Source organism: Scyliorhinus torazame, chromosome 23 (genome assembly GCF_047496885.1).
Source record: "Scyliorhinus torazame isolate Kashiwa2021f chromosome 23, sScyTor2.1, whole genome shotgun sequence".
Classification (NCBI taxonomy): Eukaryota; Metazoa; Chordata; class Chondrichthyes; order Carcharhiniformes; family Scyliorhinidae; genus Scyliorhinus; species Scyliorhinus torazame.
Window position 1 is genome coordinate 77,220,061 of NC_092729.1, and position 72,089 is coordinate 77,292,149.

Genomic DNA, 72,089 nt, shown 5'->3' on the forward strand with positions numbered 1-72,089 from the left:
TAAATGTTGTAACACAGGTGCCCAATGTGATTAAGAGTAGATATGACATGCTTTACTTCATCAGCTAGCGCATTGAGTACAGGAGTTGAGAAATCATGTTGCAGCTATATAAAACCTTGGTTAGGCCGCATTTTGAGTGGAGTGTGCAATTCTGATCGCCACACTACCAGAAGGACGTGGAGGCTTTAGAGAGGGGGAAGAAGATACTTACGGGGATGTTGCCAGATATGGAGGACATTAGCTATGAGGAGAGGTTAAATAAACTCGTTTTATTCTCACTAGGACCTCGGAGGTTGAGCGGCGACCTGATAGAGGTCTACGCAATTATGAGGGGCATCTACAGAGTGGATAGTCAGAGGTTTTTTCCTTGGGTAGAGGGGACAATTACTGGGGGAGCATAGGTTTAAGGTTCGAGGGGCAACGTTTAGAGGAGATGTACGAGGCAAGTGTTTTACACAGAGGGTAATCGGTGCCTGGAACTCGCTGCCAGAGGAGGTGGAGGAAGCAGGGACGATAGTGACGTTTAAGGGACATTTTGACAAACACGTGAATACGACGTGAATAGAGGGAGACGGACCCCGAAAATGCAGAAGGTTTTAGTTTAGCCGGGCACCATGGTCGGCACAGACTTGGAGTGCCGAAGGGCCTGTTCCTGTGCTGTAAATTTCTTTCTTCTTTGTTCTAAATCCTATGATGAGCGAACGCTATTAATGTTAGAACCTGTATAGAACCTTAGTTAGGCCACACTTGGAGTATAGTGTTCAATTCTGGTCGCCACACTACCAGAAGAATGTGGAGGCTTTAGAGAGGGTGCAGAAGAGATTTACCAGAATGTTACCTGGTATGGAGGGCATTAGCTATGGGGAGCGGTTGAATAAACTCGGCTTATTCTCACTGGAACGAAGGAGGTTGAGGGGGACCTGATAGAGGTATACAAAATTATGAGGGGCATCGACAGAGTGGATAGTCAGAGGCTTTTCCCCAGGGTAGAGGGGTCAATAACTAGGGGGCATAGGTTTAAGGTGAGAGGGGCAAGGTTTAGAGTAGATGTACGAGGCAAGTTTTTTACGAAGAGGGTAGTGGGTGCCTGGAACTCGCTACCGGAGGAGGTGGTGGAATCAGGGACGATAGTGACATTTAAGGAGCATCTTCACAAATACATGAATAGGATGGGAATAGAAGGATACGGACCCAGGAAGTGTAGAAGATTGTAGTTTAGTAGGGCAGCGTGGTCGGCACGGGCTTGGAGGGCCGAAGGGCCTGTTCCTGTGCTGTACATTTATTTGTTCTTTGTTCTTTGTTAGCTCAACTCACCGTCCTGCTCTCACATCCACATGTCCGTGATGGGCCTGCCGCAATGTTCCAGTGAACCCCAGCGCAACTGGAGGAACAGCACCTCACCTTCCAATTAGGTAATTTACAGCCTTCCGGAATTAATAATCAATTCAAGAACATTAGACTGTGAACTCTCTCCTCCACCGTCACCCATTTTTATTTCAACCAATTTATTTTCATTTGTTCCATTGATCTGTTCCCCACCCCCGACCCCACTTGAGCGATTTGTTCCTCGTTGCCCTCAACACAGTGCTGACCTTTGTTCCTCCATTCACACATTCTAATCTCTTTTTGTTCCACTATCAGCATCCTTGTTTGCCATAATCACCACATTAATATTCATTTCGTCTTTCTGTGCAAGACATCTTAGACAATCTCCCCCTACTCCTGGCCCTCCCTCCAGCTCCACCGCTTCACGCCCCCCCCCCCCCCCCCCCCCCCCACACACACACACACACATACACGCGCAGAACAGTATAAATCTGACCTATTTCCATTTCCCTCCAGCTTTGTAAAGGCGTCATGCAGACGGGAACATTTAACTTCATTCGCTCTCCACAGATGCAATCAGAGATTCTGAGTTTGCCCAGTATTTTATGTCTTTGTGCCTTTAAAACATTTTTCGTCACAGGAATTCCCCAAAAACGTCTAAAATAAATTCTTGATCATGAAAACTAGCGACTAGCATCGATTCTGCACTCACACGTGCCATCATCTTCTTGATACCTTCGAGTTCCATCTCCTTTGGCTGGAGCACTATAAAATATGGAAAACGGCAATATGTTATTTTGAATGAAGGCCAAATTAAATTTACTTTTTAAAATTCATCAAGTTTCGGAACGATTCATCTGGATAACGCAGGTAATTATTGTGCAACTCGATACATTGAATAAATGTGCCATTATCAACATTCAATGCAGCAGATTATAGTCTCACCTCTCATTGAGTTGACTTTCTGTTCGCCCTGTTGTGAAAACAGATAGTGAAACATGTCAAAAAGGTCGTCGGTTTTCCTCGAAATTGTCCTCCCCATGCCTGAAGACGCAAGCTTCATACTGGACATATGTTGTGTGTGAAACTCAGCCTAGCAAGCTAAGTAACAGTGAAACTGCACATGTTTAAGTGAAGGAAGGACCTGCTGAGTCTAGTTGGGATTCAATTTGGCCCAATATCATGTGGCGGCCTCCTTTGAATTTTGGGCAGCCATTTGACAGCTCGCAGAGCTTTGTTTTCCTATGTTTGAAACGGAAAAGAACTTGGCCTGTTTAATAAAAGGTGGCAAATTCGACAATACAAACTTAGAAAAAATAAAATACCTCTCGATCGTTTCAATTTGTATGTATAAATCAATGGACCCGGTTGGATTCTGACCTTGGGTTCCTGTCTTTCTGGAGTTTGCACTTTTTCTCTGCTCCGCCGCGAGCTCCGAATACCACACACAGTCTCGGTGTATTGGCATTGCTGAATACAGTTAGTGTCAAAACATGTGGAAAGGCCCTGACAATATTGACCATTAACATCCTAAGAAGTACCGATGAGGTTGATTGACCATGTTAACTTGTCCCTTAGTACCCGAGCATGTGCAGGTGCGGTGTATTGGTCATGATAAATTCTCCTTAGTGTCCAAATGTGTGCAGGTTAGGTGCATTGGCCATGCAAATCTACCGCATAGTGTTCAAATGTTAGATTGGTCTACGGGGATGGGGAGGGTAGTGGGATTGGGCGGCATGCTAATTTCGATGGGACGAAAGGCCTCCTTCAACAATGTATGCACTATAAGGATCTCAGGAATTCTCCCATTTTATAAATACGTTTATCTCAAGGCTGATGGACATATCTATATTGTTTGCTTAGCTCGTATTTTGACTTTCCTTCAGAACGAACAGTTACTTTTGCGTGCCTCCTCACATATTGAACTATTTTGTCAATCGAAATTAACCTTCAGAAATTTTGCCACTGGGAAATACAACACTGAATTTCTGCGAAGGATGACCATAGGCACATGGAACAGGGATGCGCGTGCAGAACATTTAAGGAATCCGCCTCCATTGGCATCTATCAGGTTAGATGATGTGACCATGCAAAAATTGCCCCCTGGTATCCAGTGATATGGTTAGATGGATTTGCAAAGCTATATTGTCCCTTTGTATCCAAAGCTATGCAGGTTAGGTGGATTCTCCACAATAAAAAAAAATGTCCTTTAGTGTCGAAAGATGTGCCGGTTAGGTGGGTTATATTTTTTTAAATGTTGCTCATTGTCCAAAGATGTGCTGATTAGGTGGATTGATCATGCTAGTTTTCCTCTTGCTGTTCAACGATGTGCAGGTTAAATGTGTCCCCTTAGTTTCCAAAGGTCTGTTGGTGAGGTTGCTTGACCATGCTAAATTCGCGCTTTAGTGTCCAGAGCTATCCTGACTATAGCGATTCTATGGTTCAATATATAGAACTGTTTTGCAAATGTACTCACGACGCTTGATGATGACGCCAGCAATGAGCGCCGCAATCAGCAAAACGATGATGAAGGCAGCACACACTGGGCCAATGGCCAACGACATGTTCTTCTGTTCAACTAATAAGTGATAAAATGGGAAATCAGTGTAAGAATTTTTCGGGGGCAGGGGGAGGGAATGTCAACACTTCTGGCAGAGACCATTATGATAATGCATGCATCTTTCGATACCTCCGCCACGATAGAGTTTTTCGGTTCATGTATCATTATGTAAAAAGCGATTGCAAGATGTCACCCTTGATAGGCAATTTGTTCTCCTGATTTCAATGGCAGCCGTTAACTGCTGTGCCCTCTGAAGGTGGCCAAATGTATTTCCAATAAAAGCCTTCCCAGAGCTACAAATATCACTACTCACCATTCCCTGCCAATTACATAAACTCGTTTCTCAGTCAATTTTTGCAGTGTTATTAGCAAATGTTTATCCTTCGCCATCAACTGATGAATTTTATTTCTAATTCAGTTCAATCAAATAATGGCAGGTTGATACAGATGCCTGAGGCATCTTCCCACCAAACATACCTTCGCATGGTTTGGCTGCCTAACCTTAAATCCAATGGCTTGTGATAAACAAACATACACCACAGACTGATGTTCGATACAACTGTTTACAGCACATTTGTTGAAAAACCATACGAACTATTGGTACATCATGCAAAATATCAACCAGAAACTCATTACCTACTTATAAACGTAGAAATGGTATGCGGCCATATATATATTGTCTCAATTGAACGGATTCGGAACACTGTGTGTGAAGGACGATCGCTGTAAGCACGTCCTAGCTCAGTTCTGTTGTGGTCAGCGATAAAAAAAAACAAGGGGCCAATCTAATACCAACTCAAGCCGCCCCCCCCCCCCACCCCCACATACACACAAACATTTCTGCCAACTACATAGCCGCATTTCTAATCCATCATACTTGATATCCTTTGCAACGGGCTTGTTCATTTTGCAAACAGGGCTTTGCATTGGCCGCATATGGAGTCCCAGTTCAGGATTCTCTTAAATTTAACAAAGAACAAGAATAAAGAACAAGGAAAATAACAGCACACGAACAGGCCCTTTGGCCCTTCGACCATGCTGCCCGTCTGAACTAAATGTCCCTCCCGTTCCGGGGACTATATCCCTCTATTCCCATCCTATACTTGTATTTGTCGAGATGGCCTTTACTGTCACTATCGTTCCTGCTTCGACTACGTCCTCGGGCAGCGGGTTCTTGGCTTCCACCACTCTCAATGTAAAAAGTTTCCCTCGCACATCTCCTTAAACGTTGCCCCTCACACCTAATCCTATGCACCCTAGTAATTGACTCTTCCACCCTGGGAAGAAAATCTTCCGACTAATCACTCTGCCCATGCCCCTCAAAGTCTTGTCGACTTCTATCAGATCGCCCCTCAACCTCCGTCATTCCAGTGAGAACGAAACAGATGTTTCCAACCTCTCCTCATACCTAATGCACGACATAACATGGATTTATATCGCAGTTAGGATGGCAAATATAATGCCAACATTCATGTAGAGAGGGCTGGAATACAACAGCAGAAATGTACGGCTGAAGCTCTGTCCGGGTGTGCCCATACCCTATTTGGAATATTATGAGCAGTTATGGGCTCGGAACCTGAAGAAGGATGTGTTGTCCTTGGTAAAGGTACAGAGGAGCTTCACAAGAAGGCGGAATGAAGGTTTTGTCATACGAAGAACGGCTGAGGATTTTGAGGCTTTACTCCACTGAATTTGGAAGGTTGTGGGGGTATCTCATTGAGGCTTACAGCTTACTGAGAGGCCTGGATAGAGTGGACGTGTAGAGGATGTTTCCACTATTCGGAGCGACTAGAACCCGAGGGCAAGCATCAGAATGAAGGAACTATCCGTTAAACCATAAATGTGGAGGATCTACCAGTTTAATTTGGATAAATGTGAAGTTATTCACTTTGGTCGGAAAACAAAAAGGCAGATTACGACCTGAACGGTTGTTAGATTGGTCTACGGGGATGGAGGAGGGGATTATGCTGCGGGAATTGGGTGTCCTTGTGCACCAGTCGCTGAAAAGCATGCTGGTGCAGCAGACGTCAAATAATCCAAATTGCATGTTGGCTTGAAATGACAGGTTTCGAGCAAGGGAACAGGGATGTGTTGCTGCAATTATACAGGGCCTTGGTGACGTCACAACTAGAATATTTTGTGCATTTTTGTTCCCCTGCTCTGCAGAAGGATGTTCTTGCTCTCGAGGGAGTGCAGCGAAGCTTTGCCAGACTGATTCCTAGGTTGGCGGGACTAATGTTTGAGGAGAGAATGACCAGGTTGGAATTGTTCTCGCTGGAGTTCAGAAGAATGAGGGGTGATCTTACAGAGACTTATAAAATTCAAACAGGACTAGATAGGGTAGATGCTGATGGAAGTTGCCCATGTTGGGTGTTTCCAGAACCAGGGTCACAGTCTTAGGATTGAGAGAAGATCATTTAGGACAGAATTGAGGAGACATTGCTAAACACAAACAGCAGTGAGCCTGTGGAATTCATTACTACAGGGAGTAGTTGAGGATAATACATTTAAAATATTCCATACGCGGCAAGATATGGCACTTGAGGCGAATGGCATCAAAGGCTCTGGGGAGAAAGCAGGATCAGACTATTGAGTTTGATGATCAGCATGATCGTGACGAATGGCGGAGCAGGCTCGAACGCCGAATGGCTTCCTCCTGCTCATATCGTTCATGTCTCTGTGAATTTATTCAGCTAGCGCGTGGTAAAACTTTACAACTCATTGTCACAGAACGCTGTGGAGGTCAACTCACCGAGTGGCTTTGAGACAGCGATAGCTAGGTTACTTGATTATTAAGATGTGGAGATGCCGGCGTTGGACTGGGGTGAGCACAGTACGAAGTCTTACAACACCAGGTTAAAGTCCAACAGGTTTGTTTCAAACACTGGCTTTCAGAGCGCAGCTTCTTCACCAGGTGAATGAAGTGGTGACTTCCACGGACTCATATATAGACAAAGTCAATGGTGCAAGATGCTATATTGAATGCGAGTTTTGGCAGGTAATTATGTCTTTACAGGTTCAGACGTTGCGAGAGGGATAATCACAGCTTAAAGAGTTGTGAATTGTCTCAAGCCAGGACTGTTGGTAGGATTTCGCAAGCCCAGCCCAGATGGTGGGGTGTGAATGTAATGCGACATGAATCCAAGGCCCCGGTTGAGGCCGCACTCATGTGTGCGGAACTTGGCTATAAGTTTCTGCTCGGCGATTCTGCGTTGTCGCGCGTCCTGAAGAACACTTTCCCGAAGATCAGTGGCTTTCAAAGTATCGTCTTGCATCTTTGACTTTGTCTATATATATGTTTCTACAATCAGCCTCTTCATACAATAAGTATCTCATATATGTCCAAATTAATGGGAACATTCTGTTAACTTCTATTATCTTCTGTTAACAGAATGCCGACAACGAATAAAGTATTGAGATACAAAAAGATACCGCTTGGTTGTTGATCCTTACCTTTCTCGGTAACCTCCACAGATTTGCTGAACAGGGACAGCTTCCAATGTCCCAAAACAAATGTTTGGTAACGGCAACTATAATTTCCTAAAGAATCCAGATCCGTGACATTTATAGCAAATGTCAGCTTTTTCTGACCATCGCTCACTTCGAGAGTTTGTACATGTTGTTCGCTGGGAATTCTGTGCAAGTAAAATATTCCGCCGGCAAACCGAATGTCACCTTCGCAGGAAATAAGGACAGTGTCACTGTTTGATCGGCGTTTGCTGATGGTTGGCGGCGAAACTTTGTCTGTAACAAAGCAGAGACAAGATGTTCAGATGCACAACAAATAGCGTTTGATTTTAGTCAAAACGATGATGCGCTGAATTTCGGAACATCAAATCAAAATGTGATTAAGAGGGTCTATAAAGCAATCCAGGCTATGCAGCTCCCACCGGATCCGGTATGTTTACAGTGTTTGTTCCCAAGAATCACACGTCAATGCAATGCGAGGGTTAAGAACGGGCATATCACGTATGAACAGAGAGCGTATTTACATTTCACACCCAGAAATCCCAAGTTAATTAAGTTGTTTTACGTGGCAATTAGCGACACTGCTTAAGACTGATGAAAGCGTTACTATCTCCCATACGGCAATAAGGTCACTAAGACCCGAAAGAAGCGAGAAACACATTTTAGAGTTAAATAGAAGTTACACTTAAATAAAAGAACGGATTCTCTTCACAAGGAGCAGCAGGAAGAAACACCAGCCCTGCAGTGACACTCCCTAAAACCGTTCCTGGACAATGTTTGAGGCTTGTTGAACTCGCTCCCGCCTACCAGACGCACACTGTAGTCCCATTCTTAATGCCCCGGATGTTATCTCATTCTTTGTTCGTGCCGACCGCGCACGCGAAAATTTGGCAGACACCCCAAGATTAGTGTTTTCACTGAAAGAATCGAATGGAGAGATGAATCAAACAAAATAATTTCATGCCCAACCTTCCCCTTTGGTGGAAAACTGGCCGAAGAGTCCATTAATATCTCATGATAGACGAGAACGCAGGCTGGAGAAGATTTCCAACTCAACATTAGAACATAGAACATATAACATAGAGCACACAGTGCAGAAGGAGGCCATTCGGCGCATCGAGTCTGCATCGACCCATTTAAGCCCTCTTCCGCCCTATCCCTGCAACCCAATAACCCCTCCTAACCTTTATGATCATTAAGGGCAATCTATCATTGCCAATCCACTTAACCTGCACATCTTTGGACTGTGGTAGGAAACCAGAGCACCCGGAGGAAACCCACGCAGACATGGGAAGAGCGTGCAGATTCAGCGCAGACAGTGAGCCAGAGGGGAATCGAACCTGGGGCCCTGGCGCTGTGAAGCCACAGTGCTATCCACTTGTGCTACCGTGCATCCATTAGTAAGTTTTATGGACAGTTGATGAGATTCGTATCCTCCTGCATCAAATCTTCGCCGCGGACCTGACAATAAACTAGACTGCCATGAACCACGTTTTTACTTTTCCTTATGTCAATCCTAAAATACATTTTTACGGTTCATTTTTATATCGTAGTCTTGTTGTCTATAGGTCGCCGTTTTCGCCCCTGTATCTGATCGGTCCAGTAAATATTTGCTGTTCCCCAAATTGGTCCCAGGTTCTAACGTGCCCCAAATGGGCAGGCACCTGGTAGATGAAACTCAATGCAGTGAAATGTGAGGTCATGCATTTTGATAGAAGAAACTTGGGGAGGCAATCTCGGTTCAATGGCTGAGCATTGAGGAGACTCCAGGAGCACGTGGACCATGGGGGTCACGTGCATAATTCTCTGAAGGTGGCCAGGCAAGTTGAAACAGTTGTTAAGAAGAGGATCCCTAGTATACAAAGCGAGTCATTGAGATACACGCCAGGAGGTGCGACACCCCTACAAATCTTTGGTCAGACCACATTTGGGACTCTGTTTAGGGCACCTTATTTCAGGAAGGATGTTAAAGCCCTGGAGAGAGTTCAGATGAGGGTTCCTAGAATGATAGCAGGAATGTGGAATTTTAGATACAAGGAAAGAGTAGAGAAATCGGAATTGTTCTCCTTGGATCCGAGTTGATTAAGAGGTGACCTAACTGATGTGTTCAATATTCTGAACATTTTGTCAGAGTGAAGAGGGATATTCTGTTTCCAGTAGATGGTATGTCAGCGACGAGGGGATCACAATTTCAAGATGGTCATCAAGAGGGCTCGGAGTGAAATGAGCAGAAATGTTTTTACTCAGGGAATTGTTGGGTTTGGAATGCGCTGCCTGGAAGAGTGGTGGATGTGGATTCCATCGGAGGTATCAAAAGAGAGCTGGATACATATTGAAAAGGATTAATTCAGAGTGCCGCAGAAATAGGGATGGAGAATGGGACAAGTTGGGTAGTTCCATCGGGAGCCGGGGCAGACACGATGCGGCCAATGGCCGCCTTCTGTGCAGCAAACAACAAAACACACGAATTGATGATGAATTCTACAGTCTATATTTCATTTTGATGTTCACCTTTGCTTCCTTAGTTAACCACGGAGGATGCACACTTTGCGAATCGTCATTGCTCATTGGGATACATCTGACGGAAAGTTAATAAGTTCCCTGTAAACGTCAGACACAACACCTGTATTCTCCTAACTTTTGTGATCGACATGTTGTCAAATAATAAAAACAATGGAATGGAACGTGCCTGCTGGTAAGCACCCTATTGCGTACCACTGGAGTTCAGAAACAATAAGGCAAAGAAGGTGGCCACGTCGCCACAGTCCCGATGACCATCGGCTGTTACCTCTTTGAATGTGAGTGTTGAATGGTGGTGATTTCACCTGAGGATGATCACAGCTCAGGCAATTTTGAGAAGCCAAGGCCTTCATAGATAACCTATTGGAAATCTTTTGGAAACCTTTGGACCTTCACAAATAACCGTTTTGAAATCTCTTGGAAAGAATATGGTCGATGGAAAAATGTGTGTACTGGTGGAGGTAGTTGGAACACGATTTTGCCATTGTGACAAATCCATGTGCCCAATATAATATTTGTCGTCGAATCAATGACGGTATTTATTGAAGGAATCCCTTCAACATCCCACTCTACTTCATGCAAATATACTGAGGCAGAATTAGCGGCAGCGCTGGTAACAAGTAAATCAATCATAATGATATTGATAACTGTACATTTTAGAATTTACGAAAGTAGCATTTGGGTTTGCTGGAATCATGGACCCCAAGTTGTGCCATGTCTTTGATAAGGTGTGGCCGAGACAAATATATTTGGGTTGACGTTGTAATCTGCTGTGCTGCAACAGTTGCATTATTTTGGATCACCGACCACTGAACTATCCTATTCCCTCATCTCGTTCGCCTTTGAACTGACTCAGAACGGTAAAACAGGACAAGGCTTTCGGAAGAGGTATGATATGATATAATGATAAAGAACTGTTAGACAATTGGGGTCGCCATGGCGGCACACTAGTTGGCACAGTGGGTCAGCGCTGCCTCTTAGCTCATGGGATCCGTGTTCAATTACAGACTTTGGGTCACTGACTGTGTGGTGTTTGCACTTTCTCCCGTGTCTGCGTAGGTTTCATTCGGATGCTCCGAACTCCTCCCCTCAACTACCCGAACAGTCAACTAGAAAATCAGATAGGAACCGGAGAACATTGGGCTGTATTCCCCACCGGCAAGATGCTTCGTTTTGCCTGCAGCACCGGGGTTTCCCCGACGGCGTGGGCTTGCCCTTCAATGGGAAACCCTATTGACCAACCGGCGTAACGGATTACCCGACGCAGAGTGACCTCTCCCATCCGCTGCCAATCGCTTGTCAGTCGATTTTGAGATCACCCTTTTTGTATCCACTCCAGCAATTTTAAAGTTCGTTTTGTTTTCAACCGTGCCTCTAATTCACCACAACATAGTTTAAGTTAAAATTTTCAGACAGGGAAATGTGGAAAACCTTTCCAGCAGAGGTATAACTGGTGTAAACTTATACATTTGGCAACGATCTAAAAACGTGTTGTCAAGGTTTTTATGGTTTCAGAGAATCGTAGATTTTACAGTGCTGAAGGACGCCATTCGATCCAGAGAGTCTGCACCGCCCCTTGTAAAGAGCACACTACCTAACCTCACAACTCCGCCTTGTCCACTGAACCCAGGAACCCCACCTAACCTTTGTGGACACTAAGGGCAATTTAGCATGGCCAATGCACCTAACCTGCACATCTTTGGACTGTGGGAGGAAACCGGAGCACCCGGAGGAAACCCATTCTTCAATTTAATCCGTAGGAGCCGATTCTGCGTTCAACGGGACACATTACTTCAAACACTCCGCTGCGAATTTCATTGCCAGCAGGAGGTGCGCACCTTAGCAGTTAGCCGAGAGTGCTGAACGGGACAGATCCTGGCAATCTGCTGACACTGCTTCTCGCTGCTTGTAATGCAATGCAGAACAATTAGGCAGATGGAGTATTGTTCCCCCGAGAAATAATACTGATTATTCAATTTTAAAAACGAGCATTTGATGAGGAATGTGAACGTTTACTTCCTTGTTGGCCGACAAGAGACCGACATTAGCCTGGAAAAATATAACAAAAGTATTTGAAGTGGCTAGCTTGGCAGACCAATGTCCAAAGGCCAAAGTGAATCCCATTGATATTCGCTTTGGGGGAAACCGATCTGATACTTTCAGAGCAATCGGCAGTTGATGTAATGACACAGGCGGACTCAGGTTTGGTATCATACCTCCAATGTGTATCTGAACGGGATCGCTCTCATCTGAATGTATCCATCCGTTCTTCTCCCAAGTCTGACATCGGCAAATATACTTTCCTGCCCTGCCTACAGAGAAGGAATGATCTAAATATGTCTTGCATTGCATTTTCTTAAAGTCCTTATGATCAACATCTTGCCCATTGTGAAAATATTCGATCCGTGTGGCAGGACAGTCGCACCGGCAACTCAAAGTTATTTTCTCTCCGGTAATAAACTTCCGAAAAGCTGGATCCACAGTCACGACTGGTTTCCGTAAACGATCTGGAATAAAAACAAAACGCATTTAAAACAATGTATGTGCAGAAACTAATGTCTGCAGATCGCATTAACCGACTTCCACAATCACAGTAGCGAGATGCGATTCCTCAATGAAATAACATAGAAGTCGATATTTAGCAGGTTCGCTGTTTAATGTTCCAATAAATCTAGTGCGCCGGAATAAACGTGCATTTTAAAATCAATTGTACCCACATGCGGAATGGTTCTTTGAAGATTCAGAGAACAGAGTGTGCCAGTGTAACTGCTGTAATGTTAAACCTCACAGCCCCCACACGGTGACTGGTGGGAATTGTGCCGAATACAATTGACAAACTTTTGAGAAGCCGTGATTGTCATTCCAAAAATTAAAGGTGATTGGTTGGGAGAAGTAGAAACATAAGAGAACAAAGGTGCAGAGTAAAGTCCGCATCAGACATTCTGTGTAAACCAGATCCACAAGATTGAAAATCAATTCCTTTTATGCTCGTGTTACTCACCTGCTTCGACATCCCCGACCAGCTCACCGACTTCAACTGTAAAAAGCAGAGTTACACAATTACGGGAAAAATAATGAAATTGAATAAAACGTTCCTGAACATATTCCAATTCGAACAAGTCTCTGATACCGGAGAATAAAATATACAGTTATCAACAGATAGGCAACATGGGTGTGATGAATGGATATATAATACAGAGTTATGGATAGAGAGACAATATAGAATGCGGAATACAGGGTTAACGGTAGGGTTCTTGGGAATGTGGAGGCGCAGAGAGGTCTTGGGATCTATGTTCATAGATCTTTGAAAGTTTCCACTCAAGTAGATAGAGCTGTGAAGAAGGCCTATGGTGGGCTGGCGTTCATTGGCAGAGTGATTGAATTTAAGAGCCGCGAGGTGATGATGCAGCTGTACAAATCCTTGGTAAGGCCACATTTGGAGTACTGTGTGCAGTTCTGTTCGCCTCATTTTAGAAAGGATGTGGAATCTTTGGAAACGGTGTAAATGAGATTTGCCATGATGTTGCCTGGAATGGAGAGTAGGTCTTACGAGAAAAGGTTGAGGGTGCTCGGCCTTTTCTCATTAGAACGGAAGAGGATGAGGGGCGACTTGATAGAAGTTTATGAACTGATCAGGGGAATAGATAGAGTAGACTGTCAGAGACTTTTCCCCCGGGTAGAACAAACCATTACAAGGGACATAAATTTAAGGTGAATGGTGGAAGATAGAGGGGGGATGTCAGAGGCAGGTTCTTTACCCAGAGAGTAGTGGCGGCATGGAATGCACTGCCTGTGGAAGTAGTTGAGTCGGAAACATTAGGGACCTTCAAGCGGCTATTGGGTAGGTACATGGATTACGGTAGAGTGATGGGGTGTAGATTAATTTGTTCTTAATCTAGGACAAAAGTTCGGCGCAACATAGTCGGCATAAGGGCCTGTTCTGTACTGTATTTTTCTATGTTCTATGTTCTATGTTCTGCAGAGTTATGGATAGAGAAACAATATAATGTTATGGATAGTGAGACAATGTAAAGTAATGGATAGAGAGATAATATGAAGTTATGAATAGAGAGACAATACAAAGTTCTCGACGGAGAGACAATATGAAGGTATGGATAGAGAAACAATATAAAGTTATGGATAGAGATACACAATTTAATGTTATGGATAGAGAGACAATATAGAGTCATGGATAGAGAAACAATATAAAGTTATGGATAGAGAGACAATATAAAGTTATGGATAGAGAGACAATATGAAGTGAAGGATAGAGAGACAATATAATGTTCTGGACAGAGAGACAATATGAAGTTATGGATAGAGAGGCAATATAAAGTTATGGATAGAGAGACACAATATAATGCTATGGATAGAGAGACAATATAGAGTTATGGATAGAGAGACAATATGAAGTTATGGATAGCGAGACAGTATAAAGTTATGGATCGAGAGACAATATACATTTATGGATAGAGAGACAATATAGAATGCTGGCTAGGGAGGTGCGGTGAGGGAGGGCAGAGGTTATTGGAGTGAGGCGTCCTGTGGGGGAGGTCCAGGGTACTGGAATCAGGTGTGGTGTGGGGAGAGGCAAAGGGTGCTGTAGTGAGGGATATGTGTCGGAGGCGGGGTCTTGGATTGAGGTGGGGAGGCGTGACGGGGAAGCAGAACGTGTATGGGTGAGGTGGGGGAGTCACAGCGAATTGCAATGAGCTCGGGTGTGATGGTGAAGCGGAGGGTAAATGGGTGACGCGGGGTGAGTTGGACGGCAAAGGGTGTTGGAGTAAGGTGGGGTGCGAAAGAGAGCGTTGGAGTAAGGTAGGGTGAGAAAGAGTGCGTTGGAGTATGGTGGATGTGCTGAGGGGAGGCAGAGGGTATTGGAGGCAGGTAGTGTGAGAAAGAGGGCTTTGAGTAAGGTGGGTGTGCTGAGGGGAGACAGAGGGTGTTGGAATGAGTTGAAGTATGGGGAGGCAGAGGGTGTAGAGAGGAAGCAGAGTGTAGTGTGCGAAGGCACGGTGTGTGGTGAAGTGAGTGATGGAGGCAGGGGGTGTTGGGGTGAGGCGGGGTGGAACGGAGAGGGACATGGCATTCTGGCAAGGGCGATGCCATTCAGGAATAACGTTTTAAAAGTAAAATTTCTGTCTGGAGAACGGGTGGCATAATGGTTTGAAAGTTGTGCACCTCGTGATCCACAGATTTTCAAGTTGAGCAGGAAAAGGTGGATGAGACATAACGCGAGTGAAACAGGTTGCGAGGATAGATAGGGCCCGGTGGCAACTGTGTTGCTATTCTCTCTCCTTGCCTCACAACAGGGTGGGTCAGGGTCCATTGAAAGAAGTGTGTGGAGGTACTAACTGAGAGAAACGGAGAAAGTCCACAATGACCCCCAATCCACCTCCCTCCCCTCTCTCATGCTTTGGAACGTGTTACTGCAACATGTGGCAAGCCTTGGCTGACCGAATATACTTCATCCAATCATCGTTCATATCGACGGAGCCTCTGGTGAGGTCCCCAAGATAATGCATTCTCCTTATTTTCCTTTATCTATTGTCGACAGTAGCATAGCACTCAGTATTGAGGGATTACTCTGTTGAACAGTTCATTGACCACTTGAATTCGCCACAGACGCGTAGATGTTCGGAGTGGTCGTCAGGTAAAACACAAGGAAACACGACTAATCGAACACCAATTTGGTGCATGAACATATTGTACAGCAAGCTTCTGGGTGGGTGTATCTGACACTCCCTTCAAATGTTTCTCTGAATAATATTTACTCGTCCCATCCCTGATGAGATCTGCCTCTAAAGGGCTGTTTAGCACAGGTCTAAATCAATGGCTTCGAAAGCAGACCAAGGTATGCCAGCAGCACGGTTCAATTCCCGTACCAGCCTCCCCGAACAGGAGCCGGTATGTGGCGACTCGGTCTTTTCACAGGAACTTCATTTGAAGCCTACTTGTGACAATAAGTCATTTTAATTTCATTTCAATTAGCGCTCATTGTACCATGGGACAGATATTCTTCCGTTTGCTACTTGCTCATGAACGAGCAACAGCTCCGTATATGATTACGAGCGAAATAAGACGATTTCGGATTGTAACACGTTTAGATAACACATCCCGCACAGTGCTGCGTACTCAGGTTCCATTCCAAACATGGACTGTTTGGGTCAAGTTTGCACGGTCTCCCCGTGTCTGCGTGGGTTTTATTCTGATCCTCCGGGTTCCACCCACTTCCAAAGATGTGGGGCGTAGGTTGATTGGCCAATGCGGATGGCAAAAAGATCTGCACGGTTGCTGGACTGGCCATGTTAAATTTGTCGCTCAGTGTCCATAGATTTGCATGTTAAGTGAGTTGGTCGTGATAACTTCTTCTTTCATGTCTAAAGATGTGGCGATTAGGTGGATTGGCCATGCTAAATTACACCTTGGTGTTCAAAATGTTATGTGGTGTTACGGATAAATGGTGTGGTCCTCGGGAGGATGCTATGTCGGAGGGTCGTGCAGACATGATGAGCCAATCATTCTGGTGCACTTCCTTCTGCACTGTAGGAACTCTGTGATTTCTATAATATTCCCAGCCAGTTCAGTATTTCGGAATTGAAACTAGAATTGAAAATTCACTCAGCAGTGGAAGCCAATTCTGTCGGTCGACGAATAGTCCTAATTATTTCAGCCAATTGCTTCATCCATAAATGGAACGCACGAGAGGAAGGCTGAGATCAATAACGCTTTGATCTCACCCTCTCTTTTTTCCGAAAAACAGACAATCTCAGAACCCATTTCTGTCCTGTTTCTCATCCCTGGAGTTGCCTTGACCCTAGTCCAACAGATTAATTTGCCAGACAGAACATGTTGTTTTCTCATATATGTTCCTGATGCCCCGGAACAGTGCATTTGATCCTCCAATGCTGCGCCGATCACGATGCCTATCTAAACTAAAACCTGCTGCAATTCAGAGGTACCTTGCCATCTAGCCCCATCCTTTTTGTTTATTTTTCAAGATGCCTATTAAACGTTCACCACCTCCTCGGGCACCGCGTTCCAGGCACTCACCACACTCTGAAAAAAACCTTGATCACACATCTACTCTAAACTTTCCTATTCACACCTTAAACGTCTGCTGCCTCGTTCTTGACTTTTCCACCCAAAGAAAAAGTGCATGACTATCCACTCTGTCCATGCCACTTGCAATTTTGTAGATTTCTATCAGGTTGCCCCTCAACCTCTGTCGTTCCAGTGAAAACAATCCGAGTTGACCCTACCTCTCCTCACAGCTGACACGCTCCAGACCATGCAACATCCTGGTACATCTCCTCTGTATCCTCTCCTGCTGATAAGCATAGGAAGGGGTGTTGGATACCAACCATTCCTCAAGAAGAGCCATGGAACAGCAGGAAGGATTAGGATTGATAGCTACATCCCTGATATTGGATATCAAAAAATTCAAGATGCTCTGAGTGCCTTTGTTGTGATTTTATTGCTTAATTAAGCATGCATCTTATCTGTTAATTGTGCTCATATAATGTGCATGATGTACCCTTAATCGATAGTCACGATTGGACATAGATAACCAGTAAGGAATTACTTGTGTGTGCTAATTTCTTGTCATGGAATATGAAAGCGGTTCAGAGGCTGGTGTGGAAGAAATGGATTTGAATTCATGGGACATTGGCAGCAGTACTGGAGATGAGAGGACCTGTTCTGTTGGGACGGTCTTCATCTGAATCATGCTGGGACCAGAGTCCTGGCGAACCGTATAACTAGGGCTGTAGATAGGGTTTAAACTTAATAGTGGGGGAAGGGGGGTTCAATTTCATGGAGAATTGGAAAAGCAAAGTTATATGAGGGGGTAGAAGGGCAGGTTAATTATGCGGACTTTCAACTAGTTAAATGAACCGAGGCTCAGGAGAGTTTAGTTAAGTTTCCCGAACACGTAATAGACCAGACATTATAGAAAGTGGCAGAAAGTTAACCTCAGGAAGAGCAAAAAAGGTGACAACTGTGAGAAGGGAGGTGGTCAATGCAGGATTGAGGGCGTTGTGCGTAAATGCGTGCAGCATACGGAACAAGGAAAATGAGCTTGTCACGCGCATTGACATTGGCCGGTACGATGCTGTGGGCATCACAGAGACGGGGTTGCAAGGGGATCAAGGCTGGGATCTAAAGGATATGGATCCTATCGAAAGGACAGGTGGATGGGCAAATGGTTGAATTGTTCGTAAGGAATGAAGATAAATCGACAGCAAGAAGCGATGTAGGATAAGAATGCATAGAAACTCTGCGGGATTGAGGAATTACAAAGGTAAAAAGGTCCTGGTGGGAGTTATGTACAGTTCCCCTAGCAGTGATCAGAATGTGGGACAGAAAGTAAATCAGGAGATCGAAAAGGCAATATGATATGAATCACGGGGTACTTCAATATGCGAGTGTATTTTGAAAATCATGTCGGTAATGGGTCCCAAGAAAAGGAATTTGTGGGATGTCGAGAACATGCTTTTTTGGAGCAACTTGTGACAGAGCCAATTCTGGATTTGGTGATGTGTAATGAGGCAGACTTGATTAGGGAAGTTAAGGCGAAGGTACCCTGAGGGAGAAGTGACCACATATGAAATAAATTTCCCTGGAGTTTGAGAGGGAGAAGCTGCAATCAGATGGAACGATTTCCCAATCAAATAAGGGTAACGACAAAGACATGAGGGAGGAATTGGCCAGAGTTGAGGGTCTACAGAAATTCATTCCAAGGAGAAGTAAACCTGCTCAGGGGAGGGCGAGGCACCCGTGGCAGACGAGGCATTCAGGGACATAATAAAAGCGAAAGAAAAAGCACAGAAAGTGGCGAGGATTAGTGAGAAGCCAGAGGATTGTCAGCCTTTAAAAGCTAGCAGAGGACAACTAAAAAAGCAAAAGGTGAGAGAAGATGAAATATATGTGCAAGCTAGCTACTGATATAAACACGATAGCTAGGATTGTTTTTCAATATAGAACATAGAACTGTACAGCCCAGTACAGGGTTTTCGGCCCACGATGTTGTGCCGAACTAGTCTGAAACTAAGGTCAAATCAACCTACTCCCAATCATTCTAGTGCACTCCAAAGGTCTATCCAATAACCGCTTGAAAGCTCCTGAAGTGTCCGACTCCACTACCATATCTGGGAATGCGTTCCAAGCCCCAGCCACACTCTGAGTAAAGAAGATACCTCTGAAATCCCTCCTATATCTTCCACCATGAACCTGAAAGTTATGCCCCCTTGTAACAGCTATAATCCACCGAGGACAAAGTCGCAGAACGTCCACTCTATGTATCCCTCTCATCGCCTCATACATCTCAATTAAGTCACCTCTCATCCTCCTTCTCTCCCATGAGAAAAACCCTCGCACCTTCAACCTTTCCTCATAAGACCTACCCTCCAATCCCGGCAGCATCCTGGTAAATCTCCTTTGCACCCTTTCCACTGCTTCCACATCCTTCCTATAATGATGTGACCAGAATTGCACACAATACTCCAAATGTGGTCTAACCAACGTCTTGCACAGTTGCAGGATAACCTCGCTGCTGTAAAACTCAATCCCCCCGTTAATAAATGCTAACACACTATAGGCTTTCTTCACGGGTCTATCCACTTGGGTGGCAACTTTCAGAGATCTATGGACATGAATTGCGAGATCTCTCTGCTCCTCTACATTCTACAGAAACCTGTGTGAACCCTGTAATCCACATTCAAATTTATCCTACCAAAATAAATCATCTCATATTTATCAGGGTTAAACTCGATCTGCCGCTTTTCAGCACATCTCTGCATCCGAGCAATGTCTCTTTGCAGCCTACAACAGCCCTCGACATTATCCACTACTCCACTAATCTTGGTGTCATCAGCAAATTTACTAACCCAACCTTCAACTCCATCATCCAATTCATTGATAAAAATCATAAATCGCAGAATACCCAGCACTGATCCCTGTGGTACACAGCTGGTGACTGGGCTCCAGGATGAAAATGTACCGTCTACTACCACCCTCTGTCTTCTATGTGATAGCCAGTTACTGATCCAATCGGCCAAATTTCCCTCTATGCCATGCCTCCTTACTTTCTGCATGAGCCGACCATGGGGCACCTTATCAAACGCCTTACAAAAATCCAAGCATCGACGTCAACTGCTCTACCTTCATCTATGTACGCAGTTTCCTTCTCAAAGAATACAATCAAACTTGTGAGGCAAGACGTACCCCTCACAAATCCATGCTGACTATCCTGGATTACGCTGTATCTTTCCAAATGATCTTGAACGCTATCTCTCAGAACCCTTTCCAATAATTTACCTATGCCCGATGTGAGACTAACCGGCCTATAATTCCCAGGGTTATACCTATTCCCTTTCTTGAACGAGGAGACAGCAGTCGCCTCTCTCCAGTCTCATGGCACTATTCCTGTAGTGAGGAATTCACTATTCCTGACAGTGAGGACATAACGATCAAAGCCAAAGGCTCTGCAATCTCATCCCTCGCCTTCCAAAGAATCCAAGGGTATATCCCATCAGGCCCAGGGTCTTATCTATCCTCAGGCTTCTCAACATTTCTGACACATCTTCCTTCCGAATACCTACGTCCTCCAGCCTGGCTGCCTGTATCGCAATATCCTCCTCAACAGCATGGCCCCTCTCCTTTGTGAACACTGAAGAAAAGTATTCATTTAGGGCCTCTCCTGTATCTTCAGACTCCATGCACACGTTCCCACTTTTGTCCGTGACCGGCCCTAACATCACATTGGTCCTGCGACAAGTACTTCTCATGCCCCCTCCTAGCTCCCGTAAGCCCTTTCTTGAGCTCCTTCCTAGCTATCTTGTATCCCTCGAGTGAACTAACTGAACCTCATCCTTACGTCCTTCTTCCTCTTGACAAGACATTCAACCTCTTTTGTAAACCATGGATCCCTCACTCGACCATTTCCTCCCTGCCTGACAGGGACATACACATCAAGGACACGCATTATTTGCTCCTGACAGGTGGGATATGACATGAATAAGTGTGCAAGTATGCAGTTGGGTAGGAAATGAACAGAAAGGCAGAGCAAGTGCCAGGCAACATCCATTTCCTTCAAATAAGGACCTAACACCTGCCCCCAGTGACTGTACCGGTTCACGAACAGCATCACCTTCTGAAGGGCAACGGGGCATTGGTGGGTGCAGTCCGCTTTTGGCAACGAAAATGCCATTGTGCCCTTTAATTTACGAGGATTTGAGGACAGGAATGAAGATGCCTTGCTGCAATGCGATACAGACGTGTTGAGTCTGCATCGGGAGTATTGTGCACAGTGTTTGTCTCCGTTCCTAAGGAACTTCAGATGTGCCTTAAAGCATACGCCAAGTTAATTCCAGGGATGGCGGAACTCGCCAGTGAGGAGCGATTGAGGTAACTGAGCCTGTTACCTCTACTATTTCGAAGCAAAGATGTAATTGGGACTTACAAAACTATTACAGGGCAGGACAGATTTTATAATCCCTTCCCCACACGCCCCACATCCTGCCATGGCTGTTGAATCTACAATCAAGAATCACAGACTCAGAATAAGGAGCAGTCTGAAATTATCATAGATTATCATAGAATTTACAATGCAGAAGGAGGCCATTTGCCCATCGAATCTGCACCGGCTCTTGCAAATTGTGATGAGGTATGTTGGGGGACTTAAGATTAGAGCTTCCTAATCATGCCCCCAACAGTAAAGACAAAATTGCTAAATGAACAGCAAACAGCAGTAGCCCCGCGTACGTGCCAAATGGAACTCTCGCGGAAACCATTGCCCATTCACACACATAAAATCATCTAACCAATACCTTTGTTTCCTGATCGAATGGCTCAAAGACCTATTTTTCCATATCCTCTGTCTCCCTGTATAACGATTTGGGTAAAAAGTCAGCTTGTGACTTTTATTGCCCTTTGACCTCCTCAGATGCAGAGCGAACAACTTCCCCAGAGAACAATAATTGGATGGATCCAATATTTTGGACAGCAAGTTGCTCGGTAACGACGGGAAACAAAATAGAGAAGTAGGTGATGCAGAGACACTTTGCAGTTCAGGAAGCATCTGTAGACAGACTACAAAATTACTGTATTTCTCGCTGAATTCAATCATATCCGGAGAATGGAAGATATAAACAACTCCTAATATAGAACCATAGAATCCCGACAGCGCAGGAGGAGGCACTTCGGCCCAGCTCGACTAACACCGACCGTTACAAATACCCTACCAGGCCCAGTCCACCGCCCTATAATTCCCACGCAACCCCCATAACCCTTCCTAACCTGCAAGTTAAGGGGCAAGTTAGCATAGCCAATCCACCAAACCTTCACATCTTTCGACTGTGGAAGGAGACCCGAGCACCCGGAGGAAACCCAAGCAGACCACTGTGCCACCATGCCATAAAGTATATATGAGTTCGGAGAATTAATGTTCTGTTTGGTAATTGTCTCACTTAGCCTCCCTGATCATTACCACCTTCCTTGCTCCGTCCATCTCTCTTCGCCCCCTCCCACCTGCCTGTTCTCTTCCAAAATACGTGTTCGTTCATTCGAAGCAACTGAGTAATTTTATCTCCTGGTGTCAAATTGGACATGTCTGTGTTAGTACACTTCCCATAGGTCCCATCCTCTCAAATAACCAGCTACGGATTTAGATCCACACCGTGCCCCAACATGCTGTGGCAACGCCTGCCTCCTATATCAGTCCCTCTTGCTCAACATTGTCCATTTCCATTTGGTAATGAATGCTGTCACAGGTACTATCGAACAGTACAGTTTATCCTCACTGTTTTTATTAATCGTCTTTCACGCCTGACCTCATCTGAGCTGAATATAATTCATCGTCTCCAGACGTCAATGTTAACTCCGTCTCCAAACTTTCTGTTATCATCATTTCTAGTTTGCAGTGACTTCGGCAAAATCATAGAATCCCTGCGCTGCAGAAGGCCATTCGGTTCATCTGCAATTCAATCTCTGGAATTCAACCTCCTCAGTCCCAATCCCTACTCCCTGCCCCCATTACCCTAACTAACCTTCGGACAATAAGGGGCAATTTAGCAGGACCCGGTCTGCACATTTCTGGACTGTAAATGTATCCTTGAGATATTTTGTTTCTATTTTCATTTCAGGGGTGGCATGTGGCACAGTGGTTAGCATGGCTGCCTCACACTGTCAGGCACCCGGATTCAATTTCAGCCTCGGGTCACTGTTTGTGTGGACTCTGCACGTTCTCCCCGTGACTGCGTGGGTTTCCTCCGGGTGCTCCGGTTTCCTCCCACAGTCCAAAGATTTGCAGGGTAGGTACTATGGCCAAGCTAAAGTGTGCCTTATTGTCGAAAAATGTGCAGGTTGGGTGGATTGGCTAGTGTAGAATTACCCCTTAGTGTTCAGGCACGTGCAGGGCAGATAACAGGTAGAGGACGGGGGTATAGGTTTGGGTTTGGGTAGGGCGCAGTTTCAGAGGGTCGGTGCAGACTGGGTGGGATAAATGGCTTCCTTCTATTCTGTTGGAATGTTACGTTTCTATTCTCTGGATCTACATTCCCAATTTAATCCATTCAGCCCGTCCCTTTCAAGTATGTTGAGGTTTCAGAAGCGGGACACATCGTCCTCCCGTTTTCCACTTTCAGATACCCAAACTCAAATATTCAAATTCCTAGGGGGACACATCACCAAAAACCTGTCCTAGTATTGTCACGTCGATGCTACCACCAAGAAAGCACAACTGCGCCTATACTTCCTCAGGAAACTAAGGACATTTGGCGTGTCCACATTAACTCTTATCAACATTTACAGATGCATCATAGAAAGCATCCTATCGGGCTGCATCACAGCCTGGTATGGCAACTGCTCGGCCGAGGACCGCAAGAAACGTCAGAGAAGCGTGAACACCGCCCAGTCCATCACACTAACCTGCCTCCCATCCAGTGACACCATGTACACCTCCCGATGCGTGGGGAAAGAGGGCAGCATAATCAACGATCCCTCCCACCTGACTTACTCACTTTTCCAACTTCTTCCATCGGACAGGAGATACAGAAATCTGAGAACACGCACGAACAGACTCGAAATCAGCTTCTAACTCGCCGTTACCAGACTCCTAAGTGACCCTCTTATGGACTGACCTCATTAACACCACACCCTGTATGCTTCACCCGATGCCAGTGTTATGTAGTTCCATTGTGTACCTTGTGTTGTCCTACTATGTATTTTCCTTTATTTCCTTTTCTTTTCATGTACTTAATGATCTGTTGAGCTGCTCTTCGGAAAATAGTTTTGACTGTACCTCGGTGCACGTGACAATAAACAAATCCAAATCCAATGCAAACAACTCATTCCATTAAGGCTTTTCCTTTTTTTGCAACTTCCTTCGATTTCAAAAATGCAAATCATATAAATTCGAGTCTCAATATGTAAAGTGTTCATATTGCTGGCTACACACTGCACCTCCATTTCCTCAGTTTCAGCACTTTGTTATTTACATGTTGAACCTCTTTTCCTCAATGCAGCTAATTCAGGAATAATCTAGGAAGCCATACTCACGGATCCAACGCAGAACTGACAAAGTAAACATTTTGCTTTTCCCAAGGAGATTCGTATCAATGTTTAGAAAGGCCAAAATAGATGTTCACCTTCTTCCTTGTCTTTGCGACTGGGCTGGAGATAAGGGAAGTACACAGTTTGTTGGTTCAGTAACACATCTTACAACACAGGATGTTACTAACTGCGGAACGGTAAACATGAGTCAAGCTACCAGGAAAGGGCTGAAGAACCTGAATTGTCAGCGCCTAAGTGTTACAAAATATGTGATCCTCATGATATATTTTTCAGTTGATGGCAGTGCATACAAATGAGACCGAGGTGTCTGACAATCAGTGCCTTTGAGCATTGCTTATGGAATTGTAAATCAACGTGCCATGTTGGAGACTCAATGGTGGCCACAGGAATTCCCATCTCTTCCCCTTCAAGTAATCTCCTGCAACTACTGAATTCCTCGCCTGGTGCTGCTTTCGTCTGTGAGGCCATTCCCATCGATAGTATCTGTGCAATCTCAGGCAAGCGACCACTCGGAAGCCTATTTGGCTGGAGAAACGTTCAGTTTTATTTTGGTTACTATACATCCCTCCCATTCCCCAAAGGGTCTCCCGCGCCCAGCCCACATTGGCCGGGTTATTTATATTCCAGATGTCCCAGGAAACTGTTATTAGATCTCCCCCCGCCCCTAACAGCTGGGTTGCTGTGATCCAGTTAACGCCACAGGGACCCAGACGTCACAGAGTTATGGGACTCTTGTAGGATAACAACCACGTCCAACACGTCGTCAATTTCGACAGAAGGCGCGAAATTCATTGCTACCTTTGACAAGTGCTCCAGGCCCGAAGGGGTGAAATGGACCCTGAAGCGTCGTTTCTGGGTGATTCGTCAGCCTTTATTTCAGCGATCACCCCTGAACCTGCGGCGATGTCTGTGGGCAGAAACCTCAAGGTCCGACTCCTGGTCATAGTGGTCCAAATCCCATATTGCAGAGTCCCAAAGTGCGGTCGCATTGCTGGGTGCCACCGGCAATCGCTCCTGAGGGAGAGACAACACCAGGCACTGGATCCGTGGATAGTCCTCGGTATCTGTTCCATTGAGCTCCACAGATGGTCCACATGTATATTCACGTCCTTCCCTTACACTCGCACCGGATACCAGACTGGCCCGTTTCGTTTAATGACCAATTTGAGAATCCATAATGCCAGGTCAGCATAATTTCGAAATTACACGGAGCCGCCAGTGGTGAATCCTCACACGGCCCTGGCTGTCTTCGCTCTGGTCTGTTCCTGCTTGTCACCGATCCTATCCCAGCGAAACAAGGTCCAATTGCCTGCACAAGTGACGACCCATCAAAGTCCTTGTTCACGATTCTATTAAGGTTAATGTGTAGGTTCAGTCGGCAGTTAAGAAGGCAAATTCATGTCGAGTGGGCTGGAGGTCAAGACCAGGGATGTATTTCTCAGGCTGTACGTAGCTCTCGTCAGACTCCATTTGGAATATGGTGAGCAGTTTTGCGTCCCGTATCTGAGCAAGGATGTGCTGGCCTTGGATAGCATCCAGAGAAGTTTCACAAGAATGATACCTGGTTATGAAGAGCTTGTCAGATGAGGAACGGTTGAGGACTCTGGGTCTGTACTCGTTGGAGTTCAGAAGGATGAGGGGGAATCTTATTGCAACTTACAGGATAATGCGACGCCTGGAGCGAGTAGACTTGGAGAGGATGTTTCCACTTGTAGGAAACGATAGAAGCAGAGGCACAATGTCAGACTAAAGGGGTGATCCTTTAAAACAGAGATGAGGAGACATTTCTTCAGCCAGAGGGTGGTGAATCTGTGGAAATCTTTACCGCAGAAGGCTGTGGAGGCCAATTCACTGAGTGTGTTTCAGACATCGATAAATTCTCACATGGGCCTGGCGGTCTTCGCTCTGGTCTGTTCCTGCTTGTCATCGATCCTATCCCAGCGAAACAAGGTCCAATTGCCTGCACAAGTGACGATGCAACAACAGCGGACATTAGATGCGTGGTAGCGTGCGGAATGGTCCGACAGAAGAACAGATTAATAAGGGGGTCAGGGGTTATGGGGAGAAGGCAGGAGAATGGGGATGAGAAAATTATCAGCCATGATTAAATGGCGGAGCAATCTCGACGGGCCTATGTCTTCTGGTAATATCAGATTTAATAAAACCGCGAGGTGAGGGGGTTCAGAATGAGCAAAGGAGATTCTCTATAACAAGGTGGGAACAAACAAAGGTGAAAGAACAAACCGCCTGGAAGAAGGAACTGTTCTACGTTTGCAGATGATACAAAGATCTGTAAAAGGACAGGTTAATGTGTTAATGTGTTAATGGACAGGTTAACTCACTGGAACGAAGGAGGTTGAGGGGAGACCTGACAGAGGTCTACAAAATTATGAGGGCCATAGACAGGGTAGATAGTCAGAGGCTTTTCCCCAGGGTAGAGGGGTCAATTACTAGGGGGCATAGGTTTAAAGTGAGAGGGGCAAGGTTTAGAGTAGATGTACGAGGCAAGTTTTTTACGCAGAGGGTAGTGGGTGCCTGGAACTCGCTACCAGAGGAGGTGGTGGAAGCAGAGACGATAGTAACATTTAAGGGGCATCTTGACAAACACATGAATAGGATGGGAATAGAGGGATACGGACCCAGGATGTGTAGAAGATTGTAGTTTAGTCGGGCAGCATGGTCGGCACGGGCTTGGAGGGCCGAAGGGCCTGTTCCTGTGCTGTACATTTCTTTGTTCTTTGTTCTTTAAACGGCAGTTAGAAGGAAAATGCGATGTTAGAATTCATGTCAAGAGGGCTAGAATGCAAGACCAGAGATGTACTTCTGAGGCTGTATAAGGTTCTGGTCAGACCCCATTTAGACTATTGTGAGCAGTTTTCGGCCCCGTATCTGAGGAAGGATGTGCTGGCCTTGGAAAGGGTCCAGAGGAGGTGCACAAGAAAGATCCCTGGAATGAAAGGTTTGCCGTATGAGGAAAGGTTGAGGACTCTGGGTCTGTACTCATTGGTGTTCAGAAGGATGAGGGGGAATCTTATTGAAACTCACATGTACTGCGAGGCCTGGATAGAGTGGACTTGGAGTGTTTCCACTTGCAGGAAAATCGAGAACCAGAGGACACAATCTCATACTTAAGGGACGACCCTTTCATACAGAGATGAGGAAGAATTTCTTCAGCCAGAGGGTGGTGAATCTGTGGAACTCTTTGCAGCAGAAGTCTGCGGAGGTCGAATAACTGAGTGTCTTTGAGACGGAGATAGCTAGGTTCTTGATTAACAAGGGGATCAGGGGTTATGGGGAGAAGGCAGGAGAATATGGATGAGAAAAATATCAGCCATGATTGAATGGCAGAGCAGACTCGATGGGCCGAGTGGCCTAATTTTACTCCAATGCCTTATGATCTTTCATTCAGAATAACAGACACCCAAGAGTGAGCTCCAGATAGGGATTCATTTGCCTCACTATGCCATGCACCCAGATGAATTCCAAACCTTAGAGACTGATTGTGTGCAGAGACTTTCTCCCCGTGTCTGTGTGGGTTTCCTCCGGGTGCTCCGGTTCCCTCCCAAAGTCCAGCGATGTGCAGGTTAGGTGGATTAGCCATGATAAATGTGCAGGATCACGGGGTACGATGCAGCTTGGACCGAGGGCGAGTGCCCTTTCGAAGACCAGTACAGAATCGATGGATCGAATGGCCTCCGGCAGCACTGCAGGGAAACAGAGAGAACCATGGGATTTACAGTACAGAAGCAGGCAATTTGGCCGATCAATTCTGCACCGGCCCTTAGAAAGGGCTCCCCACTTATGCCCTCGGCTCCATTTTATCTCCATACCCAATACCTGCACACTAAGGGTTAATTGATCATTGCCAATCTACCTAACCTGCACATCTTTGGACTGTGGGAGGAAACCGCAGTTCCCTGAGGAAACCCACAGAGACACTGGGAGGAAGTTCGAACTCCACACAGACAGTGACCCGAGGCCGGAATTGAACCCGGTCCCTGGAGCTGTGAGGCAGCAGCGCAAACCACTCTGCCGCTCGAAGGTAGGACCAAGAGCGCGGTAGAAACCGATTAGACCTCACACTTAATTGTCGGGATTTCCTGCTATCTCTCTTTTTCAAAAATATTTACTTCGTGTTTCTGATGTGTCGGAGACGTCAAAATCACTGAAACAATTCACTGTCTCGGGACACTTACTGTAAATAGCTTCTGTCAGTAAATTTACACTTTACTTCGGCACAAAACAGAAATGTCCATTCAAACATTCACAACCACATATCCCTGTAAATATAAACATACTCAGTAGAAATTGATTTCAGCAGCTTTTTACAGATATTTTTCCAAAGAACGAAATATTCATAAATTTTGCCTAAATTGTTTTAAAGTCTATAACAAAGTCCTTGCAATTTTTTCTCAAATTCTGTGGAAAAACTGCTCATCTCTTAAACTCCACAGGAGTTTCAGGTATACAGAGTGAGAGGGAGAGAAACACAGGATGGGAGAGAGGGGACACACAGAGACAGGGAGAGCGAGAAAGAGAGAATGAGTGACCCGGAGAGAGAGAGAGACACACACACACACACAGACGCATAGAGACAGACTCACAGAGATATAGAGAAGAATATATTCAGAGAGAAATACAGAGAGCGAGATGTAGACAGAGAGGAACACAGTGAGAGGGTCAGTGAAAGACGCGGACAGAAACACATGGAAAGAGATACGTGGAGAGAGATACACGGCGAGCGAGTCATGGCGATAGGGACACGGAGAGAAGGACATGGAGAGGTTGACAAAGAGAGAAGAATACAGAAAGACGGACAAAGATAGAGAGGCAGAGGGAGACAGAGAGAGGGACACGGACAGAGTGGCGCACAGAGACAGACAAAGAGACAGACACAGGGTCAGAGAGGGAGACACGGGGCCAGTGGGGCAGAAAGGGAGGAACAGACGAAGGGTGATGGAAATTTGGAGCTGGTGTAGGCCATTCGGCCCTTCGAGCCTGCTCCGCTATGCAATGTGATCATGACTGATCCTCGATTTCACTGTCATATTGCGCTGCCTCCACATTCCTCTTGCTGCCAATAAAATCAAATATATATATATGTTTCTATCTTCAATTCATTCAGTGACTTGGCCTCCATTGCCTTCTGGGGTCGAATATTCCACAGGCTGACTACCCTCTGAGTGAAGAAATATTTCCTAATCTTAGTCCTGTAAATGGTCTATCCCGGATCCTTGAACTGTATCCCGTGCACCTTGGCTCCCGAACCAGGTAATACATCCTTCCTGCCTCTAGTCTGTCTTTCCCTGCAAGAATTGAATGCGTTTCAATCAGATCTGAAATTGGGCACAATTGTTCCTCTCTCTCTTCGTAGTACAGTGCCAACAATCAGCTATCAGGCGAAAAAAACCTTCCCAATGGCAACTCTACCCTTCTTAGGTAGGGAGAGTAAAACTGCACGCAATATTCAGGGTTTTGCCTCACCTAGTGTCGGTATAACAGCACTCGGACAGCAGATATAGAATAAAGCACCTTCTACACTGTCCCATCGTAACGTCCCAGGACTGGTACAGGACGGGGTTAGATACAGAGTAATCCTCCCTCTACACTGTCCCCCATCAAACACTGCCAGCATGGGGACAGCACGGGGTTAGATATAGATTAAAGCTGCCTCTACACTGTCCCCATCAAACACTCCCAAAACACTCAACAAACAACAAAGAAAAGTACAGCACTTGAACAGGCTCTTCGACACTCCAAGCCTGCGCTGACCATGCTGCCCGCCAAAACTAAACTCTTCTACACTTCCGGGGTCCGTATCCCTCTATTACCATCATATTCATGTATTTGTCAAGATGCCCCTTAAACGTCACTATCGTCGCTGCTTCCACCACCTCCTCCGGCAGCGAGTTCCAGGCACCCACTACACTCTGTGTAAAAAAACTTCCCTCGCACATTTCCTTGAAACCTTACCCCTCGCACCTTAAACATATGACCCCCCCCCCCCCCCCAGTCATTGACCCCTCTATCCTGGGAAAAAGTCTCTGGAATTCACTCTGTCTATGCCCCTCATGATTTTGTAGACCATGATCAGGTCGCCCCTCAACCTTCTTCTTTCCAGTGAGAACAAACAAGTTTATTCAACCTCTCCTCATAGCTAATGCCCTCCATACCAGGCAACATCCTGGTAACTCTATTCTGCACGCGCTCTAAAGCCTTCGCATCCTTCTGGTAGTGTGGCGAACACAATTGGAAATTATACTCCAAGTGTGGCCGAAATAAGGTTCTATACAGCTGCAACATGACTTGCCAATTTTTACACTCAATGCCCCGGTCAATGAGGGCAAGAATGCCGTATTCCTTCTTGACTACCTTCTCCACCTGTTTACCCCTTTCAATGACCTGTGGACCTGTACACCTAGAACTCTCTGACTGTCAATACTCTTGAGTGTTCTACCATTCACTGTATATTCCCTACCTGTATTAGACCTTCCAAAATGCATTACCTCACATTTGTCCAGATTAAACTCCATCTGCCATCTCGCCGCCCAAGTCTGCAAACGATTTAAATCCTGCTGTATCCGCTGACAGTCCTCATCGCTATCCGCAATTCCACCAACCTTTGTGTCATCCGCAAACTTACTAATCAGACCAGTTACATTTTCCTCCAAATCATTTATATATACTGCGAACAGCAAAGGTACCAGCACTGATCCCTGCGGCACACCACTAGTCATAGCCCTCCAGTCATAAATGTACCCTTCCATTGCTACTCTCTGTCTTCTATGACCTAGCCAGTTCTGTATCCACCTTGCCAGCTCACCTCTGATCCCGTGTGACTTCACCTTTTGTACCAGTCTGCCATGAGGAACCTTGTCTGAAGTCCATATTGACAACATCCACTACCTACCTGCATCATCTTTGTGAGCTCCTCGAAAAACTCTATCAAGTTATTAAGAACAAAGAACAAAGAACAAAGACAAAGAACAAAGACATGACGTTCCCTTCACAAAACCGTGCTGCCTCTCGCGAATACGACCCCTTGCTTCCAAATGGGAGTAGATCCTGTCTGGAAGAATTCTCTCCAGTAATTTCCCTACACTGACTTAAGGCTCACCGACCTGTCGTTTCCTGGATTATCTTTGCTACCCTTCTTAAACAAAGGAACATCATTGGCTATTCTCCGGTCCTCCGGGACATCACCTGAAGACAGTGAGGATCCAAAGATTTCTGACAAGGCCTCAACAATTTCCTCTCTTGCCTCCTTCAGTGTTCTTGGGTAGTTTCCACAGGCCCTGGGGACTGAACCACCAGAATATTTTTCAAGACGCCCAAAAACTCCTTTTTTTGGATCTCAATGGGACCTAGGCTATCTACACACCCTTCACCAGACTCAACATCCACTAATTCCTTCTCTTTGGTGAATACTGATGCAAAGTATTCATTTAGTATGCGCCCATTTCCTCTGGTTCCACACAGATTCATCCCCTGTCCTTCAGTGGGCCAACTTTTTCCCTGGTTACCCTCTTGCTTTTTATGTACGCGTAAAACGCCTTGGGATTTTCCTTAAACCAGTTTGCCAATGGCTTTTCGTGACCTCCTTTAGCTCTCTTGACTCCTTGCTTAAGTTCCTTCCTTCTTTCCTCATATTCCACACAGGCTTCGTTTGTGCCCAGCTTTCTCGCCCTGACAAATGCCTCTTTTTTTTCTTTTTGACGAGGCCTACAATATCCCTCGTTATCCAAGGATCACGAAATTCGCCATATTTATCATTCTTCCTCAGAGGAACATGCCGGTCCTGAATGCCTTTCAACTGACATTTGAAAGCCTCCCACATGTCAGATGTTGATTTACCCTCAAACATCCGCCCCAACCTATGTTCTTCAATTACCGCCTCTTATTGTTATAATTAGGCTTCCCCCAATTTACCACATTCACCCCAGGGCCACTCTTATCCTTGTCCACCATCATTTGAAAACTTACTGAATTATGGTCAATGTTTCCGCAATGCTCCCCTACTGAAACGTCTACCACCTGGGCGGTCTCAATCCCCAATACCAGGACAGAACAGCCCCTTCCCTAGTTGGGCTATCTGCATGTTGTTTTAAGAAGCCCTCCTGGATGCCCATTACAAACTCTGTCCCGTCCAAGCCCCTAGCACTAATTGAGTCCCAGTTAATTTTGGTGAAGGTAAAGTTTCCCATCGCAACAACCCTATTACTTTTCATCTTTTCCAAAATCTGTCTACCAATCTGCTCCTCTATGTCCTTCTGGCTGCTGGTGGCCTGTGGTGAACCCCCAACATTGTGACTGTATCCTTCTTATTCATGATCTCTACCTACATAGCCTCGCTGCCGTCTGAGGTGTCCTACCGCAGTGCAGCTGTGACATTCTCCCTAACCAGTCGCGCAACTCCTCCGGCCCTGTCCCCCCCCCCCTCTATCCAACCTGAAACATCTAACTCCTGGAATGTTTAGCTGCCAATCCTGTCCTTCCCTCAACCAGGTCTCTATAATGGCAACAACATCATAGTTCTAAGTACTAATCCAAGCTCTAAGTTCATCTGCCTTAGCTGTTATACTTCTTGCATTAAAACATATGCACTCAGGCCACCAGTCCCGCTGTTTTCAGCAACATCTCTATGTTTGCTCTTCCTCAGAGCCATAGTGGCCCTATTTCCTAGTTCTCCCTCATTTCTTTGACCTTCTGACCTCTTGCTCCGGTGCCCAACAACTGCCATAATAGTTTAAACCCTCCCGTGTGACACTAGCTAACCTCACGTCCAGTATATTTATGCCTCTCCAGTGCAAATACAATCCGTCTTTCTTATAAAAGTCACAGCTGCCTCGGAAGAGCTCCCTGTGGTCCAGATAACTGAAACCCACCCTCCTACACCAGCTATTTAGCCACGTGTTTAGCTGCTCTATCTTCCTATTTCTAGCCTCACTGGCACGTGGCACAGGGAATAATCCTGAGATTACAACCCTTGAGGTCCTGTCTTTTTACTTTCTTCCGAGCTCCCTGAAATTCTGCTGCGGGTCCCCTTCCTGCCTATGTCGTTCGTACCAATATGTACAACGACCTCTGCCTGTTTGCCCTTCCCCTTCAGGATGTCCGCTACCCGTTCAGAGACATCCTGGACCCTGGCACAAGGGAGGCAACGTACCATCCAGGAATCTCTTTTACGTCCACAGAAACGCATCTCTGTGCCCCTGACTTTTGAGTCCACTATGACTATTGCTCTTCTGCGCTTTGACCCTCCCTGCTGAACATCAGAACCAGCCGTGGTGCCACTGACTGGCCGCTGCTGTTTTCCCCTGATAGGCTATTCCCCCCCGACAGTACCCAAAGCTTGAAAGCATATGTTTTAAAACTCGGTCTATATTGTCTACATCAAACACTTCCAGGACAGGTACAGCACGGGGTTAGACAGAATAAAGCTCACTCTACACTTTCCCCCATCAAGCACTGCCAAGACATGTACAGCACGGGAGTAGATACAGAGTAAAGCTCTCTCTACACTGTCCCATCAAAAACTCTCACAGGACAGGTACAGCACGGGGTTAGATACAGAGTAAAGCTCCCTCTACACTGTCCCCATCAAACACTCCCCGGCCAGGTGCAGCACGGGGTTAGATACAGAGTAAAGTCCCTCGACACTGTCCCCATCAAACACTCCCAGGATAGGTACAGCACGGGGTTAGATACAGAGTAAAGCTCCCTCGACACTGTCCCCATCAAACACTCCCAGGACAGGTACAGCACGGGATTAGACACAGAGTAAAGCTCCCTCTGCAGTGTATCCATCAAACACTCCCAGGGCAGGACCAGGGCGGCGTGAGATACAGAGTAATCCTCCCGCTACACTGTCCCCATCAAACACTCCCAGAACAGGTACAGCACGGGGTTAGATACAAAATTAAGCTCCCTCTACACTGTCGCCATCAATCACTCCCAGGACATGTACAACACGGGATTAGATACATATAAAGCACCGTCTACACTGTCCCTTCAAACTCTCCCAGGACAGAGACAGCACAGGATTAGATGCAGAGTAAAGCTCCATCTGCACTGTCACCATCAAACACTCTCAGGGCAGGTACAGATCGTAAAAACAAAAGACCTAGGACGAGGAGTAGGCCATCTGGCCCCTCGAGCCTATTCCGCCATTGAATGAGATCGTGGTTGATCTTTCGTGGACACAGCTCCACTTTCCGGCCCGGACATCATAACCCTTAATCCCTTTATTCTTCAAAAAACTATCTATATTTATCTTAAAAACATTTAATGAAGAAGCATCAACTGCTTCACTGGGCAAGGAATTCCATAGATTCACAACCCTTTGGATGAAGAAGTTCCTCCTAAGACCAGTCCTAAATCTACTTCCCCTTATTTTTCGGCTATGCCACCTAGTTCTGCTTTCACCCGCCAGTGGAAGCAACCTGCCTGCATGTATCCTATCTATTCCCTTCATAATTTTATATGTTTCTATATGATCCCCCCCCCCTCGCATCCTTCTAAATTCCAACGAGTACAGTCCCAGTGCACTCAATCTCTCCACGTAATCAAATCCCCTCAACTCTGGGATTAACCTAGTAAATCTCCTCTGCACACCCTCCAGCGCCATTTCGTCCGTTCTCAGGTAAGGAGACCAAAACTGAACACAATACTCCAGGTGTGGCCTCACAACACCTTCTATAATTGTACCATAACCTCCCTAGTTACAAACTCCAGCCCTCCAGCAATGAAGGCCAGAACTCAATTTGCCTTCTTAATCACCTGTTGTACCTGTAAACCAACTTTTTGAGACTCAGGTACTAGTGCACCCAGGACTCTCTGCCCAGCAGCTTATTTTAATATTTTATCATTTAAATAATAATTCATTTTGCTGTTATTCCTACCAAAATGGATAACCTCACATTTGGCAACATTGTATTCCGTCTGCCAGACCCAAGCCCATCCACTTAACCTATCCAAATCCCTCTGCAGTCTTTTGGTATCCTCTGCACTTTTTGCTTTATCACTCATCTTAGCGTCATCTGCAAACTCGGACACATTGCACTTGGTCCCTAACTCCAAATCATCTATGTAAATTCTGAACAATTGTGACCCCTGAGGGACAGCACTCGCTACTGATTGCCAACCAGAGACCCACCCATTAATCCCCACTCTTTCATTCTATTAATTAACCAATCCTCTATCCATGTGCCTACTTTACCCTTAATGCCATGCATCTTTATCTTCTGCAGCAAACTTTTGTGTGGCACCTTGTCAAAAGCTTTCTGGAAATCCAGATATACCACATCCATTGAGTCCCCGTTATCTACAGCACTGGTAATGTCCCCAAAATTTCCATTAAATTAGTTAGGCACGACCTGCCCTTTTTGAACCCATGCTGCGTCTGCCCAATGGAACAATTTGCATCCAGATGCCTCGCTATTTCTTCCTTGATGATAGTTTGCAGCATCTTCCCTGCTACTGAAGTTAAGTTAACTGGTCTATGATTACTCGATTTCTGCCTACCTCCTTTATTAAACAGTGGTGTTACGGACAGTGACCTCGGGCCGGGATTCGAACCCGGCTTCTTGGCGCCGCAGTTCCAATGCTAACCACTGCACCACTGCGCTGCCCAGGGCAGAAAGCATTTTTATGGGAGAGAGTGAACAGCCGGAGGTCGTAGTACAGATATGTACTATCGACATCGGCAGGTACAGTGATGAGATCCTGCAGAAGGAGTTCAGGAAGTGGGCAGCACGGTAGCCTTGTGGATAGCACAATTGCTGCACAGCTCCAGGGTCCCAGGTTCGATTCTGGCTTGGGTCACTGTCTGTGCGGAGTCTGCACATCCTCCCCGTGTGTGCGTGGGTTTCCTCCGGGTGCTCCGGTTTCCTCCCACAGTCCAAAGATGTGCGGGTTAGGTGGATTGGCCATGATAAATTGCCCTTAGTGTCCAAAATTGTCCTGAGTGTTGGGTGGGGTTACTGGGTTATGGGTTATGGTGGCGGTGTTGACCTTGGGTAGGGTGCTCTTTCCAAGAGCCGGTGCAGGCTCGATGGGCTGAATGGTCTCCTTCTGCTCTGTAAATTCTATGATAATCTACGTTAACCAGTAAGCTAAAAAACTGCTAGGGTTGTAATCTAAGGATTACTCACCGTGCCATATGCAAGTGAGGCTAGACATCGGAGGGTTTTGTGGCTAAACTGGTGGTGTAGGAGGGAGGGATTCAGATTTCTGGACCATTGGGATCACTTCTGGGGCAGGTGGGACCTGGACAAGGAGGATGCGTTGCACCTAAACTGGAGGATGCGTTGCACCTAAACCAATCGCCTGGCAAGGAAGAGTCACCCTGGAGGATTGAAGGTAGTATGGCAGGGGGATGGGAACCAGAGCGTTAGCTTAGAAAGTCATATAACTAAAGGGGAAATAGAGAATAGAAGTACGAGAACAACATCACCCTGCCTGTTCAAACGCATTGGTCTGAACTGCATTATTTTCATCGCCAAAAGCATGGAAGGTAAGGCAGATGAACTGAGAACACCGATTAGTGCTTGGAATGCTGATGTTGTGCCGATCACAGAAATACGGTTCAAGGAAGGGCAGGATTGGCAGCTGAACGTTGGAGGATATAGATTCTTCAGAAGAGACAGAGGGTGTATGTAAAAGGGGTGGGGGAGTAGCATTATTGGTTGAGGAAAATATTATAGCCGTACTTGCGGGAGGACACCTTGGAGGGCTCATACATTGAGGCATTCTGGGTAGGGAATCTACCCAGAATCTACCCATTCTGGAGCTCAGGAAGAGGAAGGAGGCAATCACAATGTTGGGGGTTTATTACAGCCCCCCCCCCCCACCTGCCAGCGAGAGATAAAGGAGCAGATAGGTAGAGAGATTGTGAATATGGGCAAAAGTAACAGGTTCGCTGTGTTGAGAGATTTTCATTTCCCCCGATATTGACTGAGACTCACTTAGTGCGAGGGGTTTGGAATGAATAGAGTTCGCAAGGTGTATCCAGAAACGCTTTATGATGCAATATGTAGATAGTACAACGAGGGAAGGGGCAGTACAAAGAACAAAGAACAAAGAAATGTACAGCACAGGAACAGGCCCTTCGGCCCTCCTAGCCCGTGCCGACCATACTGCCCGACTAAACTACAATCTTCTACACTTCCTGGGTCCGTATCCTTCTATTCCCATCCTATTCATATATTTGTCAAGATGCCTCTTAAATGTCCCTATCGTCCCTGCTTCCACTACCTCCTCCGGTAGCGAGATCCAGGTACCCACTACCCTCTGCGTAAAAAACCTGCCTCGTACATCTACTCTAAACCTTGCCCCTCTCACCTTAAACCTATGCCCCCTAGTAATTGACCCCTCTAACCTGGGGAAAAGCCTCTGACTATCCACTCTCTCTGTGCCCCTCATAATTTTGTGTACCTCTATCAGGTCGCCCCTCAACCTCCTTCGTTCCAGTGAGAACAAACCGAGTTTATTCAACCGCTCCTCATAGCTTATGCCCTCCATACCAGGCAACATTCTGGTAAATCTCTTTTGCACCCTCTCTAAAGCCTCCACATCCTTCTGGTAGTGTGGCGACCAGAATTGAACACTATACTCCAAGTGTGGCCTAACTAAGGTTCTATACAGCTGCAACATGACTTGCCAATTCTTATACTCAATGCCCCGGCCAATGAAGGCAAGCATGCCGTATGCCTTCTTGACTACCTTCTCCACCTGTATTGCCCCTTTCAATGACCTGTGGACCTGTACTCCTAGATCTCTTTGACTTTCAATACTCTTGAGGGTTCTACCATTCACTGTATATTCCCTACCTGCATTAGACCTTCCAAAATGCATTACCTCACATTTGTCCGGATTAAACTCCATCTGCCATCTCTCCGCCCAAGTCTCCAGACAATCTAAATCCTGCTGTATCCTCAGACAGTCCTCATCGCTATCCGCAATTCCACCAACCTTTGTGTCGTCTGCAAACTTACTAATCAGACCAGTTACATTTTCCTCCAAATCATTTATATATACTACAAAGAGCAAAGGTCCCAGCACTGATCCCTGTGGAACACCACTGGTCACAGCCCTCCAATTAGAAAAGCATCCCTCCATTGCTACCCTCTGCCTTCTATGGCCTAGCCAGTTCTGTATCCACCTTGCCAGTTCACCCCTGATCCCGTGTGACTTCACCTTTTGTACTAGTCTACCATGAGGGACCTTGTCAAAGTCCATATAGACAACATCTACTGCCCTACCTGCATCAATCATCTTAGTGACCTCCTCGAAAAACTCTATCAAGTTAGTGAGACACGACCTCCCCTTCACAAAACCGTGCTGACTCTCACCTATACGTCCATTTGCTTCCAAATGGGAGTAGATCCTGTCTCTAAGAATTCTCTCCAGTAATTTCCCTACCACTGACGTAAGGCTCACCGGCCTGTAGTTCCCGGGATTATCCTTGCTACCCTTCTTAAACACAGGAACAACATTGGCTATTCTCCAGTCCTCCGGGACATCCCCTGAAGACAGCGAGGATCCAAAGATTTCTGTCAATGCCTCAGCAATTTCCTCTCCAGCCTCCTTCAGTATTCTGGGGTAGATCCCATCAGGCCCTGGGGACTTATCGACCTTAATATCTTTTAAGACACCCAACACCTCGTCTTTTTGGATCACAATGTGACCCAGGCTATCTACACCCCCTTCTCCAGACTCAACATCTACCAATTCCTTCTCTTTGGTGAATACTGATGCAAAGTATTCATTTAGTACCTCGCCCATTTCCTCTGGCTCCACACATAGATTCCCTTGCCTATCCTTCAGTGGGCCAACCCTTTCCCTGGCTACCCTCTTGCTTTTTATGTACGTGTAAAAAGCCTTGGGATTTTCCTTAACCCTATATGCTAATGACTTTTCGTGACCCCTTCTAGCCCTCCTGACTCCGTGCTTAAGTTCCTTCCTACTTTCCTTATATGCCACACAGGCTTCGTCTGTTCCCAGCCTTTTAGTCCTGACAAATGCCTCCTTTTTCTTTTTGACGAGGCCTACAATATCACTCGTCATCCAAGGTTCCCGAAAATTGCCGTATTTATCTTTCTTCCTCACAGGAACATGCCGGTCCTGACCTATTGCTCCCGTGCCCACCCCCCTGCCATACTAGTTTAAACCCTCCCGTGTGACACTAGCAAACCTCGCGGCCAGGATATTTATGCCTCTCCGGTTTAGATGCAACCCGTCCTTCTTATACAGGTCACACCTGCCCCTGAAGAGCTCCCAGTGGTCCAGATAATGGAAACCCTCCCTCCTACACCAGCTGTTTAGCCACGTGTTTATCTGCTCTATATTCCTATTTCTAGCGTCACTGGCACGTGGCACAGGGAGTAATCCCGAGATTACAACCCTCGAGGTCCTGTCTTTTAACTTTCTGCCTAGCTCCCTGAACTCCTGCTGCAGGACCTCATGCCCCTTCCTGCCTATGTCGTTAGTACCAATATGTACAACGACCTCTGCCTGTTTGCCCTCCCCCTTGAGGATTCCCTCTACCCCTTCGGAGACATCCTGGACCCTTGCACCAGGGAGGCAACATACCATCCTGGAGTCTCTTTCACGTCCACAGAAGCGCCTATCTGTGCCCCTGACTATAGAGTCCCCTATTACTATTACTCTTCTGCGCTTTTACCCTCCCTTCTGAACATCAGAGCCAGCCGTGGTGCCACTGCTCTGGCTGCTGCTGTTTTCCCCTGATAGGCTATCCCCCCCGACAGAATCCAAAGGGGTATATCTGTTCGAGAGGGGGACAACCACAGGGGATTCCTGCACTGACTGCCTGCCCTTTCTGGTGGTCACCCATTTCTCTGCCTGCACCTTGGGTGTGACCACATTTACATAACTGCGATCTATGACGCTTTCCGCCACCTGCATGCTCCTAAGTGCATCCAATTGCTGCTCCAACCGAACCATGCGGTCTGTGAGGAGCTCCAGTTGGGTGCACTTTCTACAGATGAAGCCATCCGGGACGCTGGAAGCCTCCCGGACCTGCCACATCTCACAGTCAGAGCACAGCACCCCTCTAACTGACATTGCGTCAATTAATTAAAATTTGTCTTTTTTTTTTAAAATACTTTTTTTTTAATTTCAAAGTTACTGTCAACTATCTGTTTCCTAGCACTAGATTTCTAATAGAAATGCGATAGCTAACTATAATACTCTCCGATCTCTGGCTTAGATATCCTCTAAATTATAATTAAGTTATTATGTTTAATTAGTTCCTAAATTTTTTTTTTAAAATTTTGGTTAGAATCCCAACCAGCCACTCTGGCCACAGCTTTTCTGTGATGTCACTTTAGTTTCCCCCCGACATACGCAATTTGAAAAAAGGTATAAAAGTAAAAATAACTTACTTACCTTCTTACCTTCTGAGTGTCTTAGATGTTCTCAGGTTCTCTCGCTGACAGAGACTGCTCCTCCACCTCCGAACCTTGACCTGCACAATGCTAATAATATAATAATAATATAATATAGCACTTACCTTACAGCAATGGGTCTTATTATTAGGTTAGAGGAGGAGGGCGGGTGGGAGACACTACACGTGTAGTGTCTCGGGTTTCCTCTCCACCAGAATTTATTGGTTGGGGGGGGGGTGGGGGACTTGCCAGAGGTCCGCGGGTCGAACTTCCGGTTCCCGCCTTATATAAAAACAAATAAAACAGAAAAGAAGAACAGACACGGGACCAGGCAAGGCTTTTAAATACACTACTCACCTCCAAGAAGGCCCCTGCGCAAGGCTTTTTAAAGTAAGTACTCACCTCACCTTCGTACTGGACCTAGTATTGATTGTGATTTGATTTGATTTATTATTGTTACATGTGTTAGTATACAGAGAAAATTATTGTTTCTTGCATGCTGTACAAACATTGTATACCGTACATAAGGAAAGAAGGAGAGGCAGCAGAATATAATGTTAGTTATAACAAGATGTTGAGAAAAGATCAACTTAATACAAGGTTGGTCCATTCAAAAGTCTGCTGGCAGCAGTGAAGAAGCTGTTCTTGCGTCGGTTGGTACGTGACCTCAAACTTTGGTCTTTTTTCCGAACAGAAGAAGGTGGAAGAGAGTCCGGGGTGTGTGGGGTCCTTAATCTTGCTGGCTGCCTTTCCGAGGCAGTGAGAATTGTACACAGTATCAATGGATGGGAGGTTGGTTTGCGTGATGCATTGGGCAACATTCACGGCCTTCTATCGTTTCCTGCGGTCTTCGGCAGAGCAGGATCCATTCCAAATTGTGATACAACCAGAAAGATTACTTTCTATGTGCACCTGTAGAAGTTGGTTAGAGGCGTAGCTGACATGCCAAATTTCCTTCGTCTTCTGAGAAAGTATAGTCGTTGATGGCTTTCTTAACAAGAATGTCGGCATGGGGAGACCAGGGCAGATTGTTGGTGATCTGTACACCTAAATACTTGACCGTTTCTACTTCATTTCCTTTGATGTATATAAGGGCATGTTCTCCACGACGCTTCCTGAAGTCGATGACAATCTCCTTCGTATTGTTGACATTGAGGGAGATATTATTGTCGTCGGACCAGTTCATCAGATTCTCTATCTCATTCATATTTGGAAATTAGCCTGGACAGGTGGTTGCGTTTTCAGTAGGGGAACATTTTGAGAGTAGTCATCACAATTCGTTACAATTGAGGGTACTTTTTGGATAGGGATGCAACTCGCGTTAAGTTGCTAAACTGGGGAAAGACAAGTCACAGTAATATTAGACAGGAATTGAAGAATTTAGAATGGGTGCGTCTGTTGGAAGGTAAATCAACATCGGGCATGTGGGAACCTTTCAAGCGACAGTTGATTAGGATTAAAGAAAGTCACGTGCTTGAGAGAACCAAGGATAATATGGGTTGAGGGAGCCTTGGATAATAAAGGATATTGTAAACCTCTCCAAAAAGAGATGTGTACGGTCTACAAGGTTGGAGGCCGTCGAAACACTTCAGGGGAATCATAGACTTTTAAAAAAATCATATAATTTACAGTGCAGAAGGAGGCCATTCGGCCCATCGAGTCTGCACCGGCTCTTGGAAAGAGCACCCTAGCCAAGGTCAACACCTCCATTCTATCCCCATAACCCAGTAACCTCACCCAACACTAAGGGCAATTTTGGACACTAAGGACAATTTATCATGGCCAATCCACCTAACATGCATATCTTTGGACTGTGGGAGGAAACCGGAGCACCCGGAGCAAACCCACGCACACACGGGGAGGATGTGCAGGCTCCACACAGACAGTGACCCAAGCCGAAATCGAAACTGGGACCGTGGAGCTGTGGAGCAATTGTGCTATCCACAATGATACCGTGCTGCCCCAAAAAGAAAGCATCAAGAAAGTAAGAAGGCACTGAAGCGGGAAATTAGAAGGGCTAGGAGGGGTCATGAAAAGTCCTTGGTAAGTAGGATTAAGGCGAATCCTAAAGCTTTTATTCATATGTAAAAGAAAGAGAGTGGCAGCGAAAGGATTGTATCACTTAAGGACAGTGGGAGGAATCTATGTGTTGAGCTAGAGGAAATGGGCCAGGTTCTAAATGAACACTTTGCATCAGTGTTCACCAAAGAAAGGGACTTTGTGGAAGATGATTCTTGGGTAGGGTGTGTGGATAGTTTGGATCATGTGGAAGACCCTTTTCTTCCAACCTCCCCCCACCGCAAACCCCCTCCCCCCCCCCCCCGAACCCACAATGCCAACAACAGAATACATAAGGGGTACGGGGGAAGGGGAGAATAGGAGCGAGTGGACAGAACACCGTGAACGAAAGAGGAGTATGCCAAGGAGCGGCCAGCGGGAGGGCAGAGGGGAAGGCGGAGAGGAAACACCAACTAAGATTGTATGTATATATGAACCGCATGTGCTGTAAATATTACACTTAAACGGTTGATGTTAATAATTGAAAATGTCAATAAAAATATTTTTTAAACATTAAGGTAGATAAATCTCCCGAGCCTGAAGGGATTTACCGCAGAATACTGAGGGAATCAAGGAACGACATTGCTGTGGCCTTGACTGACATCTATGTATCCTCATTGGCTACAGGTGGAATCCCACAGGACTAGATAATGGCTAATGTGGTACCGCTGTTTCAGAAAGGTGGTAGGGATAATCCTGGAAACCATAGGCATGTGAGCCTCACGTCGATAGTTGGTAAATTATTGGAGAGAATTCTCAGGAACAGGGTTTATACCGATTTGGAAACAAATGGACTCATTAGCGATAGACAGCATGGTTATCGGAAGGGGAGGTCGTGCCTCACTAACTTGATCGAGTTTTTCTGAGGGAGTACCGAAGAAACCGGATGAGGGGATAGGGTGGATGTTGTTTAGGGTAGCACGGTAGCACAAGTAGCTAGCACTGTGGCTTCACAGCGCCAGGGTCGCAGATTCTATTCCGTGCTGGGTCACTGTCTGTGCGGAGTCTGCACGTTCTCCCCGTGTCAGCGTGCATTTCCTCCGGGTGCTCCGGTTTCCTCCCACAGTCCAAAGACGTGCAGGTTAGGTGGATTGGCCATGCTAAAGTGTCCTTAATGTCCAAAAAGGGGAAGTGGGGATTACGGGGATAGGGTCGATACGTGGGCTTGAGTAGGGTGTTCTTTGTAAGGGCCACGGCAGACTCTATGGGCAGAATGGCCTCCTTTTACTGTAAATTCTATGAAAAATGTTCGGAATGGTTAATGGGTTACAGGGGTAGGGTGGAAGTGAAGACTTAAGTGCGTCGGTGCAGACTCGATGGGCCAAATGGCCTCCTTCTACAATGTATGTTCTATATTCTATGTTCTATGCTCACATGGACTTCGGTAAAGGCTTTGACAAGGTGAAGTCACACGCGATTAGAGGTGAGCTGGAAAGATGGATACAGAACTGACTCGGTCACAAAAGGCAAAGAGTAGCAGTAAAATGGAGTTTGTCTGAATGGAAGGTTGTGACTAGTGGTGTTCCACAGTGATCGGTGCTGGGGCCTCTGTTGTTTGTACTGTACATAAACGAGTTGGAGGAAGATGTAACTGCTCTGATTAGTAAGTTCATGGATGACATCAAGGTTGGCGTAGCGGCAAATAATGGTGAGGATTGCGAGAGGACACAACGGGACATCAACAGGTTGGATAATTGGTCATACGAGTCGCAAATGGTGTTTGATCCAGACAAATGTGAGGTAATGCATGTTGGTAGTTCTAACATAGAGGGAAAATATACCGTAAATAGTAAAACTCAAAGGAATATAGAAAGTCAGGGAGATCTGGGCGTGCAGGTCCACAGATATTTGAAGGTGGCAACACAAATGGTCAAGATAGTCAAGAAAGCATACTGAGCATAGAATTTACAGTGCAGAAGGAGGCCATTCGGCCCATCGATTCTGCACCGGCTCATGGAAAGAGCACCCTACCCAAGGTCAACACCTCCACCCTATCCCCATAACCCAGTAACTCCACCCACCACTAAGGGCAATTTTTGGACACTAAGGGCAATTTATCATGGCCAATCCACCTAACCTGTACATCTTTGGACTGTGGGAGGAAAACGGAGCACCCGGAGGATACCCACGCACACACGGGGAGGATGTGCAGACTCCGCACAGACGGTGGCCCAAGCCGGAATCGAACCTGGGACCCTGGAGCTGTGAAGTAATTGTGCTATCCACAATGCTACCGTGCTTGCCTTCATTGGAGGGGGTATCGAGAATAAAAATTGGCAAGTCATGCTGCAGTTGTATAGATAAGGCCGCACTTGGAATAGCATGCACAATTCCGGTCGCCACACTACCAGAAGGATGTCGAGGCTTTGGAGAGGGTACAGAGCTGTTTTACCAAGATGCTGCCTGGCCTGGATGGTGTTAGTTATGTGGAGAGTCTGAATAGACTGGGACTAGTTTCATTCGAACAACGGAGGTTGATGGGCGACCTGACCGAGATCTACAAGATTATGAGGCGCATGGATAGAGTGGATGGACAGGCACTCGTACCCAGGGTGTAGGGGGTCAGTCACCAGGGGGCAAGGGTGGTGAGTGTCTGGAACGTGTTGTCAGGGGAAGTTGTGGATACAGATACATTAATGGCATTCAAAAGGCATCGAGACAAATACATGGATAGGATGGGTATAGGGATACGGCAGAAGAAAGTGCTGAGGATTTTGGTCAAGGTTTGTATCATGATTGGTACAGGCGTGGAGAGCGAAGGGCGTGTCCTTTGCTGCATTGTTCTTTGTTCTTTGCTCACACTTCCTCCGTCTCTCACACACCTCCTCTCGCACGCTCCCCCCCTGACTCAAACCACTGCCTGTTTCACGCTCTCTGCCTCCCTCAGTTACTCACGAACACTCCAGATGTTGTGGCGGAGATGACTTACCTCTATGTTGTGTCATTATTTTACACGTCATCCTTCCCACACAATCTACCCCCCTCATCCACTCGCCCGCTATGTCTCCGCTCTCTTCCCTTTCCGTTCTCTCAGGCAATCTATGTCCTTCTCTTGCTTTATCTTTTATTTCTCCCATCCTCTTTCTCTATCATTCTATTTTCTGTAGGGACATTTCACAAATTAGCTCACTCTCTCTTCCTCCACACGTCGTCCCGTCTTTCTCCCAGTTTAATTTTGTGTATCAGATGCAGGACCGGAATCATTTAGGGACAGTGTATTACTTTTCACAGCTTAATATGTTTCAATGCTGCTCTATGATGTGATCAGTTTCTGCAGGCTCTGAGGTTTCTGAGGTTCCCATGATTCAAAATGCTTTCTTTGTTTCAGAAACTGTGTCAGATGTACATTTGGAATCAAATAATTTGCACTTTAAATAGTTCCAGATTATGATTTCTTAGAAATGTTGTCTGTATGCTCACTTTGAACCCACTGAAATCTAATATCTGAATGGTCACAGTTTAAGAGGCAACTACACCCCAGATTGTGGTGGGCCCACCCAGAGAACCACACTGAGAATTGGAACTGAATCATTGAATGGTCACAGTTACAGAGACAGCTAGATCCCAGAGTGCAGTGGAACCACCGAGAGAAACACACTGACAGTTGGAACTGAATCACTGAATGGTCACAGTTACAGACACAGCTGCACCCCAGAGTGCAGTGGACCCACCCAGAGAAACACACGGACAATTGGAACTGAATCACTGAATGATCACAGGCAGATGCATCCAAGAGTGCAGTGGAACAACCCAGAGAAACACACTGACAATTGGAACTGAATCACTGAATGGTCACCGTTGCAGAGACAGCTACACCCCAGAGCGCAGTGGAACCACCGAGAGAAACACACTGACAATTGGAACTGAATCACTGAATGATCACAGTTACAGAGACAGCTACACCCCAGGGTGCAGTGGAACCACCCAGAGAAACAAACTGACAACTGGAACTGAATCACTGAATGGTCACAGTTACAGAGGCAGCTACACCCCAGAGTGCACTGGAACGACCCAGAGAAACACACTGACAATTGGAACTGAATCACTGAGTGGTCACAGTTACAGAGGCAGCTACACCCCAGAGTGCAGTGGAACCACCCAGAGAAACACACTGACAATTGGAACTGAATCACTGAGTGGTCACAGTTACAGAGACAGCTACACCCCAGGGTGCAGTGGAACCACCCAGAGAAACAAACTGACAATTGGAACTGAATCACTGAATGGTCACAGTTACAGAGGCAGCTACACCCCAGAGTGCAGTGGAACCACCCAGAGAAACACACTGACAATTGGAACTGAATCACTGAATGATCACAGGCAGGTACATCCCAGAGTGCAGTGGAACGACCCAGAGAAACACACTGACAATTGGAACTGAATCACTGAATGATCACAGGCAGATACATCCCAGAGTGCAGTGGAACGACCCAGAGAAACACACTGACAATTGGAACTGAATCACTGAATGGTCACCGTTGCAGAGACAGCTACACCCCAGAGTGCAGTGGACCCACCCAGTGAAACACACTGACAATTGGAACTGAATCACTAATGGTCACAGTTAAAGATGCAGCTACACCCCAGAGTGCAGTGGAACGACCCAGAGAAACACACTGACAATTGGAACTGAATCACTGAGTGGTCACAGTTACAGAGGCAGCTACACCCCAGAGTGCGGTGGAACCACCCAGAGAAACACACTGACAATTGGAACTGAATCACTGAGTGGTCACAGTTACAGAGACAGCTACACCCCAGGGTGCAGTGGAACCACCCAGAGAAACAAACTGACAATTGGAACTGAATCACTGAATGGTCACAGTTACAGAGGCAGCTACACCCCTGAGTGCAGTGGAACCACCCAGAGAAACACACTGACAATTGGAACTGAATCACTGAATGATCACAGGCAGATACATCCCAGAGTGCAGTGGAACGACCCAGAGAAACACACTGACAATTGGAACTGAATCACTGAATGGTCACCGTTGCAGAGACAGCTACACCCCAGAGTGCAGTGGACCCACCCAGTGAAACACACTGACAATTGGAACTGAATCACTGAATGATCACAGTTACAGAGGCAGCTACACCCCAGAGTGCAGTGCAACCACCCAGAGAAAAACACTGACAATTGGAACTGAATCACTAAATGGTCACCATCGAGTGAGGGATATCACTGAAATAGTCCGCGATCCAAAAATGGGACTGATGTTGTTTGAGTGGACTTTGGGAAGGAAGTAGAAGCGGGAGGTCGATGAATGATGTGCGGGGTTGCGGTACTATGATGACAGAGTTTGTGTCTCCAGAGTCGATGACGTGAGTGAAAGTCCTGGAAACAATATCGTGATGTTCAGTGGTGGGGCCCTGTCCAGGGGAGGTAGCAGGAAGTACCTGAGAGTTGGTGCTCAGCCTCTGTGAGGAAGAGGTCAGTACACCAGCCAATAATGGCACCGCCCTTGTGAGCAGCTTAGGTGACTAGTGCATGGTTGGATATTAGAGAAGGATTGGAGCAAGTTCAGAGGGTGACGGGATAGAGTGGGTGTGAGGAACGGAGACATTGAGGCGGTCGATGTCGCACTAATTGATCCATGGAAAGAACAAGAGCCCTTCTTTTCCGCCTTTCAGTTTTTGATAGTTGATCCATGTGATGAACACAGTTCAGCATTTGGAAACTCTTCACTCACTCAAAAAGTAATATTTGCTTTCACTGAACCCAATTTCGTAATGTGTTTATTCACATTTTTGAAAAATATGTTCAACGATGTTGCAACCTCAATATCCCTGAGGTAGTTCCTCAGGGTATAAATTAAAGTCTTTGTTAATGTATAACCTCAGTGTTTCAGACAGAGAGGTGGTCACAGCCCGAAGGACACATCACTTCACACTGAAAATGCGTTATCCAATTAATATTGCTGAGAAAATATTCTACCCAATCGTTGCTATTGTTGGTGTTCCTGGTAAGTGACTTACCATTGAAGTTGTGTAAGTCTGTGTGTAAGCGGCACTCTGATTTAAAACTGTGACTGAAAATGTCTAAACCTGATGTCGTGCTCACAATTATACAGACACCTAATCAACGATGTACTTCACTGAAGTCAAATGTCTTTCAACATGCTTGATGAAAAAGCATTCAGCATGGTTTGAATGCTTTTCGTCAACTCACAATAAATCTCCGTGTGTAACTCACGGGATCACTGATCAATGAAGTTGTTATATTGATGGAATCTTGCTAAATGTCAGATTAGGTTTCAGTAAAAGCAATCTCTCTGAAGGAAGGTTGTGGGAGTAAGAATTAAATCAAACGTAGTGTGGATAACTAACCAGACTGGAATATAAGACAGCAGTGAATAAGGATCAGTGGAAACATCTGTCTGTGTCGAATTGCACTGAGTTTGGGTCACTATCCAGAGTGGAATATCTGACAGCAGTGAATAAGGATTACAGGAAGTTATACTGGAAGTATAGTAGTGTTGAATGTGGGTCTCTCATCAGAGTGGAATATTTAATCTCCCTGTCTGTCTGTGTGTCTCTCTCTCCCTGTCTGTCTGTGTGTGTCTCTCTCTCTCTCCCTGTCTGTCTGTGTGTGTGTGTGTGTCTCTCTCTCTCTCTCCCTGTCTGGCTGTGTGTGTGTCTCTCTCACTCTCCCTGTCTGTCTGTGTGCGTGTCTCTCTCTCACTCTCCCTGTCTGTGTGTGTGTCTCTCTCTCACTCTCCCTGTCTGTCAGTGTGTGTGTCTCTCTCTCTCCCTGTCTGTGTGTGTGTCTCTCTCTCTCTCCCTGTCTGTCTGTGTGTGTGTCTCTCTCTCTCTCCCTGTCTGTCTGTGTGTGTGTGTCTCTCTCTCTCTCCCTGTCTGTCTGTGTGTGTGTGTGACTCTCTCTCACTCTCCCTGCCTGTCTGTGTGTGTCTCTCTCTCACTCTCCCTGTCTGTGTGTGTGTGTTTCTCTCTCTCCCTGCCTGTCTGTCTGTGTGGGTGTCTCTCTCTCTCCCTCTCTGTCTGTGTGTGTGTCTCTCTCTCTCCCTGTCTGTCTGTGTGTGTCTTTCTCACTCTCCCTGTCTGTCTGTGTGTGTCTCTCTCACTCTCCCTGTCTGTCTGTGTGTGTCTCTCTCACTCTCCCTGTCTGTCTGTGTGTGTCCCTCTCTCTCACTCTCCCTGTCTGTCTGTGTGTGTCTCTCTCACTCTCCCTGTCTGTGTGCGTGTCTCTCTCTCTCTAGCTGTTTTATTTTTGGAATTGAGTGAAAGAGTTTGGCTGTGTTTTGATGATGGTTTTATATTTATAGCGTGAAGTGAAATGTCTCGATATCTGTTTTCTATTGAACTGCTCCAACACAGACTGATATCAGTTACACTCTGACAATTAATAAAACCCACAATCGTGCAGTATTCGTACAGGTTTTGTGATATTTGTCTCATGCCTATTCATCCTGAAATGAACACCAATGTTTGTTCAATTTTATGAATATTTGTTGTTCAAATCCATCCGTCTCCAGTAATTTCCCTCCACATATATTCCACCCTCTGGCCTCCGATCAGCACTTGATCTTTTCATTGGGATCAGTTAATGCGACATCGACCGTCTCAATGTCTCTGTTCCTCACACCCACTCTATCCCGTCTCCCTCTGAACTTGCTCCAATCCTTCTCGAATATCCAACCCTGAATGAGTCATCTAAGCTGCTCACAAGGGTGGTGCCATTGCTTGCTGGTGTGCTGACCTCTTCCTCACAGAGGCTGAGCACCAACTCTCAGGTACATCCTGCCAACTCCCCCTGGACCCGGAACCCACCACTGAACATCACGATATTGTTTCCAGGACTTTCACTGACCTCGTCGACTGTGGAGACACAGCCCAGGTCATCATAGTCCCGCAACTCCACAGATCCTGCATAGACCTCCCGCGTCTACCTCCTTCCCAAAATACACAAATTGGAAAGTCCCAGTAGACCCATTATTTCAGCCTCTTCCAGCCCCAACAAACCCATTTCTTCCTATCTTGATGCAATACACTTTTCTCTGTTCTGTCCCTTTCCACCGACATTGGTGGAACCGTGGCCCAGTGATTCCAGGCGTAGGTCACTGTCCGTGCGGAGTCTACACGTTCTCTCTGTGCCTTCGTGGGTTTCCTCCGGGTGCTCCGGTTTCCACCCACAGTCCAAAGATGTGCAAGTTAGGTGCATTGGCCATGCTAAATTGTTTCTTATTGTTAAAAAAGCTGTGTAGGTTAGATTATGGAGTTAATGTCAGAGGGTGGGGGAGTAAAGTTGGCTTAGGTACTCTTTCAGAAGTTCGGTGCAGATTTAATGGGCAGAATGACCTCCATCTGCACTGGAGGGATTATATGATTCCTGATTCCTCTGGTGCCATATAAGCTAGGTCCATTTTCCTGGCCCTAACCGCCTTATCTTCACAATGGATGTCCATTCCCTCTGCACATCCGTTCTCCAACACGAGGGTTGCGTATAGATCCTCACACCCTATTTCCTGTAAAGACTGTACCTCATTCTTCCACTTTCTCCGCCTCCATCGCCTCTGTTCTGATGATGACGTGTTCGAAAATAGCCCTTCTGGCATGTCTGTCTTTTCCTTCACCGGGGCTGTCCCCACCTTCCTTTTGTTGACAGGCCTCTCAATCGTGCTCAATTCATTTCTCACACCTCTGTCCTCAAAGATCCCCCTCGCTCCCGGAAACATGATAGCGTTCCGTTATCCTCACTTTCCACACCATCAGCCTCCACATTGAAAGGAAAGTCCTCCTCCATTTCTGCCAACTTCAGCATGATGTCACCATGAAATACAGCTTCACCTCTCTCCAACCTCCCCCCAGAACACTTTTTCTGCATTCCTCAGGTACGGCTCCTTCCTCGACACCCTTGTCCACTTCCCCATCACACCTCACACCCCTTTCCCTGCCCACAGCACTTTCCCCTGCAATCAGAGACGGTGCAACAACTGTCCCTTGACCTCCTCCTGTCGCATGGTTCTCAGCAGCAAACTCTCCTTTCTGGGGAAGCAGCGATTCACTTTTGTTCCTTCAATTTGTTCTGCTGTATTCGCTGCTGCCAATACCGTCTCCTCTGCATTGAGAAAACTAAACACAGACTGGGAGGCTGCTTTGTGGAACACCTTCGCTCAGCAACCAGGCATTAACCCACCCTTCCTGTTGCGGCCATTTTAACTCAGCATCTTGCTCTCAGGCCTAGATGTCTGACCTTGGCCTGTGGCAAGAATGCAGCGAAGCCCAACGCAAGCTGGAGGAGCAACATCTGATCTTCCAATTCGGATGTTACATCCCGCAGGACGAACTTTAATTTCAACAACTTCAGACTGGGAACTTTCTCCTCCATCTTAACGCCCTTGTTTTGGAATTTCAATACTTTTTTGTCGAATGCAATGAGTCCATATCTGGAGAGAGTCTGTTCCGGCAAATGAACCCAGGGGAATGTCCAATGCCGGAAAGGGAATATTCCTGACAAAAGCTTGGCAGGGATAGTTTTTAAACAGGGAGAGGATGGATTTCTGGGAACAGTGATGTTGGGATGTTCCAGTCATGGCAATGGGGGATTCCTGGGAGCGGGTGCTTTACGAATGACTAAACCTGTGAGGGGTGATCCCTTGGAATGTTCTGGAGATGGGACAGACTCTATTCTGGGCAGGCTGGGCTGCACGGTAGCACAGTGGTTGCCACAGTGGATTCACAGCTCCAGGGTCCCAGGTTCGATTCCCGTCTTGGGTCACTGATGTGCGGAGTTTGCACTCCCCCCTCTCCCCCCCCCTCCCCCGTGATTGCGGGGGTTTCCTCCAGCTGCTCCGGTTTCCTCCCACAGTAAAAAGATGTTCAGGTTCGGTGTATTGGCCATGATAAATTGTGTTTAGTTTCCTAACAATTTAGATGGGGTCACTGGGTGATGGGGATGGGGTGGGCATAACTGGTTTTCTCTTTCCAAGGGCCGGTGCAGACTCGACGGGCGGAATGGCCTCCTTTTGCACTATACATTATATATTTCTATACCTCCCATGATTATGAAGTGTGAAGGTCCTGCGTTTGTTTTATTTGTTCCATTGGTCTTGGAGTATTCAAATAAACCAGGAGTGGTGTCCAACCCCATCTGAAATCCCGTGCAGGGAACGGTCCAATCCGGGGAGTTGTCCAATAATTGAGCAGGGATGACAATCTTTGGTATGTTTGTATCCGGTTTGGGAAACCTGGCCCGCCTGAGTGAATCCTGTAAATCAGACTAAATGAGAAATGCAACCTCTCCAATAGGTATCTGAATTATAAACAGTGTCCTCCCACTGCTATCAAACTGACAGGGCTGAAATTCACCCTCTACCCCCCCCCCCCCCCACCCCCTCAATTCCCCATCTTCAGCACTGGAGTTATATTTTCTACTTCCCTTCCTGCAATGTTAATCTCTGTGCCCACTCCTCTCCCAACACTGCCACCCGCCCACTGTCCATTATATTGATGCTGAAATTGTCTCCTGGTTCAGACAGGGAGATTCATTATCCAATAATTTGCCGCGTCTCTCCTTTCTCTCTCTGACAGTTAATTTACTGGGAATTGTGATTCTCTGTCGGGGGAAGTGTGGCCTCTCTACCTGCACCACTCGCTACCTGGTGGCCATGGCAATGGCGGATCTGCTGTTTATTATCACTCGTCTCATACTGGGCAGGATCAATTATTATTATTTCCCCCCGAATTTCCTGGACATCACCCCTGTGTGTCGTATTCGCGCAGTTCTGCTCTCTGCAGCTGGGGACTGTTCTGTCTGGTTCACCCTCACTTTCTCCTTTGACCGATTTGTGGCCATTCGCTGCCAGAAACTGAAAACTAAATATTGCACCGGGAAAACTGCGGCTTTGGTTCTGTCAACAAGCGGCCTTCTGCTCTTTGTAAAAAACATCCCTGTGTACTTTTCGTATGAACCTTGGGGGTTAATCGACAATGTCCAGTGGTTCTGTCGGACAAAGAGCAGCTTTTTCACTGACCCACGATGGGTTGGATATAACTGGCTTGTTAAGGTTTTAACCCCATTGATCCCGTTCTTCTCAATCCTGTTGATCAACGCTCTGACAGTCAGACACATTTTACTCAGCAGTCGAATCCGGAAGACACTGAGGACTCAGAGTCAGGGAGACAATCGCACAGACCCAGAGATGGAGAGCAGAAGGAAGTCAATGATTTTACTCTTCAGCATCTCTGGAGCTTTCATTCTCCTCTGGACCGTGTTTGTTATTAAATTTTTCTGTGTTGAAGTGAGAGGATTACATAACCTCACCCTTCCTCAATATAATTTACAACAAGTCGGATATATGCTGCTGGATTTAAATTGCTGCACAAACACATTTATTTATGTGGTCACTCAGTCCAGGTTCAGGGAACAGATCAAGATCGCGCTGAAATACCCGGTTACATCAATTATTAAATTAATGTGTTAATGTGTAAATAAAACTGACGAACAGCCCCTCAGCCAATCAGCAGCTTCAGCCACTGACTGACAGCCCCTGAGAAAATCAGCAGCTCCAGCCATTGCCTGACCGCCCCTCAGCCAATCAGGAACTCCAGCCGCTGACTGACAGCCTCTCAGCCAATCAGCAGCTCCAACCGCTAACTGACAGCCCCTCAGCCAATCAGGATCTCTAGCTGCTGACTGACAGGCCGTTAGTCAATCAGGAACTCCAGCTGCAAAATGAAAGTGGCCTCAGCCAATCAGCCAATTGGCCATACGAGCTGACAACACAGTGGAGCCAATCCGGGAACTGGAAATACTGTCTGACAGAACGTTCAACCAATCAGAAACTCCGCGTTCAGACTGCCTTCGCCGCAGCCAATCAGAAACTCCGATTTCAGAGTGACAGCTGGTGGCGCCAACAGAGGCAGCACCATGGCCTGATTGGCTGTGGGGGTGGGGGAGGAGCACTGGTAAGGCTGGCTGTGGGGGGGGGGGGGAAATGGCTGTGGAGGGGTGGGGGAGCACTGGCAGAGCTGGCTGCGCGTGGGGTGTGGGGAGCACTGGCAGTGCTGGCAGTGGGAGAGCACTGGCAGGGCTGGCTGTGGGGTGGTGTGGTGAAGCACTGGCAGAGCTGGCAGTGGAAGAGCACTGGCAGGGCTGGCTGTGGGGGGGGAGAGGGAGCAATGGCAGTGCTGGCTGTGGGGGGAGCACTGGCATTGCTGGCTGTGGAGGAGTGGGGGAGCACTGGCAAGGCTGGCTGTGGGGTGGGGAGCAATGCCAGCACTGGCTGCGGATGGGGGGCACTGGCAGAGCTGCCTGTGGGAGAGCACTGGCAGTGCTGGCTGTGGGGTGGTGTGGGGAAGCACTGGCAGAGCTGGCTGTGGGAGAGCACTGGCAGTGCTGGCTGTGGAGGGGTGGGGGAGCACTGGCAGAGCTGGCTGTGGGAGAGCACTGGCAGGGCTGGCTGTGGGGGGAGCAATGCCAGTGCTGGCTGTGGGGGGTGGGGAGCACTGGCAGGGCTGGCTGTGGGAGAGCACTGGCAGGGCTGGCTGTGGGGGGAGCAATGCCAGTGCTGGCAGTGGGGGGTGGGAGCACTGGCAGGGCTGGCTGTGGGGGGGAGCACTGGCAGGGCTGGCTGTGGGAGAGCACTGGCAGGGCTGGCTGTGGGGTGGTGTGGGGAAGCACTGGCAGACCTGGCTGTGGGAGGGGTGAGGGGAGCAGTGGCAGGGCTGGCTGTGGGAGGGGTGAGGGGAGCACTGGCAGGGCTGGCTGTGGGAGTGTGGGGGGTCCACGGGCAGGATTGTGTGGGGATCAGGGCAGAGGCAGGGTCGGCTGGGGGCTCATTGGCAGGGCTGGATGGTGGTTAGCACTGGGAGGGCTGCCTGGGAGCGCACTGGCAGGAGGGAACTGGCGCGACTGGCAGGAATGCACTCGTGGGGCTGCCTGGAGACGGGCACAGGGAGGGCTGCCAGCGGGGAGAGACACTTACAGTGCTGGCTGGGGAGTGGGCCTCCGGTACAACTGGCTGGGGATAGTCTTGCACCCCATCGCCACAACCCCCACCCCCACACACAATATCATACTCTCCTCCCAACACCCCAGTATCACACCCTGCCCCCCACGTCCACTTATCACGCCCTCCTTCTCCCAGTATCACACCCTCCACCCCACACTCCAGTATCACACCCTCCACCCGCACACCCCAGGATCACAACCTCCAACCCCCATACCCCAGTATCAACTAACTAGCCCACACCCCAGTGCCACAACCTCACACCCTTACATCCTCTATCCTTACACCTCAGTTTCACAGCCCCCACCCCACTACCGCATCCACCAACCTCACACCCCAGTATCACACCCTCCACCCACACACACATGTATTACACCCTCCATCCCCACACTTCAGTATCACACCCTCCACCCCCACACCCCAGTATCACACCCTCCAACCCCACACCCCAGTATCACACTCTCCACACGCTCACCCCAGAATCACCCCCTCCACCCCCACACCCCAGTATCACCCCCTCCACCCCCACCCCAGTATCAAACCCTCCACCCCCACACCCCAGCATCACGCACGCCACCCCACACCCCAGTATCACACCCTCCACCCCCACACCCCAGTATCACACCCTTCACCCCCACGCCCCAGTATCACCCCCTCCACCCCCACCCCAGTTTCAAACCCTCCACCCCCACACCCGAGCATCACACACGTCACCCCACACCCCAGTATCAAACCCCCCACCCCCACACTCCAGAATCTCACCCTCCACACCCACACCCCAGTATAACACCCTCCACCCCCACACCCCAGTATCACACCCTCCACCGCCACACACCAGTATCATACCCTCCACCCCCACACTCCAGTTTTCGAACTACCTCAGTGTTCTTGGAGATCTGGGGAACAGCGTTTCACTTGGAAAGAAATGGATGAATCAATTTGCCTGCGTAAACAATCTTGTTCCGAAATTTCAAAAAATGTATAATAGATAATCGTCAATGCTCTTTTCCTCCATTTAGGTAGTGAGTAATTGACAAAGTGTGACAGGTCAGTTATTGTACAGAGCTGGAATCGAACTCGGGTTTCCGCAGCGCGAGCCCAGAAAGCAAACACGTGGCATAAGCTGCTTTTTAAACAGATCAATGCAGCCAGTAACAAAATACACCTACTTCTAATTATAAATGTGCTGCTGCTTTTATTTGTGCATGTCGCCCAGTTTTTACTACACACAGCCTGTCCAATTGCCCGCATTTGGTCATATTCCTCAATACCCATCTTCTCCATATAACTATTTAAATGCTTTTTAAAAGGCAGATTTATAGACGCCTCTACTACTGCCTCTGCCAGCTCGTTCCAGACACTCACCATCCTCTGTGTGAAACAATTGTTCATCTGGACCGTTTTGTATCTCTCCCCTCTCACCTTAAACATACGCGCTCTAGTTTTGGATTCCACTACCTTTGGGATAATCTACCTGATCCATGCCCCCCATTATTTTATAGCCGTCGTCAAGATCACCCCTAGGCTCCATGAAATATATTCCAGTTTCAACAGCTCCTTATAACTCAAACCATTAAATCCGGTAGCAGCCTAGCAAATATTTTCTGCCCTCTTTCTAGGTTAATAATATCGTTTCTATATTGCGGTGACCAGAGCTGTACACAGTATTCCAAGTGTGGTCTTCCCAACGTCTTGTAGAACATCAGCAAGAAATTCCAACTCCTGTGTTCAATTATCTGACCATGTGTCTGTATAATAATAATAATGGGCAGACACAGTAATTGTGGAAAAAAGAGCCTCCTTCAGTGTTGTGAATTTCCAATTATTCATCACGTTTGCTGTGGTTGCAAAAAGCAGCAAAGTCGCAGAATGTGTCTGACAGGAAAGCATGTAGAAGAATATCTTGATCAAGAGAACCACAGCGAATCAAATCTTCACCCGATACAAATAGAAACAAATTAGAAACAGAATAAAGGAGAATGGTAACGAGAGAAAGGGGGAGAGAGCCTTTAATGCTGGACTATATTGCACACCACTCCCTTCCACCTTACTGCAGCAAGCACATTGTTTCTATCTTCAAGGATTCATGCTGTTAGAAATACATTAGATTCCCTTTCCTCTGAAGCAGAAGTTACATGATTAATTCCACCGTTAGAATGACAAATAGAGACAGCAAGATAGCCCAGTGGTTAGCACTGCTGCCTCACGCCGCTGAGTTCTTAGTTTCACTTCCGGCTCTGGGTCACGGTCCGTGTGGAGTTTGCACCTTTCTCCCCGTTTTTGCGTGGGCTTCTCCCCACAAACAAAGATGTGCAGGGTAGGTGGATTGGCGACACGAAATTGCCCCTTAATTGGAAAAAAGGAATTGGGTACTGTATATTTATTTTTGAAGGTTGGAGACCAGTTCATACAGGCCCCAGAATTTCAAAGCACTAATGCATAAAAAGATCACTTTTACTGGATATGAGAGTTGCTGGTTGGGACAGAATTTATTGCCCATCCCTAGTTGCCCTTCAGAAGGTGGTGGTGAGCTGCTTTCTTGAATCATTGCAGGCCGTGAGTTTGGGGTACACCCAAGTGCTTTTAGGGAGGAAGCTAAATGATTTCTCCTCGTTATCGTGAAGGAACGTTTATATGGTTCCAAGTGGGAGTGGTGAGTGATTTGGAGGGGGAATTGCAGTTGGTGATTTTCCCAAGTAGGGGCTTGTCAAGTTCTTCAGAATGGCAGTGGTCGTAGGTCTGGAAGGTGCTGTCGAAGGAACAATTGTCTGAGGAACATTGTGGAGTTATTGCGGTGCATTTTGGGATGTCTGTGGCGGAGGGATTAAATGCCTGTGGCAGGAGGAGCAATCAAGCGCACTGCTTGGTCCTGGATGTGTTCGAACTACCCGAGTGTTCTTGGAGATCTGGGGAACAGCGCGTCACGTGAAAAAAATGGATTAATCAATTTGCCTGCGTGAACAATCTTGTTCCGAAATTTCAAAAAATGTATAATAGATAATCGTTAATGTTCTTTTCCTCCATTTAGGTAGTGAGTAATTGGCAAAGTGTGACAGGTCAGTTATTTTACAGAGCTGGAATCGAAATCGGGTTTCCTCAGCGCGAGCCCAGAAAGTAAACACCTGGCATAGGCTGCTTTTCATAATGCATCCTGTAACAAAATACACCTACTTCTAATTATAAATGTGCTGCTGCTTTTATTTATGCACCGCCCAGGTTTTGGAAATATAAAAAACGGCAGGCAGCGCCCACGGTGAGACAGGCTCGAACTTACTCGAAAGTTGATGCTGTGAAGGAACCAGTGAGCTAAAGCTGACGCTGACGTCAAACACGGACACATTGTATATAAAGGATTACCGTGATCAAACTCGCAGTGGTGGGTACCATTGAGGGGAAACTCCAGCTGTTGATGCACTTCACCTCACAGCCAGACGTGAGCAAAAATGTAAAAGTGCGTGAAGTACCGTCGGAGGACATTCATTCCATTTAACCTCAGCGGCTCTTTAGATTAGCGATTCATTGAATCCCACTGGACCGACCTTTCCCCAGAGGCATGCATTTTATTGCTGTTGTTTCTCGCATTGAAATTCGAAAGTCATTGTTGTATCTGCCTCCGCCAATCTCACAGGCAGTGCAGAACAGATAATTAAACTGTGTCCCAGAACATTGTAATAATTGTTCGAAAGATGTAACTTAAAAATATTACCTCGCAGTTATATTGACCTGCGAGCTGCGAGTGCTGTGGCAACTGGAACTGATAGAAAATTACAACAGGGCCACTCACTCCTGCCCCAACATTCAGTTTGATCACAGCTGAGCTTCTGCCTCAATGTCAATTCCTGCCTGTTCCTCAGATACTTTCATTCCCTCAAAGTTCACTGTCGTTAAGATAAATCGAGGCAGACACCCACAGCAAAATATCAAACCGATTTGGACATTAGATGGTGTTCTAGAATCTGCAGCGACACAGATATGGAAGGTGGGACAGGTTATAGAGTCATCGAAGTTTACAGGAAGGAAATACGCCCTTCGGCCTAACTTGTCTCCGCCGCCCAGTTTTTACACAAACCCTGGACCCTTTTGTATCTCTCCCCTCTCGCCTTAAACCTATGCCCTCTAGTTTTGGATTCCACTACCTTTGGGAAAATCTACTTCATCAATGCCCCTCATTATTTTATAGCCGACGTCAGGATCACCCCCAGCCTCCAAGAAAAATGTTCCAGTCTATCCAGCCGCTCCGTTTCACTCAAACTATCAAGTCCGGTAGCAGCCCAGCAAATCTTTCCTGCCCTCTTTCTAGGTTAATAATATCCTTTCTATATTAAGGTGACCAGAACTGTACACAGCATTCCAACTGTGTCCTTCCCAATTTCTTGTACAACTTCAGCAAGACGTCCCAACTCCTGTCTTCAATTATCTGGACATGTATCTGTATAATAGTAATAAAGGCCACAGACACAGTGATTGTGGAGCAAAGAGCATCCTTCAGTGTTGTGAATTTCCAATTATTCATCATGTTTGCTGTGGTTGCAAAGAGCAACAAAGTCGCAGAATGTGTCTGACTGGAAAAAGATGAACAGGAATATTTTGCTCAAGAGACCCACAGCAAATCAAAACTTCACCCGATACCAATAGAAACAAAACAGAAACAGAATAAAGGAGAGTGGTAAAGAGAGAAAGGGGGAGAGAGCGTTTAATGATGGAGTACATTGCACATCACTCCTTTCCATCTTAATGCAGCAAGCACATTGTTTCTGTCTTCCAGGATTCATGCTGTTAGAAATACCTTCGATCCAGTTTCCTCTGAAGCACATAGAACATAGAACATTACAGTGCAGTACATGCCCTTCACCCCTCGATGTTGCGCCGACTTGTGAAACCACTCTAAAGCCCATTTACACTATTCCCTTATCGTCCATATGTCTATCTAATGACCATTTGAATATCCTTAGCGTTGGCGAGTCCACTACTGTTGCAGGCAGGGAATTCCACACCCTTACTACTCTCTGACTAAAGAACCTATCTTTGACGTCTGTCTTATATCTATGTCCCCTCAATTTAAAGCTATGCCACCTCGTGCTAGACATCACCATCCGAGGAAAACGGCTCTCACTGTCCACCCTATCCAATCCTTTGATCATCTTGTATGCCTCAATTAAATCACCTCTTAACCTTCTTCTCTCTATCGAAATGAGCCTCAAGTCCCTCAGCCTGTCCTCATAAGATCTTCCCTCCATACCAGGCAACATTCTGGTAAATCTCCTCTGCACCATTTCCAATGCTTCCACATCCTTCCTATAATGCGGTGACCAGAATTGCACGCAATACTATAAACGCGGCCGTACCAGAGTTTTGTACAGCTGCAACATGACCTCATGGCTCTGAAACTGAATCCCTCTACCAATAAAAGCTAACACACCGTACGCCTTCTTAACAACCCTCTCAACCTGAGTGGTAACTTTCAGGGATCTATGTACATGGACAACGAGCTCTCTGCTCATCCACACTGCCAATAATCTTACCATTAGCCCAGTACTCTGTCTTCCTGTTATTCCTTCCAAAATGAATCACCTCACACTTCTATCCATTAAACTCCATTTGCCACCTCTCAGCCCAGCGCTGCAGCTTATCTATGTCCCTCAGTAACTTGTAACATCCTTCCGCACTGTCCACAACTCCGCCGGCTTTAGTGTCATCTGCAAATTTACTCACCCATCCTTCTACGCCCTCCTCCAGGTCATTTATAAAAATGACAAACAGCAGTGGCCCCAAAATAGATCCTTGTGGTACACCACTAGTAACTGGACTCCAGTCTGAACACTTCCCATCAACCACCACTCTTTGTCTTCTTACAGCTAGCCAATTTCTGATCCAAACTGCTAAATCGCCCTGAATCCCATTCATCCTTATTTTCTGCAGTAGCCTACCGTGGGGAACCTGATCAAACGCTTTACTGTAATACATATACAACACATCAACTGCTTTACCCTCATCCACCTGTTTGGTCACCTTCTCAAAGAACTCAATAAGGTTTGTGAGGCACGACCTACCCTTCACGAAACCGTGTTGACTATGTCCAATCAAATTATTCCTTTCCAGATGATTATACACCCTATCTCTTTTACACCTTTCCAAGATTTTGCCCACAACAGAAGTAAAGCTCACTGGTCTATAGTTACCTGGGTTGTCTCTACTCCCCTTCTTGAGCAAGAGTACAACATTTGCTATCCTCCAGTCTTCTGGCACTATTCCTGTTGACAAAGATGACTTAAAGATCAAAGCCAAAGGCTCAGCAATCTCCTCCCTAGCGTCCCAAAGAATCCTAGGATAAATCCCATCCGGCCCAGGGGACTTATCTATTTTCACCCTTTCCAGAATTGTTAACACCTCCTCCTTATGAACCTCAAACACTTCTAATCTAGTAGCCTGAATCTCTGTATTCTCCTCGACAACATTGTCTTTTTCCTGTGTGAATACTGACGAAAAATATTCATTTAGCACCTCTCCTATCTCCTCGGACTCCAAGCACAACTTCCCACTACTGTCCTTAACTAGCCCTACTCTTACCCTAGTCATTCTTTTATTCCTGACATATCTATAGAAATATTGAGGGTTATACTTGATCCTACCTGTCAAAGACTTCTCATGTCCCCTCCTGGATCTTCTTAGCTCTCTCTTTAGGCCCTTCCTAACTAACTTGTAACTCTCGAGCGCCCTTACTGAACCTTCATGTCTCATCTTTACAAAAGCCTCCTTCTTCCTCTTGACAAGTGCTTTGAGTGCCTTAGTAAACCACGGTTCCCTTGCTCGACCACTTCCTCCCTGCCTGACAGGCACATACTTATCAAGGACACGCAGTAGCTGTTCCTTGAACAAGCTCCACATTTCCATTGTGCCCATCTCCTGTAGTTTTCCTCTCCATCCGATGCATCCTCAGTCTTGCTTTATCGCATCATAATTGCATTTCCCCCAGATATAACTCTTGTCCTGCGGTATATACCTATCCCTTTCCATCTTTAAAGTAAACGTAATCGAATTGTGGTCACTATCACCAAAGTGCTCACCTACCTCCAAATCGAACACCTGTCCTGGTTCATTACCCAGTACCAAATCCAATACGGCCTCGCCTCTCGTTGGCCTATCTACATACTGTGTCAGGAAGCAGAAGTTACATGATTCATTCCACCGTTAGAATGAAAAAATAAGGGCAGCACGGTGGCGCAGTGGTTAGCACTGCTGGCTCAGTGCGCCAAACTTTCAGGTTCGATCCCGTCTCTGGGTCACCCTCCGTGTGGAGCTTGCACTTTCTCCCCGTTTTTGCGTGGGTTTCTTCCCCACAACCCAAAGATGTGCAGGGTAGATGGATTGGGCACGCTAAATTTCCAGGTAATTGGAAAAAATGCATTGGATACTCGATGTTTTTTTTTAAAGAATCGAGAACAGTTCATCCCAGGCCCCAGAAATTCAAAGCACCAATGTATTAAACAGATCACTTTTACTGGATGTGAAAGTTGCTGGTTGGGACAGAATTTATTGCCCACCCCTAGTTGCCTTTCAGATGGTGGTGGTGAGCTACCTCCTTGAATCGTTGCTGGCCCTGACGTTTGGGTAAACTCAAAGTGCTTTTAGGGAGGAAGCCAAATGATTTTTCCCCGTTAACCTGCAGGAACATTTATATGGTCGCAAGAGGGAGTGGTCAGTGATTTGGAGTGGAAATTCCAGTTGGTGATTGGCCCAAGTAGGGGCTTGTCTAGTTCTTCAAAATGATAGTGGTCGGAGGTGTGGAGGCGCTGCCTGAGGAACAATTGACGAGGAACATTGTTGAGTTATAGCGGTGCATTTTGGGATGTCTGTGGCGGAGGGATTGAATGCTTGTTGCAGGAGGAGCAATCAAACGCACTGCTTGGTGCTGGGTGCTTTCGAACTCCCTGAGTGTTCTTGGAGATCGGGGGAGCAGCGCTTCACGTCGAGGGAAATGGAGTAATCAATTTGCCTGCGTAACCAATCTTGTTCCGAAATTTCAAGGAACCTATCATAGATAATCGTTAATGCTCTTTTCCTCCATTTCGGCTGAGTAATTGACAAAGTGGGACAGGTCAGTTATTGTACAGAGCTGGAATCTAACTTGGGTTTCCGCAGTGTGAGATCAGAAAGTGAACAGATGGCACAAGGTTCCTTTTAAAACAGAATAATGCAATCTCTGGAGTGGAAATTCCAGTTGGTGATTGGCCCAAGTCGGGGCTTGTCTAGTTCTTCAAAATAATAGTGGTCGGAGGTGTGGAGGCGCTGCCTGAGGAACAATTGACGAGGAACATTGTTGAGTTATAGCGGTGCATTTTGGGATGTCTGTGGCGGAGGGATTGAATGCATCTGGCAGGAGGAGCAATCAAGCGCACTGCTTGGTGTTTCCAAACTCACTGAGTGTTCTTGGAGATCTGGGGAGCAGCGTTTCACGTCGAAGAAAATGGATTAATCAATTTGCCTGCGTAACCAATCTTGTTCCGAAATTTCAAGGAACCTATCACAGATAATCGTTAATGCTCTTTTCTTCCATTTAGGTTGTGAGTAATTGACAAAGTTTGATAGGTCAGTTATTGTTCAGATCTGGAATCGAACTTGGGTTTCCGCAGTGTGAGATCAGAAAGTGAACAGGAAGCACAAGGCTATTTTTTAAACAGAATAATGCAATCTCTGAAAAGAAACCACCTTCTTCTAATTATAAATGTGCTGCTGTTTTTATTTATGCAACACACATGTTTTGGAAATGTGAAAAACGCCAGACAGCGCCAACGGTGAGACAGGTTCGAACTTCCAATTAAGTTGATGCTGTGAAGTAACCACCGAGCTAAAGCTAACGCGGTCGTCACACATGGACACGTTGTATATAAAGGATTTCCGTGATCATACTCGCAGTGGTGGGCAACACTGAGGCGAGACTCCAGGTGTTGGTGCACATCATGTCACAGCCAGACGTGACCGAAAATGTAAAAGTGCGTGAAGTACCGATGGAGGACATTCATTCCGTTTAACCTCAGTGGTTCATTAGATTAACAGATCATTCAATCCCACTCGACCGACCTTTCCCCAGAGGCATGCATTTCATTGCTGACGTTTCTCGCATTGACATTTGAAAGCCACTGTTGTATCTGCCTCCACCAATCTCACAGGCAGTGCGGACAAGATAATTGAAATCTATCCCAGAACATTGAAATAATTGTTGGAAAGATGTAACTTAAAAATCTTATCTCGCAGTTATATTCATCTGCGAGTAATGTGGCAACTGGAACTGATAGCAAATGACAACATAGGGAGACGACACGACCACTCACTCCAGTCAAAACATTCAGTTTGATCACAGTTGAGCTTCTGTCTCAATGTCATTTCCTGCCTGTTCCTCAGATACTTTCGTTCCCTCAAATTTCACTATTGCGAAGAAAAATGGATGCAGGCATTCAAACCGATTTGGACATATAGATGGAGTGCTCGAATCTGCAGCGAGGCAGAGCTGGAAGGTGGGACAGGTTATAGAGTCAGAGACGTTTACATGATATAAATAGGTCCTTCGGCCTAACTTGTGCATGTCGCCCAGTTTATACTACACAAATCCTGTCCAATTGCCCACATTTGGTCATCTTCCTCTATACCCATTTTTTCCATATAACTATTTAAATGCTTTTTAAAAGGCAACATTGTAGACGCCTCTACTACTGCCTCTGCCAGCTCGTTCCAGACACTCACCACCCTCTGTGTGAAACAATTGGTATCTCTCCCCTCTCACCTTAACCCTACGCGCTCTAGATTTGGACTCCACTACCTTTGGGATAATCTACCCGATCCATGCCCCCCACCCCCCCACCACCATTATTTTATAGCCGTCGTCAAGATCACCCCCTCGGCTCCAAGAAAAATATTCCAGTTTAACAGCTCCTTATAACTCAAACCATCAAATCCGGTAGCTGCCTAGCAAATATTTTCTGCTCTCTTTCTAGGTTAATAATATCGTTTCTATATTAGGGTGACCAGAACTGTACATAGTATTATAAGTGTGTCCTTCCCAACGTCTTGTAGAACTTCAGCAAGACATCACAACTCCTGTGTTCAATTATCTGACCATGTATCTGTATAATAGTAATAATGGGCAGACACAGTAATTGTGGAACAAAGACCCTCCTTCAGTGTTGTGAATTTCCAAATATTAATCACGTTTGCTGTGGTTGAAAAAAGCAGCAAAGTCGCAGAATGTATCTGACTTGAAAAAATGTAGAAGAATATCTTGCTCAAGAGAACCACAGCTAAATAAATCTTCACCCGATACTAATACAAACAAATTAGAAACAGAAAAAAAAATCACGTCCACAGAAGCGCCTATCTGTGCCCCTGACTATAGAGTCCCCGATGACTATTGCTCTTCTGCACTTTGACCCTCCCTTCTGAACATCAGAGCCAGCCGTGGTGCCACTGCTCTGGCTGCTGCTGTTTTCCCTTGATAGGCTATCCCCCCGACAGTATCCAAAGGGGTATACCTGTTCGAGAGGGGGACAACCACAGGGGATTCCTGCACTGACTGCCTGCCCTTTCTGGTGGTCACCCATTTCTCTGCCTGCACCTTGGGTGCGACCACATTTATATAACTGCGATCTATGACGCTTTCCGCCACCTGCATGCTCTTAAGTGCATCCACTTGCTGCTCCAACCGAACCATGCGGTCTGTGAGGCGCTCCAGTTGGGTGCACTTTCTGCAGAGACGCCATCCGGGACGCTGGAAGCCTCCCGGACCTGCCACATCTCACAGTCAGATCACTGCACCCCTCGAACTGACATTGAATCATTTAATTAAAATTAAAAGTTTAAATTTAAAAAAAAAAAATTTTTTAAGTTACTGTTAACTATCTGTTTCCTAGCACTAGATTTCTAATATAAATGTGAAAGCTAAATATAGTACTCTCCGATCTCTGGCTTAGGTACCCCTCTAAATTATAATTAAGTAATTATGTTTAATGAGTTACCAATGCGGATTTAAAAAAATTTACTGTAGATTCCCACCCAGCCACTCAGGTCACAGCTTTTCTGTGCTGTCACTTCAGTTCCACCCCCCCCCCCCCCCCCCGCCCCGACACACACAATTTGAAAAAGGTATAAAAGTAAAAATGAGTAAAAATCACTTGCTTACCTTCTTACCTTCTGAGTGTCTGAGATGTTCTCAGGTTCTCTCCCTGACAGAGACGGCTCATCCTCCTCTGAACGTTTTGACTTTGCTGTCAGTGAGGCAGGTATCATCATTTTCTACTGTTTGCCAGATGCTTATTTGCAACCAAAGTTATTTTCTCGTCGATTAAAGCATTTTGAGTTATTGCATATATGTTTTCAGTGAGGCTGATATCATAATTTTCCACTAAGTCCCAGATGCGTTTTTGCAACTGAAGTGATTTTCTCATTGATTGAAGCATTTTGAGTTATTTGCCATTTGTTTTCAGTGGGGTTGATTTCATAATTTTCTACTTTTTTTTTTCAAATGCATGTTTTGCCCCCTATGTGATTTTCTCATTTTTACTTATTTGCCACTTGTGGTCAGTGAGGCGGATATCATAATAATGTTCTCCTATTTTCCAAAATGCTTATTCTGCAACCAAAGTGATGTTCTCATCGATTGAAGCATGTTGCGCCATTTACCATTTCTTTACATTGAGGCGGATATCAGATGTTTATACTTTTTGTCAAATGCGTGTTTTGCAACCAAAGCGATGTGCTCATCCAGTTGAACATATTGAACCATTTGCCTTTTGTTTTCTGTCAGGTGGATATCATAATTTTCTACTTTTGGCAGATGCTTATTTTGCAACCAAGGTGATATTATCATTGATTGAAGCCTTTTCAGTTATTTGCCATTTTTTTCAGTGAGGCTGAGATCATAATTTACTACTTTTTGTCAGCTCTGTGTTTGCAACTAATGTGATTTTCTGATCGAGTTAAGCTTTTTGAGTCATTTGCCATTTGTATTCAGATGGTGTGACTTAGTAATTTTCTACTTTTTGCCAGATGCTAACTTTCTAACACTGTTGATTTTCTGATCGATTGAAGCATGTTGTGTGATTTGCGATTTCTTTGCAGTGAGGCTGGTATCATAATTTTCTAATTTTTGTCAAATGCGTTTTGCAACCATAGTGATGTTCTGATCGAGTTAAGCAATAGGTGCCATGTGTTGTAAGTGAGGAGGATATCATCATTTTCTACTTTTTACCAGATGCTTATTTTACATTCAAAGTGATTTTCTCATCAATTGAAGCATTTTCACTGATTTGCCATTTGTTGTCAGTGAGGTGGAGATCATAATTTTCTACTTTTTCCCAGATGCTTATTTTGCAACGGAAGTGATTTTCTCATCGAGTTAAGCAATTTGAGCCATTTGCCACTCATTGTCAGTGAGGGCGATATCATAATTTTCTAATTTTTAACTGATCTCGCTATTCCAAATGGGATAGAGGGGGAAAAAGGAGGAGACTAAAGACCAGTAATGTTGACCTCTGTGGTGGTGAATTTGCTGGAATCAATAATTAAGGAGGAGATGACGAAACAGTTGGAAAGACAAAGCTCAATACACCATTGTCACCCTGGTTTTATAGAGAATAATATATGCGTGACAAGCTTGCTTCAGTTTCTTCAAGAAGTAACCAGCAAAGTGGATAATGGGGAAGCTGTGGTGTGTTGTGTCTAGACTTCCAGAAGGCGTTACACAAGGAGCCGTATAAAAGACTGAACGAGAATGTTAGATCATAGGGGATTGGGGCAAAGTATGAGATTTGATTGATGATTGGCTGACTGACTGAAATCAAAGTGTCGGCATACATGGATCCTTCTTTGGCTGGTGAACTGTACCAGGTATGCTGCCGCAGAGGTCGGTCCTCGAACATGAACTGTTTACAATCTATATAAATGATCTGCAAGCAGGGACAGAGTTTAACATAGCAAAATTTGCGGATGATACTAGAATAGCTGGGAAAGCAGGCAGTGAAAAGGAGATACCGATTTTACACGCGGATAGAGATAGGTTAGGACATTGGGCCAAAATATGGTGAATGAAGTTAACGTGGAAACGTTTGAGGTTATCATCTTTGGCCGAAAAATAGGAAGACAAATTATTATCTAAATGGAAAGCAAATTCAAGGTGTGCCTGGGCAGAGGGATCGGGCTGTGTGTGTTCAGGACTTTAACAAAAATTGTATGCAGGTACAGCATGTAATTAAAAAGGCGACTGGAGTATAAAAGTGAAGCAGTGTTGCTAGAATTGTATAGGATGTTGGTGAGACCTCATCTGATGCATTGTGTCCAGTTTGGGATACCTAATTTGGGGAACGAAGAGGTGGCAATGGAGGCAGTTAAGAGCAGGTTCTCCAGATTGATTCCGGGGGTGAAAGAGTTGACGTATGAGGAGCGATTAAACAGTTTAGCCTCACAATCGCTGGAGTTTAGAAGCGTGAAAGGGGCCTGCTAGAGGTGTGTAAAATACGAAAAAAGATTGAGAAACTGAACCCAGACCAAAGCCCCCCCCCCCCCCCCAACGCACCCTGTAGTGCACTCTAGAACGATACATCACAGGTTGGGGTTGAGAGGCGGTAGACTTCAAACTGATGTGAGTTGAAAATCCTTCGCGAACTGGGTGGTGAATCTATGGAGTTCCCTGCCCCACAGTACGGTGGAGTCTGACTCATGAAATGCTTTCAAGAAGGTTTTATATACATTTCTGATTTTTAATAAACGTGGTAAAGAGATATGTTGAACAGCCAGGGAGGAGGATTTGAGGTCAGGAAGAATTCAGCCACGAACTGATAGAATGGTGGAGCAGGGTCGAACAGTTGAATTTCCTCCTTCGGCTCCGAATTCCCATGTTCTGAAGTAGTGCAGATATATATCAGCCTTGCAAAATATAATGTTATTTTCAGTGCGGTGTGGCTTTTACTGGAGTAACCTGTCCATGTTGCCAGCTTCCTCTGTTCTGCATTGGACTTTATATATGCTTTACTTCATTGTATGGCTTTTCTTCCTGCAAGACTGAAAGAGCTGTTCCACCATGTAGTTCTAGAAGGACTGTGGGAGCTGCCTTCTCCCTCTGCCCACATGTCCAACTGCTCGGCCTTCCAGTGTAAGTAATGACAAAGGGGCGTTTATCTACCAAACAAGGCCCGTTGCTCAGACACTGTAATAACGCTGCTCGTCTATTCAATTACCCTTCACGCTGCAGTCCTAGCAAAATACAACAGGAAGACAATTGGATTTTACCCAACTGCCATGCATAAAACTAGCTCTGTCCAGCACAAATCTAACTGTAGGTTGAACCGCTCGAGGCACGGAACAATGAAATTAAATACACAACTGGGCCTTATTTCTGATGTTCACCAATACACTTATTAATCTTGTAACACTTTCTTTACTTTCTTCCTGAGCAGAATGTGTACACTGACATTAATAAACGATCGAAATGTGTGATTGTTACCGTCGAAATTTTGGATGTTAGGTATGATTCCCCGGATCTAAGCCCCGCTGGTGAGGCACACGTTGTTTGTGTTTGTCTCTACTCCCCCCCCCCCCCCACCCTAGAAAGTGCTTATCAGAAGCTTTTTTGAAACAGTTCAGTCCATGGGATATAATCACACACACAAGTGTTCATTTAATTGTTTGTGCAGTTTGCAGTGGTTGACTCGTTTAATGCTGTGCGTCAAATTTCCTTGCACGGTCCATGCTTCAGGAACTGTGTTCATTTTTGCTTCAATGTGCCACTCACTACTCCGAGTGAGCCCGTTACAGGTCACTTACTTAATCCGGAGATGTTGTGTCATGTACCATTACAAGCCCCTGTATTCCTTTTCCTCCTCTTTCCAATTGCATCTCGATAACAGTTCCTCCTGCTCATGTAAAAATCGTCCTAATTAATTCGGTGCTCCTGCGCCGTTCCCTACCGCATCCCTTCCCATCCCTACACGACCCCAACCCAAGGCCGGTTCACCAAGTATCTCTGAAGGACTTCTCGTTGCATGGACCCGATTAGCCAATTATCTTCCTGTGTCACAAGACCGTGTGCATCGATCTTCATCGGGTCTTTAATTTGACCAGCTAATTTTGAATTACCGGGAAACTAATCCCAAAATCAAGCTTACAGGAACAAGTAAAATTTTGCAGCTGCAATTAAAGTAATTCATTTCTGCTCATGTTATTGCATGTTAGTCATCTGAATTGTAACCAGCATATGTAGGTACCCTACAGACTGAAACAGTGGAATGCATAACAAGGGACAAATAAATGGCTCAGCAATTGAATACATACTTTGGTTTTGTCTTCACAAAAGAGGACACACATCAGATACCGGAAATGTTAGAGAATGAAATGTTTAGTGAAAGGAAAGAACTGAAGGAGATCAATATGGGTAGAGAAATCGTGCTGGGAAAATTGATGAGATTGAAGGCGGATAAATCCCCAGAGCGTGATAAACTTTGTCCCAGAGTGCTTGAGGAAGTGGCTCTGAAAATATTGGATTCATTGGTTGTCATCTTCCGGGATTCTCTCGACTCTGGAACAGTCCCTTCAGATTGGAATGTTGCCAATGTCACTCCAATATTCAAAAAGGGAGGTAGAGAGAAATCAGGGAATTATAGACCAGTACGCCTAACATTGGGAGTGCGGACAATTCTTGGATCCATTATCAAGGATTTTATACCGGAACATTTCGTAAGAAGTGGCAGGATCAGTCTGAGTCAGCGTGGATTTATGAAGGGAAAAATCATGCTTGACAAATCAGTTGGAATTGTTTAAAGATGTAATCATTACAGTTAACAAGGTGGAGCCGGTCGATGTCGTAATATTTGGAATTTCAGAAAGCGTTTTACAAAGTCCCGCTGAAGAGATAATTGTGCGAAATTAAAGCGCATGGATAGGGGTAAGTGTAGTGAGGTGGCTAGAAAACTGATTGGCAGAGAACAAATAACGAGTTGGAATCAATGAGTCATTTTGAAATTGACAGGCAGGAATTAGAGGGGTTCCACAGTGATTGGTGCTGGGGCCCCAACAACTCACAATATATATTAATGATTTGGATCCGGGAGAAAAATGTAACATCTCAAAGTTTGCAGATGGTACTACGTTGGGTGGGAGGGCGAACTGTGCCAAGGAGGAAGAAATCCTACAGCATGATCTGGACATGTTGGGTGAGTGGGCAAATCAATG

At 46.1% G+C, this 72,089-nt stretch overlaps 1 protein-coding gene across 1 annotated transcript; it reads right to left on the reverse strand.

Annotated features, from left to right (window-relative positions):
- Nucleotides 1–3,900: 3,900 nt before the first annotated feature.
- Nucleotides 3,901–45,869, reverse strand: LOC140399671 (uncharacterized). The gene is made up of 6 exons (XM_072489215.1): nucleotides 45,839–45,869; nucleotides 12,876–12,911; nucleotides 12,091–12,381; nucleotides 7,340–7,630; nucleotides 4,764–4,845; nucleotides 3,901–3,904 (listed from the first exon to the last, which is right to left on the reverse strand). Exons 1-6 carry the CDS (start codon nucleotides 45,867–45,869, stop codon nucleotides 3,901–3,903), a joined length of 735 nt encoding a protein of 244 aa, XP_072345316.1.
- Nucleotides 45,870–72,089: the final 26,220 nt, after the last annotated feature.

Bases quoted from the DNA above. Each gene is read 5' to 3' on its own strand.
- LOC140399671 (XM_072489215.1), bottom strand. From the start codon at position 45,869: ATGACGTGTAAAATAATGACACAACATAGAG. The intron at 7,631-12,090 runs GTATGATACCAA...GCTTTGTTACAG, and splicing joins CGTTCAGATACACATTGGAG to ACAAAGTTTCGCCGCCAACC. The intron at 4,846-7,339 runs GTAAGGATCAAC...GTTAAATTTAAG, and splicing joins TGTGGAGGTTACCGAGAAAG to AGAATCCTGAACTGGGACTC.